At 34.0% G+C, this 70212-nt stretch overlaps 4 protein-coding genes and 1 pseudogene across 5 annotated transcripts; 4 read left to right on the forward strand and 1 right to left on the reverse strand.

The window, feature by feature from the left end:
• The first annotated feature begins 5444 nt into the window (after positions 1–5444).
• LOC128158928 (protein wech-like) lies at positions 5445–9389 on the forward strand. Of its 2 annotated transcripts, none has more exons than XM_052821921.1 (2): positions 5445–5544; positions 7411–9389. In XM_052821921.1, exon 2 carries the CDS (start codon positions 7411–7413, stop codon positions 9139–9141), a length of 1731 nt encoding a protein of 576 aa, XP_052677881.1. In that variant the 5' UTR covers positions 5445–5544; the 3' UTR covers positions 9142–9389. The 2 variants fall into 2 exon arrangements, with proteins under 2 accessions (XP_052677881.1, XP_052677880.1); XM_052821920.1 differs by having other exon boundaries at positions 5462–5567; positions 7411–9387.
• Positions 9390–20901: 11512 nt separating this feature from the next.
• Positions 20902–24488, forward strand: LOC128158944 (RING finger protein 207-like; annotated as a pseudogene).
• A 7564-nt stretch (positions 24489–32052) lies between these two features.
• Positions 32053–37880, reverse strand: LOC128160973 (uncharacterized). The gene is made up of 2 exons (XM_052824250.1): positions 37829–37880; positions 32053–36261 (listed from the first exon to the last, which is right to left on the reverse strand). The coding sequence occupies exons 1-2, from the start codon at positions 37878–37880 to the stop codon at positions 34862–34864; spliced, it is 1452 nt and encodes a 483-aa protein (XP_052680210.1). The 3' UTR covers positions 32053–34861.
• Positions 37881–44424: 6544 nt separating this feature from the next.
• Positions 44425–51932, forward strand: LOC128160974 (gelsolin-like protein 2). The gene is made up of 12 exons (XM_052824251.1): positions 44425–44470; positions 45532–45605; positions 46622–46696; positions 47417–47488; positions 48166–48293; positions 48630–48738; positions 49083–49193; positions 49337–49423; positions 49729–49826; positions 49991–50069; positions 50378–50473; positions 51137–51932. The coding sequence occupies exons 1-12, from the start codon at positions 44425–44427 to the stop codon at positions 51230–51232; spliced, it is 1071 nt and encodes a 356-aa protein (XP_052680211.1). The 3' UTR covers positions 51233–51932.
• Positions 51933–56598: 4666 nt separating this feature from the next.
• LOC128159618 (uncharacterized) lies at positions 56599–60667 on the forward strand. The gene is made up of 2 exons (XM_052822765.1): positions 56599–56688; positions 58327–60667. Exon 2 carries the CDS (start codon positions 58327–58329, stop codon positions 60049–60051), a length of 1725 nt encoding a protein of 574 aa, XP_052678725.1. The 5' UTR covers positions 56599–56688; the 3' UTR covers positions 60052–60667.
• Positions 60668–70212: the final 9545 nt, after the last annotated feature.

Genomic DNA, 70212 nt, shown 5'->3' on the forward strand with positions numbered 1-70212 from the left:
TCTCTATAAAGCTATGAATTAACAATGAGTTTCCGTAAAAAATTCTATTACATGTATAATAGTAGAGGGAATCATACCCGGTAATGATAATTATGTTTCTTCCATAATTACTGTCTGTGGGTGATATAATACGATCTTTTTTAATTGTTTATTGTGTATGCGTGCGTGTTTTTCTTTTCTTTTCTTTTTTAGTGACGTAATGGTAATGCAACACCTGCAAAATAGTTCTGACCGCACTCGTGTATAGACTGCATGTTTTATAAGCACAGATGTGTGCACTGCTCAAACTGGTGGCAGTATTTGTTACAGACATGAACTATATACGCCAGTTTCTAAATTAAAAAGTTCTTAGAGATCGGCTGACAGAGAACAGTGAAAAATTCAAGTCGAAAATCTTGGATATGGGGTACATGTGACCCATGTCCATTCTTGTATATAATTTTATTAACGCATCCACATGTCATGCTTGTTGTATTATACAGTAAATGTTACATTTGTACGCATACAAAAGGAATTTTTGGTATTTATAACCTGTCTGTTTTATGTTATAATGTAAAGTTCATTAAAAAAAGGTGGAAATCCTTTAATTAGTGCGACATATAATGAAACAAGCTATTGGGTGGTAGGGGCAGTTTTTTAATACAATTCACTGTAACCAGGGGATGTGTGTCTTTGAAACTCTGTAACTAGAATTTCCTCAGTTCCCAATCAGCACAAATACCTTTGATTCACTCTTTATAAGGCCAATCACCAATTTCTGAAGAAAATTACAAGTCAAAATCCGTAAAATTTCTACACGTTTTTTATTTTTGGGGGTTTTTTTTTTTTGGGGGGGGGGGTTATTATTATTTTTTATTTTTATTATTTCGGCCCTTTTATATGCACCACTGCGAATGTAATTGTCATTTAGATTGACACCACGTGGTTTTACATTTATTTGACCCTTTCAGTTTCGCAGTAAAAAAGTGTTTCATGGTTATAGTTTATTTTTTATAATCTGGGTACTTGTTGTCAAATATAGAGTTTAGACTTAAATTGATTTTAAGCATTATCTTTATTAATTGGTTGATAAAATGAATTCTAGAGATAAATATGACAATAGAAAATATAGGGTTTTTTTTGGCTGTTGCAACAATTAATATGTCTTAGTAGCCCCCTCCCCACCTCCACCGCGACCAATACGTTTTATTTTTTCATTTATTTTCGGGGTTATTTTTCTATTAAAAAAAAATATTAGCATACATTTACATTGTGAACAAATTTCCATTTATCATTTTTCGGTAAAGCCTCTAGATAACGTTGAATACACATATAAGCAAAAACGATAACATGTTTGCAGATGAAGAAAGCACAGAGCACATTTTGTTTTTGGTTTTGTTTTTTGTTTTTTGTATTTTGTGCGAGAAAAATCCGCAAGCAACACAAACCAGTTTTATACATATAATCATAAACGTAAGTAGATGAAAAACAAATCCAAGATTATTAATGATTATAAGGTTTCTTTATTTTTTTCGGCGAGCATAATAAGACACAATATTTAAATTTTCTACTGTATTTGTCTGTGATAACATTACGAATGAATTTTGAAGCATAAAACCCAATAATTTCATAAAAGATGAGCGATACAAAAATGGGCATGTCTTAAAGCATAACCGAAAAACGGTATTGGCTGCGCCGTGTAGTAAAACATAGCATGTGCTACAGGAAAAATAGTATGTTGTTTTAAAGTGTAAAAATTGTAATAAAAATTATAATAAATATAAGTAATAAGGAATCATTCTTTGAATATTATGAGCAATATTTTCGATCGGAGTGTGGTCAAATCTGTCATAAAGCCCTTCGGTCTTTATTGGATTTGACCACGCCCCGACCGAAATTATCACCTCATAATACCCAAAGAATGATTCATTATTCCTTAATTACAACTGCTGTTTGATGAATGAACGCAACAATGGACTTTGAAATCGCTGAATTCCAATGAAATCTGGACTACCGTTTCAGCATCACACATTCCTGAAAACAAACTTTTTTATTGGCATTAGATATATTTATGTTGCATTTCTTTACAAAAATACACATGATTGAAAAAAAAGGTATTTGTGCGAAAAATATAAACAGATACATGTACGCGTAATAATCATTGAACACACACACTATTATAAATTATTGCTAAGAAATGAAAACAAATTGTATGAAAAAAAAATATTTCCCGATAAGAAGTACATATGTATTAAAACTTACGCGAAATTAAGTAAAGTTATTATAATAGTCAGAGCAATTAGCAAATCAAATCAGAACTCTGTAGTTTGATTCAATATTCAGCCTAATCAATATTAGTATCTGATTATTGCAGCTACATGTACAACATATTTTGAGGTTATCTGTATAAAGTTTTGTTAAAAATGTGACCCGGTTAAAATTCCACGACTTTTGATCTTCATTTTTAATCGAGAAAGAGCAGTCCGGTTCAATGATTAACGTTGTATAATGATTCAACTCGCTCATGTCAAGATTCTTGGTGATACACCTGGATTATTTTGTAAAAATTAATAAATAATCCTTTTCCCAACAAAATAAGTTTTGTTTTTCTGTGTTTTATAAGCTTGTCGAAAATGGTAACACAAATGTTTAAATGTTTACGGTTATGAATGGACTATTTACGTTTTATGAAGAGAAGTAAGTTTGACAAGATAAAAAAACTTGTAGCTTAAAAACCAGAAATAGTTTCTGATTAAGTGTTATTAGGATAAAGTGGTATTCGTCTTCAATTTCATATAGATTACACAAATATTTAAAATTAAGTGTCACAAACCTTGATAATCCTGCTGTAGTGACCTTGCTTTATCAACGGTAATACTAAAAGTGGAGTGCAATATTTTAATAGTCCATTTGGGTTAATGATTACTAGGTGTATGTTCAAACGCTATACATAGTTAGATAGTATCTTAAAGCATAACGTGTTCGTAGATCTACTCGTTCCTAACAATATGTCTGGTCTGACACTTAAAACATTTGAGAGAGAGAGAGAGAGAGAGAGAGAGAGAGAGAGAGAGAGAGAGGGGGGGGGGGTCAACAAGGTGTTCTTTACGGTCGTCTTCCAATATACAGGTAGATTAAGGTCTATTGTTTCTTCAGCGACAAAACACCGTTCAATTCACACATAACATACAAGAAATTAACACGTGTATGCACGTGTATCTGTAGAGCAATGATCACTAGTTATCTTAGGAGACGCAGCCACACCCCCCCCCCCCCCCCTCCCTTATATTATATATTAAAGAAAATAATGAGTAAGTTATTTTGTAAATTTTACTCCATAATTTGTAATAAATTGAGATAAAAATACATTAATGCACATGTGCGTCATCAGATTGTGATTGGCAATGGTACAAAGCATTGTGTGTAACCGTTTAAGGTATAGTAAAGTAAATGATATTGAATGACGTATGAAAAATATCAGCATATTTCAGTTATATATTAGTACATATATATTGAAGAATCAATAATAATTACGAATGGATGCATGCATTATTCTTTCCTTTTAATCAAAACGTTTCTCGACTTAAGATTAATTATGTTCAGTACTAGTATGGCTGATTATAATTGTCGGAATGACAATCAACATGTTCAAAGACAACCGATCTACATGGATTATTGTGTTCTTTATGGCTTTGAAAATTTGACTTAAATATGAAATCAATTAAAACCGTAAAAAAACCACCACGTTCAGATGTCGGACATCCAGAATGAGCATGAATGTTGTAGTCACCACTAACCGTCTCGCCACAAAAACAACACAATCTGTCTATCTGTTTGCAAATGAATGATTTATTGACACAGATGTGTTATACATGTTATATCATTTATTTTCCTACACATTCAATCCCTTTTGCTCGATAGTTTTCTCTATATTTCTTTTGAAAAATACATGTACCAGAATAGTTGAACCCCCCCCCCCCCCAAAAAAAAATACGAATATGCCTCGACCGCCCCCCCCCCAAAAAAAAAAACAAACAAACAAACAACAAAACACTAACAAACAACAGAATACCCCCCCCCCCCTTTGAAAAAAAAATATTTTTGATGCACACATGATTCTTATTACATTTTAATATTATAAAAACATTATTGTTATGTCTCAATTCGTTTACTTGGTTAAATTATTAAGTTATATGAAATAAACAAGATCACCCATTTTTGCGTCAGGCGAAATAGTTATGATGATAATTAGTTGCACCCCTCTTTGAAACACACAATAGTTTTTATTGAATTCTAATTCTCTGATCATGTATACTGTTAATTGAAAAACAAATATATTGAAAAACTATATCATGCATTAATTAATATGGGTATTCGACAAGCGTAAAAGCGTACACGTGTATATTCCTGTAGCTTATCTTATAGACATGTTCATAAATCTTTCCCTGTATTACATTTTATCATAGATGCTTCGATGACAGGCATACTAATCAAAATATTATGTTTTTTTAATAAATAACAAAACTCGGTCAAGATTAAAAGGGGTGACTTCGGCAGGAGTATAAATTCTACGTAAGAGTTATCTATCTTTACCAACATTGAACATTTTTACTATTTTTTGGCTAAGTTTTTAATACAAAATAAAAAAAATTGTGTGATCATTAATTTAGTAAAGTAAAACAAAATAAAATTATCCATCAGATAAACGGCAGGCGTCTAGATGTTTTCGACAGGCATGTTTTCCCCGACAGGCGTGTTTGAGTACATGTATGACCACTGTGTGGTACTGCTCTGAGATTCGGAATAGATGTCAGTCATCGAATTTTTCAGTCTCGACTTATTTCGCTGAGATTAGTTTAATTAGTTGCTCCAGATTCTTCAGTAAAATATTCCATTAAAATATTCCTTTACTTTATACCCAAAACTGATGATATTTTTTTATAATGATAATCATGTAAATCTCGTCCAACCAAAGTAGACAAAACGTTACAACCTATTTTCACCACCCCCCCCCCCCCTTTCCATCGGTCAGATCTGCCTATTTACTTTTTAAAATCATGATTAAACATGTGCATGCATGGTAAACCTCTATTGCTCACTGTCACTTATTATATCCCATAACTATACGAATTCAATGTTGACACATTAAACATGCATTATGATACTCGTGCTATACACACTGAGATCCATAAATTCTGATACATGATATTTTTTATTTTAAAAATCTAGGCTTCGATATGCCTGATCTCATGACATCAGGAACACGCAGTGCAAATGTGTTTTGGAGGTCATTGGAACAGCCGCATAGAATCTCCTTGAAATAAACGTTTTCATGAGGCAATGCACATTGTTTGACTGAAAATAAGCTTTAAAAACTTTACGTTCTACATTTAAACTTTCAGGTTCAGTGCGAGGCTAATATGTTTTTCTGATCTGATAATCTTGTTTATGCGTAGGTTTAAATCTTCGCCACAATCATGAAGTAAATAAAACAAGCCTCGTATTCGCCTTATCTAATCTCTGTGCGGTTGTCAACCACGCAATAATGGCTGAAATAACTTAAAGGTAACATTGATACACAAAAAACGGTAAGTTGAAATAGTTGTATATATGCATGTATCTATATCTCATGACAGTAAAGAAGTTGACACAATCTCTAGATAGCGTAAAAGTGGGTTTACTTCAAGTCATCAATGAATGATTTTTATATGTATGTTCTTTTCACAGAACCGAAAGTAGTGGCCATTTAATTTTTTTAATGGGACGTGGTTATCAATTCGATTTTTATTCTTCCATTCGTTTTGCACTTGTTGAGAAACAAGTCCAGTTAATAAGAGTTACTAGTTAATATAAAGCTTAATAGGCCCATATAGTTGGTTATAATTATCTACAAATTAAATTACACACAACCAATGATGCTTTTTTGTAATTGTATTCGGTCATCTGTTCATAATTTATGTAAAATAAGTGAAGCTATTTACATTGCTTAATGTGAAACATCCTAGAAGAAATGATTATCTACAATTTCTTTTAAAATAGTATTTGGATAGTTAAACTCTCCCCCGAGATATTTAAGCGGCACATTTGGACCATTTTTAATAAAAATATACATAGTATTACCCGTGAAAGAAGAGCAATTGAATTAGATGAAAGGGAAAATATCCAAGATAATTTCAGTAACATTTTATCATTTTTTACTCGGAGAAATTCACAGGAAAAAAACGGAGATTCATAATTTGGAATCTTTTCTCCATTCGGAAGTCCTCTGGACACCTCGCGTAATAATATAACGTTATCGTCTGGGTCTGTTGCTAAACAAATCCTCGTAGACATTATTGGCGCGTTTGATTGAACTGAATCTGGTAACTCTAGGGTTATGTTGGTGCATGCGCAAAGGCTAGACTCTATGAATGTGAATAAAACGACGAGTGATGCTCTAGTGTTAAAAATGGCGAATAAGTATTCTCCTCTCAGCTGACCCAAGGCTAACTGTCTTAGATTTACATAAATTTACTAAATTTTAGAGTACTTACCATGTACATGTTTAATCTCTTTTGTTTAAAACATTCATCCTGTACAAATCTGTTTTAAAATCTGCTTTAAAATTTCCCTGTTATTTAGAACTAATAAGATTCCCTCCCCCAATCAGAAAATTATTGTGAATTGAAATAAACATCTCAATGATGACATTTTGGATGAGTAACTAAGAATTAATTAAAAAGAAAATCAGTGTTGCGTTTTACCTGTAGAGTTTAACATTACAACCAATCCACCTCCAGCTAAATAAATGCTATATTTTTTTTTTACCGTTTATCTCTAACTCTACTTGAAATCTGGATTATCAGTTATATAAAAGTTTATTAATTTCTACTCTTTGAGTGATATATACAATATATATATATATATATATATATATATATATATATATATATATATATATATATATATATATATATATATATATATATATATATATATATATATAATATTATTACACCCCAAAATTCAAATTGTTCATACTTATGTCAAACTCGCAATTGCTGATCGTTTTCCGCCATCTTTAAACTCTTGTGCTCTAACTAAAAGTAGAAGTAAACTTTTGTAACACGGATTCAACTCTAGCGTCGTGAAATACGTGTTTTATTAACAACTCTGGCAACCCAATTCACTTGTGTCGTCCAATCAAACTCGCCCTACATTTTTCAATCGTGTATTGAAACATGAAAAGTTTAGATTGTTAACGTTGATTACTACGTATTTCTATGTCAAGTTCTATTATCATAAGACATTATTGATAAATACGATCTTTAAATTTTCGTTCATTTATTTTTATAGACATTTTGTCGAATATACTATTGATATACTGATAAGTCAAAAACCGGACAATACTATTACCTGCACTTACATGTACATGTACTTGTCTCATTGAAGATGGCATTATCTGAATCCCAAATACCACCCGACGCCCAGCATTATTTGGTGTGTGGCACTAAAGACTGTAAGAAGAACTGCCAGTTTTACTGCAATAACTGCAACCAACAAATGTGTGAACAATGCAGAGAGGAACATCAGAAAAATAGGATAACCAAGAACCATGAAGTGGTCCTTTATAAGCTACGCAATCGTCAACTTCCTGTGGAGAAATGCAAGATCCACCCCACAAGACAAATAGAGTTTCTCTGTGAAGAATGCCAGATTCCCATTTGTTCTAAATGTACAGCTACAAAAGAACATCGCGGCCATATGTTTACCGATCTAGAAATTGTCTTTGCTGAAAAATGTTCCTTTTGTCAAGAGGAAATAGCTAAAATTCGAAACTATTTTGAGCCTACTTCTCAAGATTTAAAAAACAAAATTGCTGAAGATGTCACAAAAATAAAGAACTTCATGAAAGGGATAAAAACAGCAATGAAGGCTGAAGCTGAATCTGTGAAAAAACTGGTAGACACAGTCACATCAGATAAAATAAAACAAGTAAACAAAATAGAACAGTCATTATTAAAAACATTAAACGACCAAAACCAAACAATAGATGACTACATCAACTATCTCAATGATTTAATCAAAACATTTTATGGTAACCTATCTACCTCGGACATTAAACATTTAACATTTGCTCTCAAATCTGAAAAAATACTGATAAAAACAATACCAGAGACATCAAAACCAGTCCAACCCGTATTTACTGCTGGTCAATACAGCAAGGAAGATGTCGCCAAACTGCTGGGTAGAATAACCGTTCCTAACACTAAACCAGAGAACAGAAAAATAAAGCCCATGGAGACTGCTTCTACACAGTTGAAACCTACAGGGAAACAGAGGCAACAAGACAGAGAGAAATCTGACGTGAAACAAACACTGTCTCTGTCTTCCTCTGTCACCAAGGTCAGGCAGTATATAGTACCAGGTGTTAGCAGTGTATTACATATATCACTGGGTAAATCAGGCCGATTCTGGGGCAATGATAATGATGGTAACCTTGTCCAAACAGATCTACAGGGGAATCAGCTACAGATGATACTAACCAGTGGTGGAACTCAAAGCTACCACACAGTCACACAGGACGGGAATCTGATTTATACAGACAGAGACAACAAAGTCATCAATAGGATAACACAGGATAATACAATCACTGGATTCATTAAAACAGGAGACTGGAGACCACTCAGTATACACTCCTCCTACATCAACGGGGACATACTGGTGGGGATGGAGACAGATGAAGAGGCTAAAGTCACCAGGTACAACAAGACAGGGACAGAAATACAGAACATACAGAGAGACAACAAAGGACAGGCACTGTGTGTGTATAGTTACCCACACCACATCACAGAAAACATCAATGGTGATGTCTGTGTATCAGACTATAACAATGCTGTAGTGGTGGTGGATAAATCGGGACAACATAGGTTCTCCTACACAGGTAAGAGGTCAGAGTTTGATCCCTATGGAATATGTACCGATGTACTCGGTCACATCCTGGTGTGTGATGATATCAGTAAAACAGTTCATCTCCTGGATCAGGACGGTCAGTTCTTGTCTCTACTACTCCCACCACAACAAGGGATAAAGTATCCCCGTAGTGTGTGTGTGGATGATGAAAAAAACATGTGGATTGGAGAATTTTACAACGTAGTGAAAGTGTATAAGTATCTAAAGTGAACAGTGTACAAGTATAATATGTATTAATGACTGATTTTGATTGAACTTAATAGTTGGTAAACTATTTATGATATGGTAGGATATATTTTATTTGATCAATATTACTAACATTATATATTAAATTTGACAAATAATACACCCATTTGCAATTTTCTTATGTTTTCTTGATTTATGCAATAAGAAAGTCTTCTCAATGGTTTTGACAAGTTTTAAAATGTGCATGCTCATCACATGCAGTAATGTCATACATATAATTATGATACAGGTACATGTACAAATAGAATATATTATCATACTTATGGTCATGTAACAGAAGTGCTTTAAATATTAGTACCTGAAATATACAACAAGGTATCATTACATAACTTAACATTGTTAATTATATTTCAATACAATCCAATGATTTATAATCTAACACAAATAAACAATCATTTTTTGACGGTCAGACCTGTTCCAAAACCCACACCACATAGTTCAGTTGGTAGAGCACTTGACTAGAGATTCAAGAGGCTGGGGCTTGAATCCCGCTATAGTCCGCTTTTATTTCTCCCATCCCTATCTATTTGTTGCCGTGACCAACCCCGGAACTGACAGGTTACCTCGATCATGTTAGGGGAATTAGCCTGAGTGATCTTTTTGGGCGAAGATCATTAAAGTGGAGGAATGTAATGGTCAGATCGGTTCGAATGAGGGCGCCAGATAGCTCAGTTGGTTAGAGTACATGACTAGAAATTTTTGGGGCTTTGGTTTGAATCCAGGTCTGGTCCGTCATTACTTCTCCCATCCGGTTACAAATTTATATAAATCGTGCATGTTGCATCGTCGGAAACCCACGTTGATTACGCGTCGTTCCTCTCTGCATCACGTATAGAGGAGCAACGCGTAATCAACCGTGGGTTTCCGACGATGTGCATGTTGAAAATACCCTGATTTACGATTGCAATCTCAGGTTATGAAAATGTTTTAAAAGCACCAGTGGCTGAAGAACAAAGCGAAACGATTTCTTCTAAAGGAAGCTCCTTATTGGAGAGCCTTCTCAGCAGAGCAGTCAGCGGACTCTTTGTCAACCGTCTACTGTCCAACTGTCTATCAGTGACAATGGCCTGGTATCAGGACAAGGTCTTCATAACACCTGGCTGTTGTACACAGAGTAGGTCTACAATGCAATATGCAGCCACTACTCACAAACATGTGATATACATGGCTGATCCAAAAAGATGGGCGGGGGGGGGGGATCCGGAGGTTGAACCCCCTCCCCTTCTTTCTTTGGGTTATATGATATATTTAAGCAATTACGCTTATATATTTACATTTTCAACTGTCTTTGTCTGCAATAACATAACGAATTAATTTTGAGTGACACAAAATCGGCGTGTCTTATAGCATATAACAGAAAAAGCGCTGCATTAGATTTAATGATATTTTAATTTTGCAGGTTCTAATCATTCCTGATATGGGCATTTTACAATTCTTATTCACCCATCTCCGTGGAAAAGATATAAATATAAGTAATATTCTTTGAATATTATGAGGTGATAATTTCGGTCGAAGCGTGTTCAAATCTATCCTATACATGTAGCCCTTCGAACTTTTAATAAATCTTTATGGATAATTGAGGCGCAGGCACGTAGCATCAGGGGGGGGGGGGGGGCTTTTTCTCGCAGCAACTACTTTTTTTAAAATTTACATATAAAAAATTGAATTGTCATGGAGTTGGCCCCCCATTCTTTTTTTTTTGGTGGATGTAAAAAACTGATATGAAAATAAGGAAATTAGGATTGAAATTGAAGTAATATAATACGCCAGCCCCCCCCCCCCCCTCCCCCCCCACGGATGAGGATTTTGAAGATTTGGGGAAAGTCTTTTTTTCTTGCTTTTTTTAATGCTTTGGATGAGTCTGCCTCCCCCCCCCCCCCCCCCCACTTTCAAAAACGTTGCTACGTGCCTGGAGGCGGATGTAAAATAATACTAGTTCATGTATATAGTAAAATCGTTTTCTTTGCTTTTATTGACAGCATTGCAGAAAGAAAAAATACTTTACTCGCTTACGCGAGTTTTCTATTTTTCTGCAATGCTGATCAACTTCATACTCGCATCAAACACAAAAATTGTTCAAATGTTTCCAAGAATCAGAAATTATATGTATACCGTAAAAAGGGTATCAGTTATCAGACTTTGATTTTTATTAATGTAGCGATAAGATTACATCAAAGTTGTTCCGAGTTTAAAAAAGATCAAGGGAAATCGAATGCCACCGGTGAATAACAATCGCAACTTCTCGGGCCTTTCCGGCAGAGCTCGGAAAAACTGTTTTTCCGAGCTCTGTGGAAAGGCCCGAGAAGTTCCGATTGCGGTGAATAGTTGCGATGACTATTCATCATGGGCAGATAGCACTGGATCTACTCCACGGTTAGATAGAACAGCATGTTTATTTGCTGTAATTTTACATGGAAAATATTCACAGAGGTATATTATAAAGCGCATTATTACCTAATCAAAGGGATTTTCTTGTTTTATCACAAATAAAAATGTTGCGTCTATTTTGAACTGCCTGTCAATAGACTGCGATCTATTGGACCGCTGGTCAATAGACTGTGATCTTTTGGACCGGCAACGTGTATCAGAACGCGTGTATGTTATATTAATTCATTCAGAGCCCACATCAAGATCCCGGGGACGGCAATGGCTTGTACATTAATATTACATATAAATTATACAATTTATTAAAAAGAATTAAGCCACAGCTTATGTCATATATGCGATCATTTGTGCATTTATTGAACAGGTCATTTGATAGAATAACAACATTAAAAATAATTTCAGAATTAAAACTTGAATAAGTTAAAATAAAAAACCCAACAACTTTCCTAATGATTATTATTAAGATTCTAGTATTTAAACTAAATATTTTTTTTTCTAAAGTGACCTTTTTTTATGAAGCCAAGACGCACGTTCTTATTTCTAGAAAATTGTTTTATGAAAGCTAGAAATTTTGCGAATCTTTTCCATACAAAACCAAATTTTAACGCTCAGCAATGGGTAAATAAAGACTGGTAGGACTTGCCATAATGCATGTGCATTTTGTTGCGTCGACATAAATATTGACAAGATATTTTTTTTTTATTTTACTAACGAAAAGTAATAAATAAGCCTTTGATTTCAATAAAAGGTTAACTAATGCGGATTTTTACACGTATTGATTTTCAACGATTGCCCCCCCCCCCTATTCTATATTGTTTGTTCCGCCTTTGCATGTACAATATATCTGAACATTTAAACTGAATTTTTCTTAGTGCCAATTTATGGCGACTTTTGTAGGCGTTTTTTGATAAATGCAAAAAAAAGATTTTACAATCACAATATAAATATAATTTGATACACTGTATTACATGTATTGACATTGTTATATTTTAAGAAAGTACAAAAATAAAATTTGCAAACATTGAATGTAATTTTTGTTTTGGAACCAAAATACAGAAATATGAAAACTAAGGAAAAACGAGGCATATTTTTCATTGTAAATTTTTAAAATCCCAAAGAGATGAATGTCAGTGGGGAAAGCAAGAGTAACCACTGAGAAAAAAAACCCTGATTATAATGATTGCATGATGAATAGTGTCAAATAACTTTAATCAAAGCTATAAATTTAAACCACGTGTTTCTTTGAAGTTCCTTTGTGTATTGCACATAACATAATCTTATTCCGACTATCTACTTATTATATGAGTATTAACCAGGAAATATTGAACGATGACATGATTTAGAAACAATCAAAATCATTCTCGAGACTTTCGGTTTCACACATTGCTAACGGATCAGAGTATTAAGCTGAACTCCGCTGTTGTACGGACACCCCAGCTTAAAGCAAGTCTTCTATGCAAACATTCAAATCAATATAAAAGAAGACACCTGTAGTAAAATTTGAATTTATTTTGTGGTAAAATTCTAACTCGATCAAATATGTCTTAATAAAAGATAGATAAGTAAACTAAACACATGACAATGTGTCATATTTCAGTCTAGAGAAGATGGAAAAAGGGGGGGGGGGGGTGTTTACACAAATTCTGTAAGTACTTGGGTTTTACTACTGTGGGGTATAATTACCATGTCTATAAGATGGACATCATCATTTGCAGAACAAGAATGAACACTCATTCTTTATGAAATAAAAACAAATGTATGAGACAATCTGGATATCTTTGACATTTTCATTTGATTTAACAAAGTACAACTGCTTCACAAAAACAAATTAACACCAGCAAGTGTTTCCATCACTCTGATATTTCGTATTACAACCTTATTCTAATTAGATCAGGGTATACATACTATCAGTTACATGTTGAACATATACCTAATAAGAAAAATTTGAGCGAGTTGCAATTTAATGGAACGACAACATTCAGAAAAACAGAGATGGAAAGATGGATTGTTAAACATAGGGTCAAAAAGTCATAATCAATTATCAACATGATTGTTTGTTTTAGTTATCTTAAAAAAAATAATAAGATTTTCATTAAACTTCCCTACATGCATGATTAAGATCTGTTACACATAATCATAATGAATTGCTTACGACAAAATTGGATTTTTTTCTTTCAAATTTGTCTTGTTTTATCATTTCGATGGCTTAATTTATAAAAGCACGATTGATTGGCCCTAAAAATAAAAAAAAATCAAGAAAAAAAAAATCGACCAAATAATTTAAACATTCAAGAGTCCATCCTTCAGCATATACCAATATATAAAAATATATTGCTATTTCATTTCGATATAATCAAGTATTAAGTTGTTTTTTTTATATTTCAAATTACACGTAGTTTCGCGCAACGGGAAAGAAAACGGAATTACGCGTAACGCGAAACATTCACATACTAAAATACTAGAGTTCAAGCACTGTCATATCTAACAAAATCAAACATATAAGCGTTAAAGTTATATAATTCAAGTTATAACAAGAAAACATATTGACGCAAGCGTCAAATGTGCCGCAAAAAATATAATTGTTGTTTGAATTATCATGGCTGTTTATGCATTAAAAACACACCACAAAGAAGAAAATAACGAGTTGATTGCACTAATTTTGATGGTAAATTTTAATATATTTTCAGCAACACGTTTTGAAGCTTAACATTTTACTATTATCATTAAGAATCGAGTTCGTTACTGTAAGTATTTCTAACGGTAATTGTATGACCATTGTCATATTATAAAGTGATGGGGAACACATTGATTTGTACATTATTCAAATACAAAGTTCAACTCGTCATTATTCTCTTGGAGATTATGTATTTCAAACCATTTTTGGGAGTTGATTTTTAATCAACTCTCCTATGCAGTCACGCGGACAAACCGAAAGTGAAACAGTGTTTGAACCTCAGCACAAATCATTGCTCCTGACAAGACTTAGTTCTTGAAAATAATTGATGAATTCGATGTAATGTATGCTAAAGCATTGTTTTTCAAGGAAACTCATTTACAAATACCTTAAAAATAGTCAGATTTTAAATGGTACGAACAATTTAAATATTTTTTGTAGTCGTGTGTATTCCTACGCCAGAGTTCAATATAGTCTCGTTCAACTCGACGCTCGGCTGTCTCCGTAAACCCTTGTCGGAGATTTACGATGTCTGCCGAGCGTTTGGTTGAACGAGACTAGAGTTCAATATAATTAAAAATAATTGCTTGGATCCATACAATTTTCGAGAAATATTTCTACCACTGATACATAGTTTGATTAAATTAATTTTATCTTTAAATATTATTTAACATGATTCATATGGAGGTTTCTCGACATTTTAGTCGAAAAAGTTCAAAAATTCGTATTATAAAAATATGCGTAAGTCAAATTAGAAACTACGTATACATGTACTTGTCATGCAAAATAACATATCATTGATTTTAAAATAAATAAACATCGACAAAATCAACTCCCGTCAGTTCTTCAGTACTTTGATTATTTTTTGTTGCAGTGTATGGAATTAAAACTTAATGCATTAGTTTATATGATTTCAAGGGACCAGATAATAAAAAAGAAGGGGCTTATTTTAAAGGTACATGTAAGATCATGCTCATCCGGTAGAAACTGCACAATTTTAAAGGTAAAAAAGCAGGACAATTGTTCTCCTAAATGGAATTATAAATCTTATCTACACCTCATTTTATAAATAAATCAGGTCAGCTCAAATTTTCAAGTCATTCAAGTTTTTCAGGTCCTTCATATTTTTGCGTACATAATTGGTATGTATGTCATTTCAAGATATTTGTCTACCACATTTCACATGGAAATATAATAAATACCTACACAAAGTCATTTTATTTGACGCAGAACATAGAAATTCTAATATATCATTTATATAAAATTTCATTTCATTCAGGTCTTTATTGTTTCAGGTCTATAGTATGTCCCGTATACCGATCCCGATACATTGTTTTAAAAAGAATGAAGAACTCCGAAATTTTCCGAATAGATTATTGCTAATGCTCTCGAGCGCTAGCAAAACGTTAGTCTTTTTCACTGGAATATTCCGAAAAGATTATTGCTAGTGCTCTTGAGCGCTAGCAAAACGTTAGTCTTTTTCACTGGAATACGCATGCTCGACTCCATAGTGGGGGATTCTGGGAATACTGCACTATTTTAGATAAACTGTACCATTTGAATTTCGTTCATCATCTTTACATGAAGTTTTGTGTTTTATTATACATGTCAAAAAGTAACAGTAGCTAGCTTAGGTCTTATAAAGCAAAGTGTAATTTTGAATATTATAATAAATAGCTATCTTTAACTTAAATCCTTTAAGCTTGGAAAAGCCCGAGAAGATAGGATTGCCACAAAACAGTACCAATAGTTCTAAAAATGTTCACCTCGAAATTGAAATCAAAGTAGATTCATAATGATTAAGGCACACTTAATGAGCTATGACCCTGCCGATGTGAATTAGAACACTATATAAAAAAAATCACAATTCTAAATTGAGACCCCACTCCAGCATAATTCCAGTACACCACTGTGTCTTCCTATTGTTAATCAAAGCTGCTTGGTCCGATTTTTTTGTTATTACAGTATCAATTTTTTTTCCGTACAAATCATTTATCATAGAAAGTTATGGACTTTCTTCTATTTACACCAGCAGAGTCAATCTCCTTTCAAAGTTAGAAATATACTAAGTAAATAAAAATAATTTATTTTTGGGCAAACAAAAAAAATAAACCAAAGTGCATCACGGGAATGTTTAGAAAAGGAAAGCGTTTGGTTTCGTCCCCCGAATGATTGGGGTTATTTACTAGCATGATATGCTTTGATGAAAGAAAGCAAACTTTAGAAATATTAGCGAGCAAACGTACACATGTTTATTTGTAATTTGTCTGATCATTTCGAACTTTATTTAAAGCGATGTCAAAGTCGTAATACAACCATACCCGTCTCGTCGTCAGGGGTAAAATTTAACATGAGGCGAAATTAAGCGGTACCCTTTTATGTCGTTTGTTTTGTGAGCAAATTTTGTACGTATTTTTCTTCATTGAAATTTGGCTTAATTGACTGGGAAAACTACTGCAATATGTCTATTATTATACATATACTCACAGGTGCTTGAGGACAGGATCACCCCCCCCCCCCTTTCCACCCCCCCGCCCCAAAATATAGACCCCAGGGACTTTATTTTCCTTTTTTATTAAATTATCCTTTTATGATATATTTCTAATCTAATTTATTCATCCATTGCCCAAAAATACATAAAACAAACAGTTTTGGAAAAAAATCAGACCCTCTGTACATATAATACAAGAATTTTAAGGTTGCTAACTTTGTCTGCCAGCCGAGAGGCACTGCCGATGGTTATTTTGTTAAATTGTACTATCAAACTACATCTAGGTCGATCCTGTCCTCAAGCACCTGTGCATATACTAAGCATAACCATTGTTTAAAAGCGTGCATAAAATTTGATATAAAATCGGACCAAGCAGCTTTAATCGATTCAGAAATTTAAACCAATGTTTTAGAAATCTGCCTCTGTGTTTTGTGATGGCTACAGCGCTAGCTCACCTATCTTTTTAAAAGATAAGCTTGTAGTCTCGATAAAACGCGCCTCACACGACAGTCTATGGCCTACTTAACGTTTACGAGTAAAACAAAAAAAAAGTGTAATAAATTTTAAAGGCATAAAACATATTTCTACTTGCAAATTTACTTTTAATTCATGAAAATCAGCATGAAATTAATTCTATTAAAACAAAAAACTACCCCGCAGAAACGCAGTTACAATATCTAAATGTATATCAAATAACGGACCGCCTTCTGGGGGCCCGTAATAAACTTGTTTTTATCATCTCATATACTGTATATACATTACACACATATTTTACATACAAGACAATTATACTACAATTGAGGAGTTAAACCGACAATTGCCGAAGACGTTTCCTGTATTCCACTAAATAGTTAGTCTGCATCCGGCTATCAGACCCCCTTCTGAGGTCACGTAACAAATTACCGCACGGCAGTTTTGAGGATTTTTCAGGTAAAACAAACCTCTGAGTCAGCTGTGGGTTCGATGGCGGTGGCGATTTTTCCGATTCTGTAGCAACATCTGGGGTTTCTTTAATATGCACCCTTCTCTTTTCAGTTGGGTTTCCTTTGATACAACTTTTTGCCTTCTCGTCTTTCTTCGAGTGTCTGCCATTGATTCGTTTTTGTCCACCGCTGCCCGTGTGTTCTTTTTTTCTTCGAGTCTTTGCCTTTTGATGAAATGTAACTGCTTTTCGATCTACATCGGGTATAACCGTTATCATTTAATCCGGAAGCAAAACACATGCCCAATAACGGTTCCGAATTTCGAATTTTCGCCATTTTTTAAAACATTTAAATTTTCTTAAATATTTTTTTTTATCTAAAGTTACTTGAATCCTGTTCTGTAAATGATTTAGCTTCACAAGCACCCGAGCACATCAGACATGTGCTGATCCTTCAGAAATTGTGCCTTTAATATTAATGTATATAGTGTTTCTCCAAGTTATATTCCATATTATTCTATATATAGAATAATTTCCTTAACACTACTCTGTGATGAAGAATTTGCAGATATTTAGTGATTTATAGATGGCAATTGTCGAAAAAGGCTATGCACAACTTACCTAAGAGTACGCAGTTGCCTACTGACCTTCTGACATTAGACCGATGGTCTACTTAGTATCAGAAACGTGTTGGCATACATTTAGATTATTATAGAACAACAAAAACTTCTTTAGCGACAAAAGACCATTCAGTTCACACCTAACATACAAGAAATTACCACGTGTATGCACGTGTATCTGTAGAGCAATGATCACTAGTTATCTTAGGAGACGCAGCCCCAGTCCCCACTTGTCCTAAATAGCATATATTAAAGAAGATAATGAGCAAGTTATTTTGTAATTTCTACATAATTTGTAATGATGACTGCTTACAATGTCGGAGTGACAATCAACATGTTCAAAGACAACCGATCTACATGGATTATTGTGTTCTTTATGACTCGGAAAATTTGGACTTAAATATGAAATCAATTAAAACCAAAAAAAAACCCACCACGTTCAGATGTCGAACATCAAAAATGAGCATGAATGTTGTAGTCACCACTAACCGTCTCGCCACAAAAATAACAAAATCTGTCTATCTGTTTGCAATTGAATGATTTATTGGCAAAGACGTGTTATTAATACATGTTATATCATTTATTTTCCTACACATTAAATCCTTTTTACTTGATATTTTTCTCTGCATATATTTCTATTGAAAAATACATGTACCAGAACAGTTGACCCCCCCCCCCCCCCCGAAAAAAATACGAATATGCCTCGACCCCCACCACCCCCCCCCACCAAAAAAAAAAACCACTAACGAACAAACGAACAACAGAATACCCCCCCCCCCCCCCCTTTGAAAAAAAATTCTGGATGCACACATGATTCTAATTGCGATTTAATATGATTATAAAAACATTATTGTTATGTCTCAATTCGTTTACTTGGTTAAGTTATTGAATTATATGAAATAAACAAGATCACCTATTTTTGCGTCAACCGAAATAGTTATGATGAAAATTAGTTGCATTGCTCTTTGAAACACACAATAGTTTTTATTGAATTCTAATTCTCTGATCATGTATACTGTTGATTGAAAAAAAAATATATTGAAAAACTATATCATGCATTAATTAATATGGGTATTCGACAAGCGTAAATTAAAGCGTAAACGTGTATATTCCTGTAGCTTATCTTATAGACTTGTTCATGAATCCGTCCCTGTATTATATTTTATCATAGATGCTTCGGTGACAGGCATAATAATCAAAATATTATGTTTTGTTAATAAATAACAAAACTCGGGTAAGCTTTAAAAGGGTGACCTCGGCAGGAGTATAAATTCTACGTAAGAGTTATCTATCTTTACCAACATTGAACATTTTTGCTAATTTTTGCTAAGTTTTTAATACAAAATAAAAAAAAATCTGTGATCATTAATTTGTTAAAGTAAAATAAAATATCAAAGAAAATATAAAATTATCCATCAGATAAACGACAGGCGTCTAGATCTAGATATTCTCGACAGGCATGTTTTCCCCGGCAGGCGTGTTTTAGTACATGTATGGTTCCTCTGAGATTCGGAATAGACGTCAGTCAACAAATTTTTCAATCTCGACTTATCTCGCTGAGATTAGTTTAGTTCCGCCAGGTCCTTAAGTAAATAGTCCATGCAGTACCTTTACTTTAATCCCGGCCAAAACTGATGATATTTTTTGATAATGATAATCATGTTAATCTCGTCCTACCAAAGTAGACAAAATGTTACAACTTGTTGCACCACCTTTTCCTCATCCCCTCCCTACTTTCCACCAGTCAGACCTGCCTATTTCTTTTTCAAAATCATGATTACCACTGTCGTCGGAAGCAAATTGAAAGGGGGGGGGGGGGGCTAGACTAATCCTCAGAAATATTAAGAAAAAAGTAATTCCCAAAATCATGGAAATCCTAATCCGTGGGGAGGGGGGGGGGAGTATACCTATACTTCCGAAAGAAAAAAAACCTTACTTACCCAATCTTTTTTTTCCCGAAATCATGAAATTCCTCATCCGTGGGGGGGGGGGGGTGTTCTAGTATGCTTCTGAATCCAACTCCTCAATCTTTTAAGGTAAATTTAGGAAGAATAATCTTTCTTGCGAGAAAAAGTGTGTGTGTGGGGGGGGGGGGGGAGGGGGGCTAGTATGCTTCTGAATCCAACTTCTCAACCTTTCAAGGGGGGGGGGGGGGTTGAACCCTCTATCATGCTATGTTTGGTTAGGTATAACTTTGCAAAAACTGGGGGGGGGGGGGGCTAATGTTGACACATTAAACATGCATTATGATACACTAAGATCCATCAATTCTGATACCATTTTATTAAAAGAAAAAATCTGGGCTTCGATATGCCTGATGTAATGACATTAGGAACACGCAGTGCAAATGAGTTTGGGATGTCATTGGAACAGCCGCATAGAAGCTCCTTGAAATAAACGTTTTCATGAGGCAATACACATTGTTTTGACTGAAAATCAGACGTAAAATTGACATGGTTTTAAAAACTTTTACGTTTTAAAGCTAAACTTTCAGGATCAGTGCGAGGCAATTTTGTATTTCTGATCTGATAATCTTGTTTATGCGTAGGTTTAAATCTACGCCACAACCAGAAAGTAAATAAAACAAGCCTCGTATACACCTTATCTAATCTCTGTGCGGGTGTCATCCACACAATAATAGCTGAAATAACTTAAAGGTGACATTGATACACAACAAAATGGTAAGTTGAAATACGAGGGTTGTCCCAAAAAAATGTAGACGGGACACATAATTTATAATCTGTTCACTGCAATTTCATAAGACTTCTATGTTTTCTTCAATGTCCCTTTGGTAAACAATGCTGAAAAGTTAAAATTTGGTACTTAATTTATTTCTCGAGAAAATGAATAATTAGTAACAACAAGTTTTGTCAGGCGGCGCAATGTGCGACGTCGAAAATTTCCAGTTTTACGTTGTTGCTAAACCCTCCACATCGATCACGATAACATTTACGTTTTATTTCCGAATGTCTTAGAAAAAATATTATCTTTGAACATGTACTCTGCGTGCACATTCAATATATATTTCTAGTTTTGTTTTGTTTTTTAATACTTTCTACGTACAAACGATCTGTCGGCTCCAAACTTGCCTTGTTTTACTTGCTGTCTAACGTCCGTCTTACCGAAATGTCTCGTCCAACATTTTGACGTCCATTGATTTCGTTCGAGGTTTCTTTTTTCCACTTATTGTCATCATACTTGTTCAAATATTTAACTACTTATTCACAACACGCATTTCTCATCGACTTTGTTAATTTCATTTACTTCCAAAGCCGCTTAGGATTTATTTCATTGTCTTTACAAAATTGTATCAGTTACTGCTGCGCCGCCTTAAACGTTGACAACGTCATTTTATGATGAGTTAACTTTTCAACTTGTCACAAAACGCGCTATAAAATATTTAAAAGTTTTGTTATAGCCAAAAAAAATTCTGAGTAAATAATAGAATTATAATGAAATATCAGTGTATGTTTATTTGAATTTTTTCATTCGAAAAGTACTTTTCCGCCCAATTTTCAATTCATTATGTTGATTTTAACTTTTTGTTTTTGACATTGCGCCGCATGTCGAATTTCTTATCTAACATGCTTGCATTTCACTAATTTAATCTCAAACAATATTCAATTTTAAAACATTATTTGAATAGAAATTTCTTGAACCCTTTGTGGCACTAATTTCATTTTCCTTTGTCTTCGATTAACTGAATAACGCTACTTGTCTACGCTATTTTGGGACAACCCTCGTAATTGTATATTTTTAAGAAATGAAGATAATAATTTTTCTATTGATCGGCGTATCAAAGAAAAAATTGACCGGAAAACTTCATCAATGCGCGTGTCGTTCAATCAAACTCGCCCTACATTTTTCAATCGTGTATTGAAACATGAAAAGTTTAGATTGTTAACTTTGAATACTACGTATTTCTATGTCAAATTCTATTATCATAAGACATAATTGATAAATTCGATCTTTAAATTTTTTTTCATCCATTTTTGTGGACATTTTGTCGAATATAGTATTGATATACTGATAAGTCGAAAACCGGACAATACTATTTCCTACACTTACATGTACATGTACTTGTCTCATTGAAGATGGCATTATCTGAATCCCAAATACCACCTGACGCCCAGCATTATTTAGTGTGTGGTACTGAAGACTGTAAGAAGAACTGCCAGTTTTACTGCAATAACTGCAACCAACAAATGTGTGAACAATGCAGAGAGGAACATCAGAAAAATAGGATAACCAAGAACCATGAAGTGGTTCCTTATAAACAACGCAAACGTCAACTTCCCTTGGAGAAATGCAAGATCCACCCCACAAGACAAATAGAGTTTCTCTGTGAAGAATGCCAGATTCCCATTTGTTCTAAATGCACAGCCACAAAAGAACATCGCAGCCATATATTTACTGACCTAGAAATTGTCTTTGCTGAAAAATGTTCCTTTTGTCAAGAAGAAATAGCTAAAATTCGAAATTATTTTGAGCCTACTTCTCAAGATTTAAAAAAAGAAATTGCTGAAGATGTCACAGAAATAAAGAAGATCATGGATGCTATAAGAACATCCATGAAGACTGAAGCCGAGTCTGTGAAAAAGCTGGTGGACACACTAACATCAGATAAAATAGAACAAGTCGACAAAACAGAACAGTTATTATTACAAACATTAAACGGCCAAAACCGAAAAATAGATGACTACATCAACTATCTCAGTGATTTAATCAAAACATTTTATAGTTACCTATCTCCCTCGGACATTAAAAATTTAACATTTGCTCTTAAATCTGAAAAAATACTGATTAAACCAATACCAGAGACATCCAAACCAGTCCAACCTGTATTTACTGTTGGTCAATACAACAAGGAAGATGTTGCCAAACTACCGGATAATACAACCACAGAATTCATTAAAACAGGAGACTGGATACCACTCAGTATACACTCCTCTCACATCAACGGGGACATACTGGTGGGGATGGAGACAGATGAAGAGGCTAAAGTCACCAGGTACAACAAGACAGGGACAGAAATACAGAACATACAGAGAGACAACAAAGGACAGGGACTATATAGTCACCCACACTACATCACAGAAAACATCAATGGTGATGTCTGTGTGTCAGACTATTACAGTAATGCTGTAGTGGTGGTGGATAAATCAGGACAACACAGGTTCTCCTACACAGGTCAGGGGTCAGAGTTTGATCCCTATGGAATATGTACTGATGTACTCGGTCACATCCTGGTGTGTGATGATATCAGTAAAACAGTTCATCTTCTGGATCAGGACGGTGTATATACACCACCACTACAGCATTACTGTAATAGTCTGACACACAGACATCACCATTGATGTTTTCTGTGATGTAGTGTGGGTGACTATATATCCCTGTCCTTTGTTGTCTCTCTGTATGTTCTGTATTTCTGTCCCTGTCTTGTTGTACCTGGTGACTTTAGCCTCTTCATCTGTCTCCATCCCCACCAGTATGTCCCCGTTGATGTGAGAGGAGTGTATACTGAGTGGTATCCAGTCTCCTGTTTTAATGAATTCTGTGGTTGTATTATCCGAGAGTATACTGAGTGGTATACTGAGTGTATACTGAGTGGTATCCAGTCTCCTGTTTTAATGAATTCTTCTGGATCAGGACGGTCTGTTATTGTGTCTACTACTCACAAAACAACAAGGGGTAAGTGTTCCTATAGTGTGTGTGTGGACGATGACAACAATCTCTGGGTGGGACAACATTTTACCAATACAGTGAAAGTGTACAAGTATCTGCAGTGAACATTATATATCCATACAATAATTAGGTACTGTGTGTGTGTTGTGAGACAATGTAACAACACTGTAATAGTATACTATTATTGGTATATACAGTGTACATAGAAATACATGTAAACATTCATGTAGCCTGGCATGTTTATAATTTTCATTAATGAATTAATAATAATGAAATGATAATAATTACTACTCACACCACAACAAGGAGTGGTAAACGTATATCCCCGTAGTGTGTGTATGGATGATGAACAATATATGTGGGTTAGAGAACTTGACAACAAAGTGAAAGTGTATAAGTATCTAAAGTGAACAGTGTATATATTTGTATAAATGACTGACTTTGATTGTACTTAATAGTTGGTAAAATATGTATAATATAGTATGATATTCTTTTTAGATCAATATTACTAGCATTGTATTAAATTTGACAAAAATTACATTCAATAATCTTATTTATTTTTTATGATTTATGCAATATAAAAGTATTCTCAATGGGTTTAACATGTGCATGTTCATCACATGCAGTAACGTCATATGGATAAATTATATGATTTACAGGTACAACTAGAACATATTTTCGTAGTTGCGATCACGTAACAGACATGCTATAAGTAATACCTGAAATAAACAACTATGTATCATCTGAGTTAAAAATTACATAAATTACCATTGTAAATTGTATTCAATATAATCCAAAGATTTATAATTTAACACAAATAAACACTCATTTTGGGACGGTCAGACGGGTTCGAATACCGGGCACCATATAGTTCAGTTGGTACAATATAGAGCACTTGACTAGAGATTCAAGAGGCTCCGGTTTGAATCCCGCTGTAGTCCGCCATTATTTCTCCAATCCTTTAATATTTGTTGCCGAGACCAACCACTGGAACTGATTGCTGAACTCTTGCCAAGGGAAAGCGCCTGGGGTGATCTTTTTGGGCGAAGGTCAATAAAGTGGAGAAATGTAACAGACAGATCGGTTCGAATGAGGGCGCCAGATAGCTCAGTTGGTTAGAGCACATGACTAGAAAATCAAGGGGGCCCGGGTTTGAATCCCGGTCTGGTTCGTCATTATTTTTCCAATCCCGTGACAATTTCACATATATAAGTCTTGCATGTTGAAAATATCTTGATTTAAGATTGTAGTCTAAGGTTAATTAAAGTACTGACTTAAGTTATGAAAATGTTTTAAAAGCACCAGGCTGATGTACACAGAGTATGTCCACATCTGAAGCCACTACTCCCAAACAAGTGAAATACGTCGATATAATATTGGCTGATCAAAAAAGATGGGGGGGGGGGGCTGCAACCCCCTCTTTCTTTGGGACATACATGATATATTTAAACTTATTACGCTTATATATTTACATTTTCTGCGTTAACATAACGAATTAATTTTGAATAAGCCTATAGCCCAATAACTTCCAAAAAGATGAGTGACACAAAATCGGCGTGTCTTATAGCATAACCGAAAAACGGTATGCGCTGACTGCGCTGCATGATATTTAATGATATTTCAATTTTGCAGTCTCTAATCATTCCTCTTATGGGCATTTTACACGCCTTAAGTTATTCGCCCATCTTCTTGGAAATGATATAAATATAAGTAATATTCTTTGAATATTATGAGGTCACCGTGATAATTTTCATCGGAGCGTGTTCAAATATATCATATAGCCCTTCGAATTTTTAATAGATATATTAATCTTTATGGATAATTAATTTTTTAATTGAGGCGGATGTAAAATATTACTAATACACGTATATACTAATATCGTTATATTTGCTTTTGTTGACAGCATTGCAGAAAGAAAAATACTTTACTCGCATACGCAAGTTTTCTATTTTTTCTGCAATGCTAATCAACTTCATACTCGCATGAAACACAAAAATTGTTCAAATGTTTCCAAGAATCGGAAATTATGTGGATACCGTAATTTTTAAAGGGTTTCAGTTATCGGACTTTGAATTTTATTAATGCAGCGATCAGACACGCATATCTTTTAAAAAAGATTGGTGGGCTAGCGCTGTAGCCATCATAAAACACAGAAGCAAATCTCTAGAACATTGGTTTAAATTTCTGAATCGATTTATTAACAATAGAAAGGCACAGTGGTGTACTTGAATCGTGCTGGAGTGGGGTCTCAATTTGAAATTGTGAATCTAGAGTGGGCTACACATCGGCAATGCATCTCCTGTAATTTCAATTTAGAGTTGAATTTTTTTTAGGAACAATTGGTACTGTTTTGTAGCAATCGTATCTTCTCGGGCCTTTCTGGCAAGCTCGAAAAACATATCCGAAGTTGTCTTCCGAACTTGAAGGAATTTAAGATAAAGCTATCTACATGTTATTTATTTTAATATTTAAAATAACTTTGCATTATAAGACCGAAGCTACTGTTACTTTTTGACATTAACGATAAAACACAAAACTTCACGTGAAGATGATAAAACGAAATAAAATGGTACAGTTTATCTACTGTAGTACAGTATTCCCAGAATCCCCTACTATGGAGTCGAGCATGCGTATTCCAGTGAAAAGGACTAACGCTCGAGAGCGCTAGCAATTACATCAAATGTGTTCCGAGTTTTAAAAAAAGATCAAGGGAAATCGAATGCCACCGGTGAATAGCAATCGCAACTTCTCGGGCCTGTCCGGCAGAGCTCGGAAAAATCTTTTTTCCGAGCTCTGCCGGCAGACATGCATTTTCCGGCACAGCTCGGAAAAAAGATTTTTCCAAGCTCTGCCGGAAAGGCCCGAGAAGTTGCGATTGCGGTGAATAGTTGTGATGACTATTCACCATGGGCAGATAGCACGGAAACTATTTCACGGTTAGACAGAATAGTGACCTTTTCTATTAAGCAAAGACGCATGTTTTTCATTGCTAGAAAATTGTTTTATACAAGCTAGAAATTATGCAAAATATCTTAACCATGCATGCAAAACCAAATTTTAACGCTCAGCAATGGGTTAATAAACATTGTTAAGACTTGCCATAATGCATGTGCACTTTGTTTTCGAAATAATTATTGACTTGATACATTTTTGTTGAATTTTACTCACGAAAAATAATCAATTAGTTTTTGTTTTCAATTAAAGGTTTAGTAACATTGATTTTTTCACGTATTGATTTTCAACGATTGGACACCCCCCCCCCCCCCCGCCAAACCACCCGCCTCTGCATGTACAATATACATTTAAACTGAATTTTCCTGAGTACAATTTTATTTCAACTTTTGTGGCCTATTTTTATAAATGAAAAAAAACTTATACATGTAATCTTAATATAATTTAATGCACTGTATTTTGGATTTTGTTTTCTTTAAAGAAAGTACAAAAATAAAATTTGAAAACATTGAATGTAACTTTTGTTTTAGAACCACAATACAAAAATATGAAAACAAGCATATTTTTCATGGTAAATGTACAAAATCCCAACGAAATGAGTGTCAGTAGGGAAAGCTAAATGTAACCACGGAGAAAGAAACCCTGATAATATTTATCACATGACGAATAGTGTCAAATAACTTCAATTACGGCTAAAAAAAATATTTGCGTTTCTTTGAAGTTTTTTGTCTATTGCACATAGTATTATCTTATGTCGACTATCTATTTATATATGAGCATTAATTAATTGGTAATAACCAGGGAATATTTAACTTCGACATTATTTAGAAAAAAACAAAATCATTCTCGAGACTTTCGGTTTCACACACTGCTAACGGAGCAGAGAAGCTGAACTCCGCTGTTGGTCGGACATCCCAGCTTCAAGCAAATCTCCTATGCAAACATATTCAAACCAATGAAATGAAAACAGCTGCAGTAAAATGGGAATTTATTTTGTGATTAAATTCTAATTTGATCCAATATGTGTTTATAAAAGATACATGTGTAGATAAGTAAACTAGACACACGACAATGTGTCATATTTCAGTCTAGAGAAGATGGAAGGGGGGGGGGGGGTTACACAAATTCTGTAAGTACTGGGGTTTTACTACTGTGGGGTATAATTACCATGTCTATTGATTTCAACGAAGCCTAGTGATATACAAGATGGACATCCATCATTTGCAGAACAAAAAGAAGATGGGTGAATAAGGCGTGTAAAATGCCCATATGAGGAATAATTAGATACTGCAAAATTAAAATATCATTTAATCTGATATTTTTACAAATAATTAAAAACAATGTATATTTAATGTTACATCGGTTTGTAACCCTTAAATATTTAATTTTAAATACTTCAAATAGGTTGATTCAACAGCGTATGCGTGTCAAAACCTCCAAATAGTGTCATTTTTATACCTTCAATATTTTCTTTTCCAGAGTGGGTCTAAGCTCAATATTTTTGTCATAGACTAAATGCGGTTTAATGAAATTTAAACCGATTTTAATAAAAAAAAAATGTGGAGGGATGACCCACTATACTTTAAAAATGTCATTTTGTTGCCCAACTTTTGAACGTTTTAGAATAATATTAGAAGTCCATAAATTCGTGGCCAACGTCTCATAAAGCATTTAAACAACGTACTTTGTTATGAATGAAATGGCTCAGTGATTAGAGCAGCAGACATTAAGTAAATTTATAGAATATAGGGTTTTAGGTTGTGGGTTCCATACCACCAAAACCTTAGGATTTATTTTTTTTTATCGTTTTTTTTTAAATATTTCAAACTGAATATAGTTAGAAATTACCCTCTTGTAAACGTGTATCACAACATATAAAATATGTTTAATTGAAAAAAAATGTTTTTGAAATTGTATTTTACGACTAATAATTCATTGTTTATGAAATAAAACAAATGTATAACACAATCTGGATATATTTGACGTATACATTTTTTGTTAAAAAAAAACACAATTGCTTCCCAAAACCAAATTAACACTAACAAGTATTTCCATCACTCTGAAAATTTGTATTACAGCCTTATTCTAATTAGATCAGGGTATACATACTATCAGTTGCATGTATATGTAACTAATAAGAGAAATTTCAGCGAGTTGCAATTTAATGGAACGACAATATTCAGAAAAACAGAGATTGAAAGATGGGTTAGATATTAAATATTAACAAATTGTCAAAAAGTCATAATCAATTATCAACATGATTTTTTGTTTTTATTATCAACAAAACAATAATATTTTCTCTAGGTGGTTAAAATCTGTTAAACATAATCATACTGAACGGCTTACGACAAAATCGGATTTTTTCCCCCAAATTTGTCTTGTTTTTTACCTTTCGATGGCTTGATTTTTAAAAGCACGATTAAAAGCTCTAAAAACATAAAAATCTACCAAAAAATTTAAACATGCAAGGGTCCTTCAACATATACATGTACCAATATATGAAAATATATTGCTATTTCATTTCGAAATAATCTAGTATTTTTTTTTTTTGCATATTTCAAATAAGTTTCACGCAACAGAAAAGAAAAACGTAATTTACGCGTAACGCAAAACATTCACATGCTTTGATATTACCGAAATACTAGTAGTTCAAGCACTGTCATATCTACCAGAAGCAAACATATAATTAAGCGTAAAGGTTATATAATTCAAGTTATAATAGTTTTGTTTTTATCATCTCATACACTGTATACATCACACACATATTTTACATTCAAGACAATTATACTACAATTAAGGAGTTAAACCGACAATTGCCGAAGACGTTTTCTGTATTCCACTAGATAGTTAGTCTGCACCCGGCTATCAGACCCCCTTCTGAGGTCACGTAACAAATTACCGCACGGCGGTTTTGAGGATTTTTCAGGTAAAACAAACCTCTGAGTCAGCTGTGGGTTCGATGGCGGTGGCGATTTTTCCGATTCTGTAGCAACATCTGGGGTTTCTTTAATATGCACCCTTCTCTTTTCAGTTGGGTTTTCTTTGATACAACTTTTTGCCTTCTCGTCTTTTTTCGAGTGTCTGCCATTGATCCGTTTTTGTCCGCCGCTGCCCGTGTGTTCTTTTTTCTTCGAGTCTTTGCCTTTTGATGAAATGTAACTGCTTTTCGATCTACATCGGGTATAACCGTTATCATTTAATCCGGAAGCAAAACACATGCCCAATAACGGTTCCGAATTTCGAATTTTCGCCATTTTTTAAAACATTTAAATTTTCTTAAATATTTTTTTTTTTATCTAAAGTTACTTGAATCCTGTTCTGTAAATGATTTAGCTTCACAAGCACCCGAGCGCATCAGACATGTGCTGATCCTTCAGAAATTGTGCCTTTAATATTAATGTATATATAGGGTTTCTCCAAGTTATATTCCATATTATTCTATATATAGAAATATTTCCTTAGCACTACTCTGTGATCAAGAATTTGCAGATATTTAGTGATTCATTGATGGCAATTGTCGAAAAAGGATATGCACAACTTACCTAAGAGTACGCAGTTGCCTACTGACCTTCTGAAATTAGAAAGATGGTCTACTTTAGTATTAGAAACGTTTTGGCATACATTTAGATTATTATAGAACAAAAAAAAAATTGTGTGTGTTTGATATAAATCGTAAAATAGATAATTTATGAATGTAAAATTTTTTTAATTACAACAAGATATTAAATATCTTTTAATTTAATTCATACATGTATCTTCGCTTAATACTTTCATTTTAACTATTCTGTCATGTTGTAAATTTGGAATTTACTGGGTGGGTGTAAATACAAAATTTACAACATGACAGTTGTAAATTTTGTATTTACACCCACCCAGTAAATTCCAAATTTACAACATGACAATTCCTTTATAATATTTGTTTCAAACATTATAGACTTCGAACAACTTACTTAAGATTTAATCTCTTAGGTTTAATAAAATTCATATGAAATTAAGGAATACCCGGAATATTTCTTCAGAAATACCAACATATTTATTCGCAACTATTTTTTTTAACACAAAGTTGTAAATTGCATTTGAATATGTTTCAATATCTTCTATTACGCTTAAAGTTAAGAAAAAACAACTAAAGCATAAATAAGAATAAAAAAAAATATTGTTTAGGTAATAATGGAATTTGAACTGATGCGAATAATTACGTCAGCAAAAAAAAAAGTTACTGTAGTTTATAACGCTATGCTTACAATAGAAAGATGTATTTTATTGCTAAAGTACTATATAATGTACTAGTATTTATTAATCATTACCTTCCTTTTTTTACTGCACGATACAGAATCTAGAGTCAATAAATAAATCAAATTTGTAGCGATTTTCTACATGTAACCTCCAAAAGAATTCAGTTCAGTTTATTGAATCAAACCATGAAATGGTAAATGAGGTCAGACATAATATACAATTCAAAAGTACATGCATAAACTGTACCATGGTCCCCGGTAAAATGGGGTGATAATTACCCGACATGTACTTATGATGCTATATCGTTCTATATTTTCCGTGTATGATAACTCTGAATTTAAAGTTTTTCTTAATGTCATTTCGCAAAGAAAAGAATTTCCTGAGGCGAAAATAATGGTAGTTTACGTAAAATAATTTACCTTGCTTAATGTCAATCATTAAAATGCTGTGCGGTCTTTAATCTATTTTTAAAAGAAAAGTGATGTTTGTATACAGTAGTCACGATGTTGTAATTTACATAGTTATATGGAGTAAGTTTATGAAACTTCACATGAACATGTATACTATACATATATAGAGTTATTCAATTAAACTTCGGTGTTTCACGTGGCAATGAACGTAGTTAGCATTGCAGAAAAACATACAAGTTCTCTGTAGCTGCTGGTCTGTAGCTCCCGGTCTAAAAAAAATTCGAATGGACGACCTGGTCTTCCATCCGAATTTTTTCAGACCGGGAGCTACAGACCTGCAGCTAAGTTCTCTGTACTAATTTGCAATGATAACATGTTTTCACCAGTTTAGAATTTTTAATATTTACAATATTTATATATGATCTATGATGAATTTTTTACTGTTGTGAGCCACCTTTAACCAGTCCCAACGCTTGTTTCTGATAAAGAAGACGTACACATTACACTTATATGATGCATTTAATACTTAAAAAACAGATTTGCATTGTATGTTTAAATTAGCTTCAATTCTTTTATACATGTACATATATATAAATCGAATTCAAAAGCAATCAAAGACGCACGGAACAATACAAATACAGGGACAATTCAAAAATACCAAAAAAAAAAATCCTTTTTAAAACACAGCCGTTACGGTCAGATTTCCTAATCATTCATCATTACCTAGCTTTTTCTGCAATGTCGCGACATAGTAAAAAATTCATCATTACATAGCCTTTCCTGCAATGTAACGACATAGTCAAAAAAAATAGATCAGGAAAGACAACTTTAATCAAAAAATCATCATAAGAAGAATTGAGTATAATTTTCATGTATATTATAATTATATCTCCTTTTTTTTACCTGGTTTCATTCTAAAATAGGCAATGATATGTTTTTCAAATACCGTATTTCTCGAAGAAAAAAAAACGCCCTTAATGCTTACAATACATGTACTAGTATTGCCAAAGTGGAAAATCTACATACTGCAAATGTTGTAAAAATTATAGTATTTGTGTAAAATTTTATTTCATGTTACATTTTTTAAGCCCGTAAAAGTATCAAATAACACATAATTCACATTAACTTTCTAATAATTTGAAAACAGAACATCTCTAAACTTGGTGAATGTAAGAGCACGAGGGATTAAAAGGATTAATACGGTACTGTTGAATACTGTGACCAGCTCCTTGACAAAAGGGATCATTTTTCTCATGGAAGCCAAAAACCATAATACATGTAATCAAACTTTCATTACTGATAGAGTTGATGTGAAAAAATAAATTAAAATACAGTTTCAAAACAATTGAGACACTCTCACAACACACAGGGATAACATAATATCACACACATAACTGATAATCAAGTGATTTACAATATATATATATATATATGTCAGGTGTGTATCTATACAATACATTTTAGGTAGGTAAGTTAAGACAAGGAAGCTTTTTGCTCACTGCAATATCTAGTGAGAAAATCTGAACACAATCAAATGAAAGATCAGACTCTGTAAGCATGGTAAGAGTACCATTCTGTGAGGATCCAAAAAAATAAATGATGAACATTTTCAAAATAATCAAAGTACATAACTCGAAACCATGATATTAGCAAAACTGCCTTCACACAATAGAAATAGCCTTCTCCATCAAATCACGAACACTTTATATAACCAACCCCCTCCCCAATCCCAAACAAAAAATCGAAATATTAATACATGTATATCAACTTCATACATTTTCATTTTTAATTTCCACTTTAGTATCACATTATGAAATGCAGAAAAAGACATGAACCATACCTCTTCATGAAAAATCAAGGCATGTTTGCCTCCCAACCTATTGCACATTCTCTTAAAGCACTCTTTCCCAAAAGATAGGAATCACTGTCCATGCTTCAAAAATAGGGTACATGTAAAGGGATGAATTTTTTTTTTTTTTACAAAAAAATATGCAATGAATTTCATATTCAACATGTTCAATGTAAATGTAATTTAAAGTTCTAACATGTGTTGATGCTGATAAGTTGCTATGCTAGTACACAGGGGCCAAGCCCGTTTTAAAATTAATTTCAATGGCCCCTGTGTGCTTGTATACCTCAGAAAAGTACAATGTACAATTGTAAGTCTACACATCTTCACTCAACATGTTTAATAATTTACAAAATATAACATTTAATAGTATATAAATTGTTAATTATAACTAATTAATTCTTACATATACAGTATAAACGTTTATTTCTTTTATAAAACAATAAATTTATGTATTTTCAGAGTTCTTTTCAGGGGATGCCATTTCTTATGATGAATAATGATAAAACATGTTCAATGTAGCATCATCCCTTAAGGTACCTCACTACACCGAGACTTATACTTTTTAAGACACTACGTCACAAGATGGCGATCTAAATGTTTTGTTAAACTGTTTATATTGTTCGATTCGGTTGTATATCGTCAAAGCTCAGTCGTTAAAGTATTGGGCTTCTGAACGGCAGATCATGAGTTCAAATCCGCTTGAAGCTTTTGTTTATGTTTACTAAATCAAATTTTCGAAAATGTAATTTTTCATTAAAAATTGCACATCTTTTTGCCTATTTGACTTAAATACTTCTTATCCATTATGATATCTATCATAATCAAGTAATTTTCTGCTGATTTGAGAAAATATTTCAAGGTGTAGTGAGCCACCTAATATGTGGCTTCACATTCAATGGTCACAACAAGTTAGGTGACTTTCCGATGTATTTTAATATCAATCAAAACAGTGAGAGCATTTAGAGCAAAGTAGAGCACACCTGAAGTACTCATCTAGCTTAATTTGTACCATACATACAACAGAATCCAATTATTTCAAGTTTGTTTTCCCCTTCAATTATTAAAAAATATCCCCCCCCACCCCCTGAAACTTAAAAATCATTGTCTGAAATTCCTTTTGAACATTAATAAATGATTGATACTTTTCATCATCATGATAAGCGGTGTACTAAGGTTATGAAATAATAAAAAGGGACGTTAAGTACATGAGCATCTGTTTCCCCCTCAGAACAACACCTAGAATGGACCTGAATCAATTAACAAACAAATGAGGTCATTTAGTCGAATGAATTAAGACATCCACATGAACTTTATGTTTCCTTCATAATGACATAAATAAATCTAGAAGCCGTACAATTTTTTCTTTCGAAAAAAAAAGAAAGACAACAATTTTTTGAACAGAGGGACAAAATGTCCGATTACAAACAAAAGACCAACCAATGACATCGACCTTTGGCCTAGAGGATCATGTCCTGAATGGACCCCATGCTTGAGGAGGAACTACTCTGGTGGGTAACGGGGAACTTTGACACTTTGGGGAGAACGTTCATCTGTCCATACAGTACCGGGTTGGGCAGCGACCTAGTTTTGGCTTGGGTGGACTGAGGGGCGATGATGGACTGCAAGTCTCGCTCAAGGTCGTCTAAGTCTCGACTCGACTCGTATTCCTGAGATTCTGTCTCATCCGACAGCTGGCTTTCACTCATTTTCCACTCCTTGTGAACTTCCACCTGATGATATACTGTCTGAGAGCTGTTCAAACTTAAACTACACATAGTAGGCATGGAACGACTTTTGACGCGGATAGAGGAAAAATCACTGTCTTCATCGTCATCATGGCTGCTTTTCCTGAATTCTCTCCCCTTGCAGGTGTAATTTTCACTGCAGTGGTCAACTTGCCCACACAGGATACATGGAATCGTCTCAATGTCGGCAGAGTACCTGTTCTTGACTTTGAACGAATCGTTCTGTCTTGATGGCGACTTTTGTGGCGACAACCTTTGATTTTGTTCACTTGGCTTTGGAGAAATGTTCTGTTGATGTACTTCCACTTTGGCTTCCACCATTCTGGGATCACATGGAGATTCCCCGAGCAAGGGCTCCAATGATCTCTTCCTTGAGGGGCGAGATTTCGACTTGGAGCAGGGTGGAGGTAGAGCTTCCATGCTGTCCTCCACCCAGTTTGGATTGCATTTGAAGAATTCTTTCGCCGATTCGATGGCAACTTGAAGCTCCAGGCCATTTTCCGAGTTCTCATAATACTGGTCGATGGCTGAGGGGGGCAGATTGCCAAACTTGACACTACTGTCTGAACTATTTATCCCATGCACATGGCAGAACAGTTTGGTAATGTCTTTCATCAGGTGAAACTTGGTTCCCATCTCTATCTGGTGGGGAATATCACTGCTGTAAGAATAATCCATATAAGCTACGATGAACCGAGACATGGGTAAACCTTTAAGTCTCTCCACTCGCATTTTCTCAGCCACATAATCCACAGCGACAGCAAAGTAATCGGGAACGGTTCGATACGGGTCGCTTTTGAACCTGACCCGTTTTTTGGTGCATCGGAGCCGCGCTCCCACAGAACAGAGCACTATAATAAAATCCGCCTCTTGAAGCCTGTCAATCAACCAGTCGTCCAGCCCCCGCTCGTGAATGATCTGGTCTTCGAATATATCAAGGTGTACGTTACAGTTGCAGGTGTCAATGAGGAAGCCAGCCAAAGCAGAGACCACCTTCTCATGGGCCGGACAGTCGAATGCATACAACAGCAGTATCGTAGGAATCTGCTTCTGATCCAAGTCTGCAAATACAAAATGGCAATCATTAAAAGAAGTTGAAAGTTTCAATAGATCTAATTAAAAGATTTTCAGGAATGTATCACATCTTAATGAAAGATGGACTTGATAAATTTTTTTTGTTCTAGAATGAGTTTGGAACTGTTGATTAAGATAAGGGAATTCATTCTCCATTTTTTAAAAATTTTGCACTTGCTCCAAACTTACAGTATATTTTTATGACTAGAATTATGCAATGGAGTTATTCAGAGTTCAGAGTGAGGTCAAGATGTCTTTTCAAGAATAAATATGAAATGACAGACTAATTTACAAAATGAGACACATGACTATTAACAGCTGGGTTGTGAAGTAGTTATTATATAATACTCTAAAAATTCACATTACAGCAGATGTCATATTTATAGATCACAAAGTCGATAGACAATACACCTGGTGAATTAATATGAGGTTAAGTAACTTTTATCTTGTAGACACAAATAAAATGGACAAAATAGCAGCAGTATTAGTTTCTACAAGTCTAGACTGACTGAACGATTCAAACTAAAAACAACTCAACTGCAAAGGGCAATGAAATTTAGAGATCAAAAACTTTAAACAAACATGGGAAAACCCTATCTAATAAAGATCACACCCATGAATAGTGAATGAATATCATGAATATTGGCATTTTCAATGAACCCTATTTTCAATGACAGACTGCATTTGGTTTGATGCCTTAACTTTGATTAAAAGTCTTAAACCTAAGCAGACAACATCTGCAGCATAGGTCTCAAGGACAAGAAATGATAAGAGATTTGTTCAGTTGCAGACTGTGGTCAACTGAGAGGACCGCTCAAAATTATAGCCGCAATTTCTGTCACACTCAACTGACCTTCACAAGAGTCTGGACCAAGATACAGTTAAACCATAACCTTTGCCCGATCTAGACTCCCTTTTAAATCAGTATTCCAGAGACAAATCATTTAATATATCTATCAACTTGAAGGCTATTATAAAGTTACAAATGGCAAATACATTTCAACAGAGCAATACTAAGGATGGTATATAAAGACATTTTAAAATAATTATTGTTGAGATATCTGAGAAAGCAAAGTCTGAAAATAGAAATGTTTAGATGAGTAATTAATTAAAAAGCCACCAAAGCTGGTCTTCATTAAGACTTGAAAATGAATCCTAATAAACCCACCCTTTGATTGCATATCAAACTGTGAAATTTTCACAGATACTGCAATGATTGTTAATATGAACATCTGACAATAAAATGATAATACGGTAACACGTGGTAACTGTATATTATGTTATAATATATAACATATAACTTTATCCAATCTCAAAAGAATTCATCACCCTAGAATTTTATCTGGTAGTAAGTCTTTCCAACTTTCAACTTTTGTACCATGTGCACAGGAAGTACATCATAAAAAATATGGGAGTAAAAGAAAGAAAGGACTGAGAGATGAAGTACTTTATGGTTTCATTATAATTATTCTTTTAACACCAATTTTTCCTGGGTTTTGTTCTTGAGTTCATACATGAAATCAAATTTTCAACGAAGATGAAAATTATCATTAGACAATTTACATAATATATGAATTTCCATAGCCTCAAATTTGTCATTTCTACCACATCCAGCAAAAGCATACAGCTTTGGACTCACAGAGCCTTTAATGAACATGTTTTATTACTTTCATCTTCTTTCTAACTGGTTATATTTTCTCAAACAACAAAATAAAATCAAAGTCAAGTTAGGCCCTTCTTTATATTTGTATCGTTACATTTTGATAAAGTTGCCTGCTTTTAAATTTAGATTAAAACACCTATTTCATGGGAAAAAAAGGGATTGATTATTCAATATCTAGGCGCAAGGAGTATTTGTATTGATCCCTTGTTTTACTTATATCCCTTGTTTACACACCGTAAATACATTAAAACTCGATTAAACTAATACTCATAGATGATATGTATAGATATATTTTGCAGCAATACCACATTGTATTTATATTTGAATATTTATCTTTCCAAGTCGGGGGGGGGGGGATTTTTTCGCACTCGTTTTCAAAAGTTGCATTAAGATACAAGGTATCGTTTTCTTAATTAAAGCAACTCGGCAAACTAGGAAAATATATCATAAATCAAGGAGGTATATATATACTACTATATTGAAATTCAAATAATAGACTCCAATTTTTGGGATTTAATACCGAGAAATCGGAAGATTACTGTCTTTTGTTTTTATATTTTTTTAATATAATTGGTACCAGGAGATTACCCATTTGTTTTTATTTTTTCTCAATCAGGCTTCGCTAATAAATGATCAACGAACATTCCTTTGATAAATCCGGAAATCTTATGAATTTTTCAGATTTTACAATCTTACGCATGCGCATTACATTCACGATAAATCACGGAATGCTCTTTAGTTTAATGTTTCTACAATATCACATTTGCATGGATAAAAACTAAAACGATGATACAAATACGTCTAAATTTTCATTAAAAATTTGCTATATATATATTCTGTTCATGAAAGAAAATACGGGAGATAACTCTAACTCAGTGCGTTTAATATGAAACATTCCGAAAGTTCTGAAAGTCAACATGTTGTGCAAATTCAATGTATCTATTTCGTAAATGCTCGACATAATATGCAATGTCAACCAGAGCACACACGGGTCAAAGTGTAGTGTTTTCGAGGAATCCAACATTTTATTAAACTTGATTACCAAACAAGTCAGGCATGTTTCTTGGGTTTTTTTGTATTGTAAGAGTCGGCCGCATCTTGTGAAAGAGCTTGGAAAACGGCTGGCTTAAAACCGGGAATTCAAATATGGCGAATTGTGGTAAGCTTTGAGCTGATCTTGATAATTTTCCACGGTTCTCTCTATATCACGTGCTATGAATATGAAGTATTATTGTCTGCATTTCATTTCAGAACTTCAAAGTAACTTCATGGCCGGAGGAGGATTATGGAAAATTCTTTGATGGAGATTCCTATATAGTTCTAAATGTAAGTATTATCATACCACCGAATTTGCTAAGGATACATTTATTAAAATAAAAAGTCTAACACTACATGAATAAACATTCTTTTAATGCCTAAAAGTTTTATGATAAAATATCATAACGGAAATTCTATAGAAATTGGTTAAAGTACATGCGTTACATAGATAACGTATGTTTATTTATGTTCATGGAGAAATGTGTTATTAAGTCCAGTGATGAGCCTGTCGACGCCGGGTCAGAAACCTAAATGAAACGCGTCTACTGACCACGGTGCGTCAGATCATTAGTATGCACTTGATCGCATTTACTTATTAGGAGGAGAATGTTGTAGCGCAGTGTCCGTGCGTATAAAATGGGGGGGGGGGGAAACACTTCAAAAACTACTCTGCCAATGAACGTACAACTTATGATATACCGTTTATCCGGTTGTTTTGTTTTGTTTTTGTTTTGCGAAAATTGGGAAAAAATGTAGCATTTGTAATTTTCGCCAGCCATTTTTTGCGATTTAAAATGTTTCTTATAGAAAATGATACAGAATGTAATTTCTTTGTATTCAATAATTTGCGATTTGAAAGACATCGCAAAAAAAAGGGGGAAAATTAGATAATCGCGAAAATTACCGAATATACAGTACAGGCAACGCGGATCCCGTGTTTCCCGCGCCCCGTCACGGTATAAACACATCGAGGTGATCGGCCAGGTGAGACAGGTATACCGCGTTCCCATCACGGTAAACTCATCATCTACCTGTCCCCGCCACGGTAAAATTATCGATGGAAAAGTATCGTATACAAGCGGGAGTTATATCCCCGAATGACAAATAAATTGAATGTTTCTTTATTTTTAATGACGATATTTAACCAGATTTTGACAGAGATTATAATCGAAATACTTGGAGTCTTTTTTACTATTTTTTTTATTTCATAGCTATTAAATAAATTATAAAAGTATTTAATTTAATACTTGTGCAGCAATTGCAAATAAAATATTTTCGAATCCATTATCATATTTTAAGAAGGTCGTTAAATTAAAAATTATCATGAAATGATTTTAATTGCCAATAAAATTATAAATGTGTACGCAGTGTGATTGTGTTTTCTTAACAATTAATTGGTCCGCCTACATTTGTATTGTTTGTTTTGAAGTCCATGCGTGTCAACTAATGATGAGCAAGTGATTAAAAATTAGGGCTTCCTATAAAATTACCAACCCGGTATGTTTAGCATGTTCCGTTCATTTCTTACAAGGTCTTTTACGTGTAAAGAACATTTTTTGTGAATTCACGTTTTATTGAATTTGTGTTGCGTTACTTTAGGTACATGTATGGCTCGTCGTTTGTCACTGCGCGAGGATTCCCACTTTCAAGTGCGTTACGTTTGCGAGGACAATCTTTAAGTGCGAAGCCGTGTGTTCTTATAGAGTCAGTCTGACTGAGAGAGTAAGGGGCCTTAGAGATACCCAGAGTTGCATAAAATTATGTAATCGAAAGATATTGTGGGTATCCCATGTCGTGACGGTGTACTAGCTACCCGCCGTGACGGAGGTTAGCGTCGCTCGCGACCGAGCCCCCCCCCCCTCTCTCTCTCTTAACAGAATATTTAGATAAAAAAATTTGAGAAGGAAATGTTGTTAAACTGTTCTTATGTTCTTACACATTTCAAACAAATTAAGAACATGTTTTGAAAGTTTTGCATTTCATGCCGATAAAAAAAACATTTAAACATTTCAGTAAATGTATTGATATCATTTTATGTGGGCATGTACATGTAATCTTATTGAATATAAAGCTACTACAAATATGTAAACCCGTATCCCGTTATCGTAACCTTATCCTCCCCCCCCCCAACCGCTTTAAGACTGTCGAAGTTAACATTATTTGACTTCAGTCCCAATTGTTTTACACAAAGGTGTGAAACCGTCGCACTGACAGGAAATCACTCTACGCTTGAATGCACAGAATACACAGGAATGAGGCAGGTAGATAATCTGTGTAACGATTGACCAAGAAGAATTCTACATGCATATCAAACAATTTTACTAATAGTTATATCAATTAATTGATTTATTTTACTGCGTTCTTTAACCGCTAAACGTGTTGAAGATGTTCCTTCCCGCAAAAAACCTCCATTATAAATTAAACGAGAGATAGAGAAAAAACACAACGAATTAAACTTTCCAAACACAGTATATCATGCATCACGAACATTGTAAAAAAATGTTAAACATACTTCTTTTTTTTTCTTTATTAAAAATAAAACTAATAAAACGAAACTTTATCATGGAGGAAACACGTGGTAGAGCTAGCGGGTTGATTTGATTGACAGGTGCAGCACGTGGACTCAAATCTGAAATTGCATGATGGATTCAATCAAAGTGTACCATATTCTTTTATGAATACTAATTTTATGAATATTTAGTATTGGATATTAGTATATTTCACATAAGTGTACGTTAAATTACGCCTAAACGTATCTCTCTCTCTCTCTCTCTCTCTCTCTCTCTCTCTCTCTCTCTCTCTCTCTTGTAAGGTGTTGTGCGATTAGACGAAGCCGTACGCGATATAGACTTTTTCTTTTGTCGTGAATAGGTGTGAAAACCCTCAAGGGCATGTCGTTTTCTACCCTGAGTTTGTTAATCACTACATGTATACACAGAAAATGATCGTGACTTAAACTTTATATGTATACACAGGAAACTGATACACGTTATGATTCAATGTGCTTTAACGCAGCACCAACTTTATATATGAATGATAATTTTATTATTGAATGGAAAAATAGATCTCTTAGTTGATTCCCAACATTTGTTCATTTCTCGATTTAAAACATACACAAGTCATGTATTGACAGTTTACGGCGCTATGCGTGTAAACTTATAAAATGAGAATATGAAATTGCTCTGCATTGATACGAGTTCATCTTATGAAAATATTTAATTTTAAGATTGTTATAAAAACAGGATTATCAACTAATAGAAATAATAACTGAAATAAGCACGTCAAATACAAAGATATGTGTTCTTATTTACACATCACAAAATTAAACAGCATAATAATCATTTTATGTTGTAATTCGAATGTAGTTTCCGATGTCATGAAATTCTATTTCATAAATATAATTTATTAATTTTATAGTAATATGGACCACAATTTATTTACAATGCAGCTGTTATGCTTAAATCTGAAGTCGCATATTTGACGTGGATTTACGCGACCTGCATTGCCTGTAATGTACAGTACAGGTAAAGTAACAACAACAAGCAGCAGCAGGAATAACGGTAAATCACACCGTCGCGGTGTCATCACGGTCGCAATCCATACCGCGATCAAAAACCGCGATGGTGTATCGCGGGAACGATAAAAAAATACCGTGACGGTAACGCGGGCCAATACGGGATCCGCGTTGCCTGTACTGTACAGTTAGTAGAATGTCAAAACATTAAAAACATGATTGTACACCAAGATGAGTTCCATCAATATGTTTGTACATGTATGTTCTATGTACGTGATTTAGACCTACAAGAAGGAGGACTCTGACGCTCTGCTTTATGATGTTCACTTCTGGATCGGAAAATACAGTACGCAGGTAAGTCTTTGACAATAACCAAAGGATCATTAAAAGACACATGTGTCTGTGACAAAATCACACACACACACACACACACACACACACACACACACACACACACACACACACACACACACACACACACACACACACACACACACACACACACACACACACACACACACACACACACACACACACACACACATATATATATATATATATATATATATATATATATATATATATATATATATATATATATATATATATATATATATAACACTTTATGCAGCATCCAAACACTCATTAGAAATATTACATTGACCCAGAAATGTATATTATGTCATTAAATTTGTCTAATTGATTTAATCTTGTGAATGTGCATGTATGCTTACTTTTATTTTCCTTGACGCAAATTCAAAATATTCAAAGGCTGCAATTTGCTGATCAACAATATTTTGTGCCCACTATAGCTAAAAAAGGGAATATTACATGCAAACCAAGTTCAGTTAAATAGTTAGACTTTCTGATTGAATGAAGATATGTACCGTATAACGGGTATTTCTACGTGCTGCTAATTTTTACTAATTTTTACGAGTTTTATGATTCCGTAAATATTAAACGCGTAAACTTTCACAGAAGTGAAAAAACACCGCACGTAAATTTTATACATCGTCATGTTCATGACCTTCAGCTCAGTCCCTGGCGGCTGTACATGTAGGTGTATTTGAGCGTTTTTGGTTACGTGGTGATAACAGTTCAGATCTTTCTATTCGGTCTTGAGTATTTTTTAAAACTACGTATAATGCCACGTTAATAGCTAGATTTCAATCACTCAGTCAATAACTATGGCAGGGATACGAAGCTATTTTAAACCAGTATCTACAATTCCAAATCCAAATGGATAGCTTAGTGAAATGATTCCAAAGGAAGTTATAACTGTTATAAATTTAAATAAATCGGTTGCCACAACTAATTCTCCACCAAGAACACGAAAAGGGGGAAATATACGAAATACACCGATTCCGATCGTGCCGCTATTGGCAGATATATACATGTACATGTATGCAAGTGAAAACGGGACCCCAAAATGGAGTTGTCTTTCTTTTTTTCCCGGTACATCGAAATGAGACGAGCACATGGTGTACATCAATGATGATACCCAGATTAATAAGAATAAGTAAAGTTTATATCACATATGAAATAAAGGTAAATGAACACAATCATAACAATTAAGGACGTTTACAGGAAAACGATTTTCTGATGTGTTACAGGAAAACGATTTTCTGAAGTGTATGTGTTTTAAGTGTAACAAAGTCACGGTGAAATTTCCCCCCTTTTACAACAGATGATTTCATGTCCAATTCGTAAAAAAAAAATACGCTTAAAAATTCAAATCGCCCTATTTTAAAACATATTCGTAAAAAATCACAGCAGTAAAAATTACCCGTTATACGGTATATCTTGCATTTAAGAACGTTTCCTTGACAACACGGTTGTGTAGATATAATTTAAAGGAATCTGTTATTGAACAAAAATGCAATTACGTGATACGGTGTACACAGTACAAGATCATCGTAGAGGGCAAATTAAAATGCAACAGGTGCCATTTAATATTTATTGTACTTTCATATTAAATACTGAAATATGACTGGTTTAGACGATGCTGATAATCCGTTCTATTACCCTCAGCGTTAGCAACACAAATAGCAACGGATAACACAACGAATTGTTACATGCGTGTAAATAATGCGCGTACGGTTCGCCGTAGAATTCACGTCATTTCTATGTAAAAGCAGTAAAAATGTCATTAAAATTCAGACATTCAGTACAATGAAATAAATAGTGCCTGTTTGGGAGGATAACAATTTCAACTGTTACCCCCCCCCCCCCAAACAGACACTATTTATATAATGGTTTTTGGGATTTGATTTTTAATCAACTCTCCTATGCAGTTACTCTGGCAAACCGAAAGTGAAACAGTGTTTGGACCTAAGCAGAAATCATCACCACTGACAAGACTTAGTTCTTGAAATGATAGAAAAATTCAAAGTAATGTATGCTGAAGCATTGTTTTTTAAGGAAACTTATCAATAAACACTTCGAAAATAGTCAGATTTTATATATTACGAACAACTAAGATATTTTTATAGTCTCATGTATTCCTACGCCAGAGTTTAATATAGCCTCGTTCAACCAAACGCTCGGCTGTCTCCGTAAATCTCTGACATGCAGAGTCTCTCTTGCTTGTCGGGGATTAACGGAAACAGCCGAGCGTCTGGTTGAACGAGACTAGAGTTCGATATCAATAGTGCTTGGATTCATAAAATAGTTTGAAATCTATCTTTAATATTACACAACATGATGTGTAACATTACATTCACGATAAATCACGGAATGCTCTTTAGTTTAATGTTTCTACAATATCACATTTGCATGGATAAAAACTAAAACGATGATACAAATACGTCTAAATTTTCATTAAAAATTTGCTATATATATATTCTGTTCATGAAAGAAAATACGGGAGATAACTCTAACTCAGTGCGTTTAATATGAAACATTCCGAAAGTTCTGAAAGTCAACATGTTGTGCAAATTCAATGTATCTATTTCGTAAATGCTCGACATAATATGCAATGTCAACCAGAGCACGCACGGGTCAAAGTGTAGTGTTTTCGAGGAATCCAACATTTTATTAAACTTGATTACCAAACAAGTCAGGCATGTTTCTTGGGTTTTTTTGTATTGTAAGAGTCGGCCGCATCTTGTGAAAGAGCTTGGAAAACGGCTGGCTTAAAACCGGGAATTCAAATATGGCGAATTGTGGTAAGCTTTGAGCTGATCTTGATAATTTTCCACGGTTCTCTCTATATCACGTGCTATGAATATGAAGTACTGTAAAACGAGAAAATATGGCGCACTACAAATTTTAGCGCCTTTGGCGCAACTGCCTCTGAGCGCTAAAATTAATGGTGCGCCAACGATTTTCCATATGCAGTAAATTTCTTCAAGTTGCAAAACAATAACGTCAGTCCATTTTCAATGCTAAATAGAAGTGTTCGTATACGTAGTATCAGATGCCGTCGATTCTGTTTCTTTAAACAATTACACAGGTAAACGGTATTGGGTGTCGGGTATAAGTGCCTAAACATGAATTAATTAATTCAATTTTAATTGCTTTTTTATCTCTCATTAGTGCCTTGAAAATTGGACTTCTCCCCATGCCACTTCCATTTAGCGCCTCGAGGTGAAAATGTGATTAAGCGTGGCGATCGTTAACGCTCACAATACATGATTGATCATAATTTCTTTGATCTCTGATTAGTGGATATAAAGATTACAAGACGATACCTCTTTTTGTGTTATTTTAATGTAAAATTACTGTAAAAAAGATTCGCTCATGGTGATCAAAACTCATGGGTAAATGTAGCATTCGATTTCACTTTTAGTTTCGGGACTCTTCTAGTCGACACATTAAATTCAAAGTCCGATAACTCAAATTTGTTTACCAACAAAAATTACATATCATCGCTAATAAATGAAGTTTTCATATCTATCTACTGACGATTTACACAAAAGTAAGAGTATTGTTCTCAACGACAGTTTACCGTGCATGCGAGATAGAAATCAAAGTCATTGTGTTCACGTGCTTGAGTGAACACAGAACTAAATTTGGGCGTGATCGTTTATCAAACAAGAACATTTTTTGTATTCTTTTTTAAAGAAAGGTGACATGCGCTAAAATATAATTGCGCCAATGTACTAGCACTTGTGTTTGCGCTAAAATACGTATGCGCCAAATTTTCTCGTTTTACAGTATTATTGTCTGCATTTCATTTCAGAACTTCAAAGTAACTTCATGGCCGGAGGAGGATTATGGAAAATTCTTTGATGGAGATTCCTATATAGTTCTAAATGTAAGTATTATCATACCACCGAATTTGCTAAGGATACATTTATTAAAATAAACACTACATGAATAAACATTCTTTTAATGCCTAAAAGTTTTATGATAAAATATCATAACGGAAATTCTATAGAAATTGGTTAAAGTACATGCGTTACATAGATAACGTATGTTTATTTATGTTCATGGAGCAATGTGTTATTAAGTCCAGTGATGAGCCTGTCGACGCCGGGTCAGAAACCTAAATGAAACGCGTCTACTGACCACGTTGCGTCAGATCATTAGTATGCACTTGATCGCATTTACTTATTAGGAGGAGAATGTTGTAGCGCAGTGTCCGTGCGTATAAAATGGGGGGGGGGGGGGGTGGGAAACACTTCAAAAACTACTCTGCCAATGAACGTACAACTTATGATATACCGTTTATCCGGTTGTTTTGTTTTGTTTTTGTTTTGCGAAAATTGGGAAAAAATGTAGCATTTGTAATTTTCGCCAGCCATTTTTTGCGATTTAAAATGTTTCTTATAGAAAATGATACAGAATGTAATTTCTTTGTATTCAATAATTTGCGATTTGAAAGACATCGCAAAAAAAAGGGGGAAAATTAGATAATCGCGAAAATTACCGAATATACAGTTAGTAGAATGTCAAAACATTAAAAACATGATTGTACACCAAGATGAGTTCCACCAATATGTTTGTACATGTATGTTCTATGTACGTGATTTAGACCTACAAGAAGGAGGACTCTGACGCTCTGCTTTATGATGTTCACTTCTGGATCGGAAAATACAGTACGCAGGTAAGTCTTTGAAAATAATTACACTATTATTATAGACACATAAATGTTTCGGTGACATAACCATATTAAACACTAAAGAGCATCCAAACACTCATTAGAAATATTACATTGACCCAGGAATTTATATGTAATTCACTCATGCTAATTGATTTAAACTTGTGAATTTGCACGTATGGTTACTTTTATTTTCCTTAATGCAAATTCAAAATATTCAAAGTCTGCAATTTGCTGGTCAGCAGTATTTTTTGCGCATTCCATGGGGAATATTACTTGCAAACACAGTTTAGTTAAAATGGTTAGACTATATGATTGATTGTAGATATTTAAGAACGTTTCCTTGACTACACAGTGGTATTTAAATATTTGTTTAGCTGTGTAGACTAGATATAATGCAATCAATTATTGAAAAAAAAAATACAATTAAATGGCATGGTGTACACAGTAAAAGATCATTGTAGAAGGCAAATTAAAATGCAACAGGTGCCATTTAATAGATGATTTTTTTCAACATATATTCCATCATTCTTTAACATAAAGCACATGCACTTAGCAAAATGCTCAGATAATATTTCACAAAATGAAATAATATTTTTAACAGATGAACACCGCATTTTAGATAAATCGAATTCTTACAATTAATTTTCTTTAATTGACACGTTTTGTATTGTTCTGGATAGGACGAGTATGCCACTGCTGCATACAAGACAGTGGAACTAGACACATATTTAGATGACGCCCCTGTCCAGCACAGAGAAGTTCAAGGTCACGAGTCAAAGCTCTTCAAGACTTACTTCAACACAATAACGTGAGTAAAACGGGGGAATTAATATATTGGAAAATTATGGGAAATGCGCAGTATCTATTTCTTCTCCATTTTTCTTTATTCCATCCATCTCCCTTCCTTCTCTTCCGTCTCTCTCTCTCTCTCTCTCTCTCTCTCTCTCTCTCTCTCTCTTTCTCTCTCTCTCTCTCTCTCTCTCTCTCTCTCTCTCATGGTTAGAAATATCATTCAGATCTCTTTACAACATATTTCTAAGTAAAAGTAAAACTAGAGTTAATCTCCCTTTCAAATAATTCAATGGTTTGAAGAAAGTCAAACACATAATGGTACTTGTATATTGATTATTTCTACGTGGAATAGATACATGCATGGTGGGGCAGAGAGCGGATTTCGTCGAGTGAAGCCAGAACAGTACAAACCCAGATTATTCCATTTCCATGGTGACAAGCGGGGAGTCATGGTGAAAGAGGTTTATATTTGTTTAAAACTCTTTACTTAAAAATATTTTTCATTCGGTTTCATATAAGATGATTACTATGCAAATGCAGGTATTATGATTTATCAAGACACCGTAGAAATTAAATTTTTGTTGGAGATTTGGGAGTTCTGTACATACCACATGCAAAAGTGTTGTTCAGATGTGACTGTATCATTATAAAAAGATGCAGATATTGAGAAATAAAATCGAATGTGCCGTTTACCTTATTAAAAAATAAACTTACAAACTGGTACATAAATATCAAACAAAAAAGTGTGTTAGACAAAAGGTGAATAAATATATTGATACAATGACTGGTTTCTGTTTCGCTTTAGATCCCACGTATGGAGAAGTACATTGATGACACCGATGTGTACATCCTGGACCTTGGACTTCATATCTACCAATATAATGGACAGGGCTCCAACAAAGACGAAAGAGTCAGGGTGAGTTATCAACACAAAACGAAGCTTTTTTTAAAGTTTAAGCCTCATATACAAAATGCAGTATATATTAAATGCAAATGCTTTAATAATATTATCTCGACTTCTGAAACAAGATATTTAATGTTTGTGTGTGTGTGTTTAAGGCTCTGCAGTATGTTAACTCCCTAAGGGCTGAAAGAAGTGGAAAAGCTGTGAAAACGACAGTTCTGGACCAAGTAGCCGGTGGAACGGTTTGTTACAGATGTATTTTCTTTAGTCACTTATTCTTGCTATTTCATTCAATTCCCTCTAAGGGCTTGATATTCATGACCAATTTTAGACAAAATTATACCATATACAAAGAGCTTTGTATTAAGATAATTGAAAATATCCACATTATAATCCAAAATATTTTTCTATTATATAATAACGTTATAGATAAACAGAATACATATACGATTTAACTTTAAGGCCGATACACGTACATGTATATTGGTACTATTTTTAGTACCTGGCCTCCTTAACATAGAAATATATCATTCTGATGTTATTACAGGGCGTATTCTTCCGACATTTGGACCAAACCGAGAGTGAAGACTTTCAATCTGAAGAAGACATGGAATCAACTGATGTTTCTGAACATGAACTCTACAGGTAAAATTAGGGGAAACTGTAAATACAACGAATAGGAAAAGCGGAATAACTATAGTTTGAATCAAAATTTACTAATTGTAATTATTGCTATGAACTTGCAGACCTTAAACTACGTATACGTACTACGTCAATGTGCTTATTCAAATGAATATCTTAACTTGCAGACTATCAGATGCTGATGGCTCGTTGAAGTTTTCATTGGAAAAAGAAGGTCCCGTTGGCCTGAAAGATTTTGATGGCAACGTAAGCTTTTTTAAACTGATAAATAACTGTCATTTGTGTTCCTTATATATTATCTTGTGAAATGAATAATCATGATGTATATTGTATTTTACATTTTAAAATTAATCATGGATCATATATATACGAAAACATACTTTAATTTTTTTTTTTTTTTTTTACAAATTAATAATTTTATATTACATGTATCTTGTAAGATAAATAAATAAAACCGATAATGCATTTTAAGATTTTACAGAGAAAATATTATTTCTAATGAATTATGAATTCGTTTCTTGCTTATCTCATTGTCATGATTTTTTTCCCTGAAGGATGTCTTTATTTTTGACACAAAACAAGAACTCTTTGTGTGGGTTGGTAACCACACAACCCACGAAGAAAGGAAGAACGCTTTGATATATGCCCACGTAAGTCGTTTGTCTTTGACGTCATAAAATATATCCGAAAAAAACGCATATAGTACACGTGTTAATCTTTTTAGCATTAATGGGCAGATAGTGAGAAGTGATTTAACCTTTCACATTTTTTGTAAATAAAAAGTAATGAATTTTATTTGAGATTCCATAATGATTATGATATTATAAAAAAGAAAACATATTTTAGCAACTATTAAGAATAATCTGTAAACATCAAATAGGCAACAAATGCGTTATGCCATTCAATCAACCGAATGTAAACTGAAAAGTCTCAAAAGATGACTGAAGGGTATAGAGTATACAGGGCTATTTTCGCTCCGTGTAATTTTCATCCTTCTACACTTGCAAACAGTTTTGCCACGTCTTGAATTCGCCCAGCAGACACATTTTTATTTAAAAAGAGAAGATATGAGACATTGGAATTCGCCCAGTCTTACATTTGCCCGCTGACAACGAGGTCGAAATGGGCAAATATAGAACGAGGCGAATATTTCCCTTTATACAGTAGCTCTCCTAATTAATCACGGTTAAAATGTCTAAAATTTTAGTCATCTTTCAGTTGACTTAGTGGAATACCTCCATCTAACTTATTAGAATATATTGAAATATGAATTTTTTTTTATGCGTTAACTTTGATTTATATCTTTTTGACAGAATTACTTGAAGGAGACCAGCCATCCCTTGATTCCCGTGAGTTGTCTGAATGAGGGGGCCGAAAACAAATCATTCAGTATGGCACTGACCGCCTAGGGCTTTGGAAACTTAACTATTTAATTGGGATATAACATAAACAAAACTATATACGAACAATACAAATCAGTGATAGTTGAATAAATCAAAAACATCGTTAACTTTTTTATATTAATAGTTTGATTTTGTTTGGTTACGGTTTCTTCAATTCTTGCAATTTTTGTTTATTATGAGCATAAGTATTTACTGTTTATCTTTAACATGTTGGACAAGGTGTTTCTAATTGAATTATTATTTAATAAATAATTCGTTGTATAATTTTTTTACTAAATGAACAATGTTTTTTTTACACTTTTAAATGTATTATCAAATTTCCTGTATTTTGCACATTAAAATGACACAAACATAATTAGCATACATGTACATGTGTATCTTATAAAATGTGTATTTTCATTTCATAGCAGTTCCATGATTTTGGAGGTGGGGGTGGTCTCCTGGTACATGTATTCATAAAGTTTATGGTGTAATCATGTTAAAAGACATCTGCGTTTTAGACCATTATGATAAAATGTGTATAATTTGTTTTACCTTTGAAAAGGGGGATAAGTCAGAAAATTTCCAAACGACGTATATTTTTCCAGATTAGATTTCTTTAAAAAACGAAAACATTTTACATCTTCCTAAAATTTATACGATTTTGTTGCTTTTGTGCATACAAAGAAGCATTTTAAAATCTTGCAAAAAAATGCTTTTAATTTACGATTCAGTTATAGTTTCATTGATTTCAAACCCCGTCTCAGAGAGCCTAGCTGTTAATGATAATTATACAGGCATGCAGTTATGTACATGTTAATGAACAATCGTGTTGATGAATGTTATTAATCATTTTTTAAAGCATTCAACCTTTTTAGTGCATTGATGTGATGTCATAAAATTATTTATGTTCTCCATTATATTTTACAAATTGCTGTAATTGATGCCTGGTTTTTTTTTTTTACAAACAAAGCAATATCTTATTTTAAAACAAGAGGCCCATGGGCCACATCGCTCACTTGAGGAACAATAGGTATGATAAAATCAGCTTAATGGAGTCATAATACAAACTATCTGGACAATGTACAATTATACATGTAGATCCTGTATAAATAAAATCCATTTTCCCCTGGATATTCTTATGTTCATAATCATTAGTCCCTTTTCTAACAGGATGGTTTTAAAGTCATATCATATTTTGAGTATTGCAGTTCTCAAAAAGATCCTTAACAATAGTTTATATATGGGATAAAAACGTACATCAACCTCTGAACCTTCTCTTGAGGCCAAAGAATTATCCTGGGGCCAAAGTCTTAACAATTATATAGAATCATCTGGCTGATTAGTTTCTGAGAAGATTTTTAAAGATTTACCCTATCAGAGACATAAATAACATTATTTATGTCTCTGACCCTATATATTAATTTGTTAAACTTTGACCCCCCCCCCCCCATTGTGGCCCTACCCTACCCCTGGGGATTATGATTTTCATAACTTTGAATCTACACTACCTGAGGATGCTTTCACACAAGTTTCAGCTTGTCTTGGCTAATTAGTTTCTGAGAAGAAGAGTTTAAAGATTTACTTTATATATTCATATGTTAAACTTCGACCCCCCATTGTGGCCCCACCCTACCCCCGGGGTCATGATTTTCACAACTTTGAATCTACACAACCTCAGGATGCTTCCACACAAGTGTCAGCTTTCCTGGCCGATTAGTTTCTGAGAAGATGATTTTTAAAGATTTACTCTATATATTCCTATGTTAAACTTCGATCTCCCATTGTGGCCCCACCCTACCCCCTGGGGTCATGATTTTCACAAATTTGAATATACATTTAACACGGTTTTAGCTTTCCTGGCTGGTAAGTTTCTAAGAAGAAGATTTTTAAAGTTGTACTCTATATATTCATTTGTTAAACATCAACCCCCCGTTGTGGCCCCACCCTCAGGTGAGCTAAATAGGTTAAGTTTACAATACAATAAGTTGTTAAAGCTGGTTTCTGGAAGAACAGACTTTGAAAATTTTCTTAATATATATTGACAAATATTTTACTTTTTTAATCTTTAGTTTTTAAGATCTGTGTACAAACATAGAATTGTGAGCAAATCTCTGTATCTTGCTTATAATTCGAAGCTTAACACTCAAATATGGTTAGTAAATAGAAATTGTAAAAAATTAAACACAAGAAACATGCACTACATGTATAACAAATAAAGAACACAATTTATTTTTTCGGAATGAATCATATATATACTCGTATATACCTACATATTTCCCTCAGCGATATCAAACTCTATTTAAACTGAATAAACTCGAGAAAATGCCAAGCATCTCAACAATACCTATTGCATTAATCTACCATTACGCAAAAGATAATGCCGAATTACCGATAGAATGAATTGTTTTTCAGTAGGCACCTACCCCTACATCAGATTTTGCTTAATTGGCGCAGGTAAACAGCTAACTGTTTGATTCACCGAAGTCTCTGTTTAATTTGATAGTACGTAAAAATCACGAAATACAGACGATAGTTTCCAGGTCACAAAGCATAAATAAGGAAAACGAAACGAAAATCAGAACAAGCTAACACCAACGTCATGTGTGAAAACTGTCAAAGCATTGACATATTTAGCCTCAATTTACTTCACAAAATCGGCACCAATATATTTTGCATGTTTCAAAATTTCCCTTCATAAGCGAACTGTTGCACAACAAGCAAATTCATCATAGTCAGATCGACCCTTTTTCGTATAATGTCATGGCTGCTTTAAACAAAGAACCTCGTTTTTGAAGTATGGAATACGAGTCTTGATAAAATGGGTATGCAAACCCGGGCCGTGGCAAAATAAAAGCCGGGGCAGATCGGCAATCGTCAATTCCAAATACGCATTATTTTGCAGCATTATTTACAGCGAATACAAATATACTAGTCCATCAAACATCCTGAAATTTTAATGAGATTGGCAGATTAATAACTTCCAATATTTTGTTTTGCCCCGGCCAAGTTTTGCCTACCCATTTTACCGGATGCCGAACCCGAAGCTATTAAACTGATTGAAACACGCCTTTCCTTTATTATTTTCGTAATAACTCAGATTTGAAACAGAATTACCCTTTATTTTTTGCAATTTATATTTTCCTTCCCATACGGATACTTTTTGCTAAACTACGTTGAATTTGCCTCGGTAGTTCTTGAGAAGATTTTTAAAAATGCACCCCCCTTTTTCTACAATTTCAAGGTTTCCTCCGCTTTGAATACAGATCGGACTTTTATTTCTGCAATTTATATTCGCCCTCCTATTAGGATGCTTTGTGCCAAATTTGGTTGAAACTGGATAAGCGGTTTTATAGAAGAAGTTCAAAATATAAGAAGTTTACAGACGGACAGACGGACGGACGGACAGACGGACGGACAGACGGACGACGGACAAAATGTGATCAGAATAGCTCACTTGAGCTTTCAGCTCACCGTCTAGAACTCGTGCCAAAACACGCCTGTTGACGCCTGCCAGGGAAAACCCCAGTGTGGCACTGCTCTGTGGTTTGGAATAGACATCAGTCTCTATTTTTCAGTCTCAATTAATCTCGCTAAGATTGGTTAAGTTCCTCCTCTAAATATTCCATGCAGCATATCTTCTTTATTCCAACCGATGATATTTGATATTATTATACTTTCATGTTAAATACTGAAATCTGATTGGTTTAGACACAGTCTATAATCCGTTCTATTACCCTCAGCGTTAGCAACACACTTGGCAACGGGTAACAAAACGAATTGTTACATGCGCGTAAATTACGCGCGTACAGTTCGCCATAGAATTCACGCCATTCCTATATAAAGCAGTAAAGTTTTCTTTGAAATTAAGACATTCAGTATAAAAAAAATAAATAGTTCCTGTTTGGGAGGGTAAGAGTTGAAATTAACACCCCTCGAAAACAAACCATTGTCAACCTCCGCTTCGCGTCGGTTGACAATGGTTTTCTCGGGGTGTCAAATTCAACAGGTACTCTCCAAAACATGCACTATTTATATAATGAAATTATATAAATTAGACTTTGACCCGTCCATGCACGGGTTTACATTTCATATCGGACATTTGCGAAATACATGTAGGTACATCGACACACCTTATTATTGACATTTACATAACAAAGCTATAAGCTTACAATATTGCTATTAGTTTTACCACACTTTCCTTAGTTTGAATAATCTGTCACACGGTGTCTCGGGAAAAGCCCTTATAACAGTTAGAATGCCTCCCTTATACCCGTAATGTAGCAGATAATTGCAGAATCGCTCCGGAACGATTTTGGAAAAAGTTCATAAAGTTGCCTTGAAAGTAACAGTCAAATTCACCACAGCAAACCTTTTTGAAACTGCAAATACCTTTCAACTAAATATTTTAATCCATAGAATGGAAGAATTCAACACCGTTTCACCAACGTACACGTATTTTTTTTGTAAAACTGGGTCCGTAGGACATTATTTTTACGATTAAACATATTCTATCTTCACTCCCCTAACAAATATAATGTAACTTTTTGGCTTGTTATCAAATATTTTTTGTCATCACGAAGACAAAAGTAAGTTTTTGTTGAAATGTGTATTTGTTATTTCATACTTTCTCTCATAAGAAATCATGAATTTATATGAACAGAATTATATAGCAAAAGTCCAATGAAAAGTTACCCGTATTTGTATTATCATTTATGAGTTTTTTCATACAGATGTGATATTATGGAATCATAAAGATCCCGTTTGCGTGAATGTATTGCGCAAGCGCAAGATTGTAAAATCAAAAATATCCAGGTGATTTCCGGGATTTTTTTTAGGAATGTTCGTTGAATATTAATTAGTGAAGCTTAACTGAGAAAAAATAATAAACAAATTGGCAATCTTCATGTACCAATGATGTTTAAATTATATAAAACAAAAGACAGTATTCTTCCGATTTCTCGGTATTAAAGTCCAAAAATTCGAGTCTATTGTTTAATATAGTAGTATAGATTCCGTCCTACCAGAGTAGAGAAAATGTTACAACTTGTTGTCATCAACCATTCAGACTGTCTTAGTGCCTATTTCTATTTTTAAATCAGGATTACACATGTACATGGTAAACCTCCATGAATTGCTCTCAGTCGCCTATTACATCCCATATAACATTTTTATTAACTACAAATTTAATGTTGACATATTAAACATGCATATGCTATATATCTAATGAAAAATCTTGATATTGCTTGCTCCCATTGTCTTCACTGTCTCGGAGAAGGCAACTATAAAGTTAAACGTTCAGGATCAGTGCGAGGCTAGTATGTATTTCTGATCTGATAATCTCGTTTATGCGTAGGTTTAAATCCATAACTACAACCAGGAAGTAAATAAAACAAGCCTCGTATTCGCCTTATATCTAATCTCTGTGCGGTTGTCAACCACGCTATAAGTGCTGAACAAGGTCACATTGATACACAAAAGCGGTAAGTTGAAATAATTGTATATATACATATATCTATATCTCATGACAGTAAAGAAGTTGACACAATCTTTAGCGTAAAACTCGGTTTACTTCAAGTCATGAGTGAATGACTTTATATGCAATGTTCTTATTTTTCACTGAACCGAAAGTGGTGGCCATTTAATTTTCAATCGTAATGCAACATGGTTAAACTATTCAGTTGTTTTTCTTACATTCGTTTTGCCCTTGTTGAGAAACAAGGCCAGTAAATAACAGTTAATAATATAAAGCTCAATAGGTTCAAACATTTGTTTTTGTTATACTTTCATTTGAAATACTGAAATCTGGCTCCACCGTCACCAAAATTTTCAAACCCCTCAACTCATTCCTCAACTCAAATCCTGTAAAGAAAAGTGCATAAACTTGAGGTCATACCTCAGATTTGTGGCTGAGTATTGACTTGAGGAAAATTGGTGACGACGGAGCCTGATTGGTTAAGACGCAGTTAATAATATTTTCTATTACCCTCAGCGTTAGCAACGTACTTAGCAACGGGTAACATTAAAAAAATGTTACATGCGCGAAAATTATGAGCGTACGGTTCGCTGTAGAATTCACGTTATTCCTATATAAAAGCAGTAAAATTTTCTTAAAATTAAGACATTCAGTATAACAAAATAAATAGTGCCTGTTTGGGAGGATAACAGTTGAAATTGACACCCCTTGAACACCATTGTCAACCTCCGCTTCGCGTCGGTTGACAATGGTTTTCTCGGGGTGTCAATTTCAACTGTTACCCTCCCAAACAGGCACTATTTATATAATAGTTATCTACAGGTTAAATTTCAAACAACAAATTATGCTGTTTGTAAATGTGTTCGATCATCTGTTCATAGTTTATGTAAAATAAGGGAAGCTATTTATCTTGCTAAATGTGAAATACCCATCGCTAAGAAGAAATTATTATCTTCAAAGTTGTTTCAAAATAGTATTTGGACAGTTGTATTGAAGCAGCACATTTGGACGATTTTAATGAAAATACAAATACCTGTGAAAGAAGAGCAATTGAATTATATGAAAGGGAAATTATCCATGTTAGTTTTATTCACACATCATTTTTCACTCGGAAAATTCACAGGAACGAAAACTGATTTCTTGAGTTCTTCCGAAGATTTATAATGTGAAATGTTGAAATCTTTGTTTTTTTTTCCATTGGGAAGACCTCGGGACATCTCGTGTTATATTTCAACGTTATCGTTCGGGTCTGTTGCGTACAGAATCCTCGTGGACGTTACATTTTTCAATCGTGTATTTAAACCTAATAAGCCAAAAAAAAAAAAGGGGGGGGGTTGGAAAAAAGATTCTTGGAAAATGTTCCTACTTTTGAATGAACATCGTTTGAACCCAGAGTAATTACAAATATTAAGCAATTAGGCAAATTGTGAATCGAGGATATCTTGGAACAGAGTTGAATAAATTTAACAGCTAAGATTGTTAACTTTGAGTACTATATATTTCTATGTCAGGTCCAATTATTATCAGACGGAATTGATGAATAAGATCTTTTAATTTTTGTTCATCTATTTTTATAGACATTTAGTCGTATAAACTTTTGATATGCTTCCTGTACTTATATGTACATCTACTTGTCTCATTTCAGATGGCATTATCTGAATCCCAAATACCACCAGACGCCCAGCATTATTTGGTGTGTGGCACTGAAGACTGTGGGAAGAACTGCCAGTTTTACTGCAATGACTGTCACCTACCAATGTGTGAACAATGCAGAGATGAACATCAGAAGAATAAGAAAGCCAAGAACCATGAAGTGGTCCCTTATAAGCTACGCAAACGTCAACTTCCTGTGGAGAAATGCCAGATCCACCCCACAAGACAAATAGAGTTTCTCTGTGAAGAATGCCAGATTCCCATTTGTTCTAAATGCACAGCCACAAAAGAACATCGCGGTCATGTGTTTACCGACCTAGAAATTGTCTTTGCTGAAAAATGTTCCTTTTGTCAAGAGGAAATAGCTAAAATTCGAAACTATTTTGAGCCTACTTCTCAAGATTTAAAAAACGAAATTGCTGGAGATGCCACAGAAATAAAGAAGATCATGGAGGGTATAAGAACAGCAATGAAGGCTGAAGCTAAGTCTGTGAAAAGAATGGTAGATGCAGTCACATCAGATAATATAGAACAAGTCGACAAAATAGAACAGTCATTATTACAAACATTAAACGACCAAAACCAAACAATTGATGATCACCTCAACTATCTCAGTGATTTAGTCAAAACATTTTATGGTTACCTATCTCCCTCGGACATTAACAATTTAACATTTGCTCTCAAATCTGAAAAAATACTGATAAAACCAATACCAGAGACATCCAAACCAGTCCCACCCATATTTACTGTTGGTCAACACAGCAAGGAAGATGTCGCCAAACTACTGGGTAGAATAACTGTTCCAAACACTAAACCAGAGAACAGAAAAATAAAGCCCATGGAGACTGCCTCTACACAGTTGAAACCTACAGGGAAACAGAGGAAACAAGACAGAGAGAAATCTGACGTGAAACAAACACTGTCTCTGTCTTCCTCTGTCACCAAGGTCAGGGAGTACACAGTAAAAGGTGTTGATTATGTATATCATATATCACTGGGTAAATCAGGCAGACTCTGGGTCAGTGATGGTGATGGTAACCTTGTCCAAACAGATCTACAGGGGAATCAGCTACAGAAGATACGAACCAGTGCTGGATTTGGCTGCCACACAGTCACACAGGACGGAGATCTGATCTATGCAGACAGATACAACAAAGTCATCAATAGGATAACACCGAATAATACAATCACTGAATTCATTAAAACAGGAGACTGGAAACCACTCAGTATACACTCCTCCCACATCAACGGGGACATACTGGTGGGGATGGTAAAGGATGGAGAGCCCTCTAAAGTCATCAGGTATAACAAGACAGGGACAGAAATACAGAACATACAGAGAGATAATGGAGGACAGGGACTGTATAGTTATCCACACTACATCACAGAAAACATAAATGGTGATATCTGTGTATCAGACATTCATACTGTAGTGGTGGTGGATAAATCAGGACAACACAGATTCTCCTACACAGGTCAGGGGTCAGAGTTTAATCCCTATGGAATATGTACTGATGTACTCGGTCACATCCTGGTGTGTGAGGCTATCAGTGACACAGTTCATCTCCTGGATCAGGACGGTCAGTTCTTGTCTCTACTACTCACATCACAACAATTGGCAGAGGATCCTTATAGTGTGTGTGTGGATGATGAGAACAATCTCTGGGTGGGACAAGAACTCACCAATACAGTGAGAGTGTACAAGTATCTAAAGTGATCATTATATATCCATACAATAATTAGGTACTGTGTGTGTGTTGTGAGACAATGTAACAACACTGTAATAGTATACTATTACTGGTATATACAGTGTACATAGAAATACATGTAAACATTCATGTAGCCTGGCATGTTTATAATTTTCATTAATGAATTAATAATAATGAAATGATAATAATTACTACTCGCACCACAACAAGGAGTGGTAAACATATATCCCCGTAGTGTGTGTATGGATGATGAACAATATATGTGGGTTAGAGAACTTGACAACATAGTGAAAGTGTATAAGTATCTAAAGTGAACAGTGTATATATTTGTATAAATGACTGACTTTGATTGAACTTAATAGTTGGTAAAATATGTATAATATAGTATGATATTCTTTTTAGATCAATATTACTAGCATTGTATTAAATTTGACAAAAATTACATCCAATAATCTTATTTATTGTTTATGATTTATGCAATATAAAAGTATTCTCAATGGGTTTAACAAGTTTTAAAATGTGCATGTTCATCACGTGCAGTAACGTCATGTGGATAAATTATATGATTTACAGGTACAACTAGAACATATTTTCGTAGTTGCGATCACGTAACAGACATGCTATAAGTAATACCTGAAATACACAACTATGTATCATCTGAGTTAAAAATTACATAAATTACCATTGTAAATTGTATTCAATATAATCCACAGATTTATAATTTAACACAAATAAACAATCATTTTGGGACGGTCAGACAGGTTCGAATACCGGGCGCCATATTTGTTCAGTTGGTGCAATGTAGATCACTTGACTAGAGATTCAAGAGGCTCCGGTTTGAATCCCGCTGTAGTCCGCCATTATTTCTCCAATCCTTTAATATTTGTTGCCGAGACCAACCACTGGAACTGATTGCTGAACTCTTGCCAAGGGAAAGCGCCTGGGGTGATCTTTTTGGGCGAAGGTCAATAAAGTGGAGAAATGTAACAGACAGATCGGTTCGAATGAGGGCGCCAGATAGCTCAGTTGGTTAGAGCACATGACTAGAAAATCAAGGGGAGCTCGGGTTTGAATCCCGGTCTGGTTCGTCATTATTTTTCCCATCCCGTGACAATTTCACATATATAAGTCTTGCATGTTGAAAATATCTTGATTTAAGATTGCACCAGGCTGATGTACACAGAGTATGTCTACATCTGAAGCCACTACTCCCAAACAAGTGAAATACATCGATATAATATTGGCTGATCAAAAAAGATGGGGGGGTGGGGGGGTCTGCAACCCCCTCTTTCTTTGGGACATACATGATATATCTAAACTTATTACGCTTATATATTTACATTTTCTGCGTTAACATAACGAATTAATTTTGAATAAGCCTATAGCCCAATAACTTCCAAAAAGATGAGTGACACAAAATCGGCGTGTCTTATAGCATAACCGAAAAACGGTATGCGCTGACTGCGCTGCATGATATTTAATGATATTTCAATTTTGCAGTCTCTAATCATTCCTCTTATGGGCATTTTACACGCCTTAAGTTATTCGCCCATCTTCTTGGAAATGATATAAATATAAGTAATATTCTTTGAATATTATGAGGTCACCGTGATAATTTTCATCGGAGCGTGTTCAAATATATCATATAGCCCTTCGAATTTTTAATAGATATATTAATCTTTATGGATAATTAATTTTTTAATTGAGGCGGATGTAAAATATTACTAATACACGTATATACTAATATCGTTATATTTGCTTTTGTTGACAGCATTGCAGAAAGAAAAATACTTTACTCGCATACGCAAGTTTTCTATTTTTTCTGCAATGCTAATCAACTTCATACTCGCATGAAACACAAAAATTGTTCAAATGTTTCCAAGAATCGGAAATTATGTGGATACCGTAATTTTTAAAGGGTTTCAGTTATTGGACTTTGAATTTTATTAATGTAGCGATCAGACAAGCATATCTTTTAAAAAAGATTGGTGAGCTAGCGCTGTAGCCATCATAAAACACAGAAGCAAATCTCTAGAACATTGGTTTAAATTTCTGAATCGATTTATTAACAATAGAAAGGCACAGTGGTGTACTTGAATCGTGCTGGAGTGGGGTCTCAATTTGAAATTGTGAATCTAGAGTGGGCTACACATCGGCAATGACATAGCTCATTAGCTGTGCCTTAATCATAATGTATCTCCTGTAATTTCAATTTAGAGTTGAATTTTTTTTAGGAACAATTGGTACTGTTTTGTAGCAATCGTATCTTCTCGGGCCTTTCTGGCAAGCTCGAAAAACATATCCGAAGTTGTCTTCCGAACTTGAAGGAATTTAAGATAAAGCTATCTACATGTTATTTATTTTAATATTTAAAATAACTTTGCATTATAAGACCGAAGCTACTGTTACTTTTTGACATTAACGATAAAACACAAAACTTCAGGTGAAGATGATAAAACGAAATAAAAATGGTACAGTTTATCTACTGTAGTACAGTATTCCCAGAATCCCCTACTATGGAGTCGAGCATGCGTATTCCAGTGAAAAGGACTAACGTTGCTAGCGCTCGAGAGCGCTAGCAATTACATCAAATGTGTTCCGAGTTTTAAAAAAAGATCAAGGGAAATCGAATGCCACCGGTGAATAGCAATCGCAACTTCTCGGGCCTGTCCGGCAGAGCTCGGAAAAATCTTTTTTCCGAGCTCTGCCGGCAGACATGCATTTTCCGGCACAGCTCGGAAAAAAGATTTGTCCAAGCTCTGCCGGAAATGCCCGAGAAGTTGCGATTGCGGTGAATAGTTGTGATGACTATTCACCATGGGCAGATAGCACGGAAACTATTTCACGGTTAGACAGAATAGTGACCTTTTCTATTAAGCAAAGAAGCATGTTTTTCATTGCTAGAAAATTGTTTTATACAAGCTAGAAATTATGCAAAATATCTTAACCATGCATGCAAAACCAAATTTTAACGCTCAGCAATGGGTTAATAAACATTGTTAAGACTTGCCATAATGCATGTGCACTTTGTTTTCGAAATAAATATTGACTTGATACATTTTTGTTGAATTTTACTCACGAAAAATAATCAATTAGTTTTTGTTTTCAATTAAAGGTTTAGTAACATTGATTTTTTCACGTATTGATTTTCAACGATTGGACACCCCCCCCCCCCCCCCCCGCCGCCAAACCACCCGCCTCTGCATGTACAATATACATTTAAACTGAATTTTCCTGAGTACAATTTTATTTCAACTTTTGTGGCCTATTTTTATAAATGAAAAAAAGCTTATACATGTAATCATAATATAATTTAATGCACTGTATTTTGGATTTTGTTTTCTTTAAAGAAAGTACAAAAATAAAATTTGAAAACATTGAATGTAACTTTTGTTTTAGAACCACAATACAAACATATGAAAACAAGCATATTTTTCATGGTAAATTTACAAAATCCCAACGAAATGAGTGTCAGTAGGGAAAGCTAGATGTAACCACTGAGAAAGAAACCCTGATAATATTTATTACATGATGAATAGTGTCAAATAACTTCAATTACGGCTAAAAAAAATATTTGCATTTCTTTGAAGTTTTTTGTCTATTGCACATAGTATTATCTTATGTCGACTATCTATTTATTATATGAGCATTAACCAGGAAATATTTAACTTCGACATGATTTAGAAATAATCAAAATCATTCTCGAGACTTTCGGTTTCACACACACTGCTAACGGGGCAGAGAAGCTGAACTCCGCTGTTGGTCGGACATCCCAGCTTCAAGCAAATCTCCTATGCAAACATATTCAAACCAATGAAATGAAAACAGCTGCAGTAAAATGGGAATTTATTTTGTGATTAAATTCTAATTTGATCCAATATGTGTTTATAAAAGATACATGTGTAGAAAAGTAAACTAGACACACGACAATGTGTCATATTTCAGTCTAGAGAAGATGGAAGGGGGGGGGGTTACACAAATTTTGTAAGTACTGGGGTTTTACTACTATGGGGTATAATTACCATATCTATTGATTTCAACGAAGCCTAGTGATATACAAGATGGACATCCATCATTTGCAGAACAAAAAGAAGATGGGTGAATAAGGCGTGTAAAATGCCCATGTGAGGAATAATTAGATACTGCAAAATTAAAATATCATTTAATCTGATATTTTTACAAAAATAATTAAAAACAATGTATATTCAACGTTACATCGGTTTGTAACCCTTAAGTATTTAATTTTAAATACTTCAAATAGGTTGATTCAACAGCGTATGCGTGTCAAAACCTCCAAATAGTGTCATTTTTATACCTTCAATGTTTTCTTTTACAAATTGGGTCTGAGCTCCATATTTTTGTCATAGACTAAATGGGGTTTAATGAAATTTAAACCGATTTTAATCAACAAAAATGTGGAGGGATGACCCACTTTACTTTAAAAATGTCATTTTGTTGCCCAACTTTTGAACGTTTTAGAATAATACTAGAAGTCCATAAATTCGTGGCCAACGTCTCATAAAGCATTTAAACAACGCACTTTGTTGTGAATGAAATGGCCCAGTGGTTAGATCAGCAGACATTAAGTAAATTTATAGAATATAGTTTTTTAGGTTGTGGGTTCGATACTACCAAAACTTTACGATTTATTATTTTTTTTTTATTGTTTTTTTTGAAATATTTCAAACTGAATATAGTTAGAAATTACCCTTTTGTAAACTTGTATCACAACATATAAAATATGTTTAATTGAAAAAAACCTGTTAAATTTGAAATTGTATTTTACGACTAAACCAAATGGGCAGTTGCGCCATCTTATTCCCCCCTCTTCTTTACAATCATTGTTTATAAAATAAAACAAATGTATAACACAATCTGGATATCTCTGACGTATTCATTTTTTGTTAAAAATAAAAACACAATTGCTTCCCAAAACCAAATTAACACTAACAAGTATTTCCATCACTCTGAAAATTCGTATTACAGCCTTATTCTAATTAGACTAGGGTATACATACTATCAGTTACATGTATATGTACATGTACCTAATAAGAGATCAGCGAGTTGCAATTTAATGGAATGACAACATTCAGAAAAACAGAGATGGAAAGATGGATTAAATATTAAAGAGTAAACAACTGGTCAAAAAGGTCATAATCAATTATCAACATGATTTTTTTTTTTTATTATCTAAAAAAAAAACAATAATATTTCCATGCATTGTTAAAATCTGTTAAACATAATAATAATGAACTGCTTACGAAAAAATCTTATTTATTTTCTTCAAAAGTCTTGTTTTTATCCTTTCGATGGCTTGATTTTTAAAAGCGAGATTAATTGGCTCTAAAAACATAAAAATCTACCAAATAACTTAAACATTCAAGGGTCCTTCAAAATATACATGTACCAATATATGAAAATATATTGCTATTTCATTTCGAAATAATCAAGTATATAATTTTTTTTTATATTTCAAATTAGTTTCACGCAACAGAAAAGAAAAACGTCATTTACGCGTAACGCGAAACATTCACATGCTTTGATATTACCCAAATTCTAGTAGTTCAAGCACTGTCATATCTACCAGAAGCAAACATATAAGCGTAAAGGTTATATAATTCAAGTTATAATAGTTTTGTTTTTATCATCTCATACACTGTATGCATTACACACATATTTTACATTCAAGACAATTATACTACAATTAAGGAGTTAAACCGACAATTGCCGAAGACGTTTTCTGTAATCCACTAGATAGTTAGTCTGCACCCGGCTATCAGACCCCCTTCTGAGGTCACGTAACAAATTACCGCACGGCGGTTTTGAGGATTTTTCAGGTAAAACAAACCTCTGAGTCAGCTGTGGGTTCGATGGCGGTGGCGATTTTTCCGATTCTGTAGCAACATCTGGGGTTTCTTTAATATATGCACCCTTCTCTTTTCAGTTGGGTTTCCTTTGATACAACTTTTTGCCTTTTCGTCTTTCTTCGAGTGTCTGCCATTGATTCGTTTTTGTCCACCGCTGCCCGTGTGTTCCTTTTTCTTCGAGTCTTTGCCTTTTGATGAAATGTAACTGCTTTTCGATCTACATCGGGTATAACCGTTATCATTTAATCCGGAAGCAAAACACATGCCCAATAACGGTTCCGAATTTCGAGTTTTCGCCATTTTTTTAACCATTTAAATTTTCTTAAATATCTTTTTGTATCTAAAGTTACTTGAATCCTGTTCTGTAATTATAATGATTTAGATTCACAAGCACCCGAGCACATCAGACATTTGCTGATCCTTCAGAAATTGTGCCTTTAATATTAATGTATATAGGGTTTCTCCAAGTTATATTCCATATTATTCTATATATAGAATAATTTCCTTAGCACTACTCTGTGATCAAGAATTTGCAGATATTTAGTGATTTATTGTTGGCAATTGTCGAAAAAGGCTATGCACAACTTACCTAAGAGTACGCAGTTGCCTACTGACCTTCTGACATTAGACAGATTACTTTAGTATCAGAAACGTTTTGACATACATTTAGATTATTATAGAACAACAAAAACTTCTTTAGCGACAAAAAACCATTCAATTCACACCTAACATACAAGAAATTAGCACGTGTATGCACATTTATCTGTAGAGCAATGATCACTAGTTATCTTATAAGACGCAGCCCCAGCCCCCACTCGTCCTAAATACTATATATAAAAGAAAATAATGAGAAAGTTATTTTGTAATCATTACATAATTTGTAATGAAATGAGATAAAAATACATAAATGCACATGTGCGTGATTAGATTGTGACAATGGTACAAAACATTGCATGTAACCGTTTAAGGGATAGTAAAGTGAATGATATTGAATGACGTATGAAAAATATCAGCATATTTCAGTTATATATTAGTACATGTATATTGAAGAATCAATAATAATAACGAATGGATGCATGCATTATTCTTTCCTTTTAATCAAAACGTTTCTCGACCTAAGATTAATTATGTTCAGTATGACTGCTTACAAGGTCGGAATGACCATCAACATGTTCAAAGACAACCGATCTTCATGGATTATTGTGTTCTTTATGACTCGGAAAATTTGGACTTAAATATGAAATCAATTAAAACCGAAAAAACCACCACGTTCAGATGTCGAACATCAAGAATAAGCATGAATGTTGTAGTCACCACTAACCGTCTCGCCACAAAAATAACAAAAGCTGTCTATCTGTTTGCAATTGAATGATTTATTGGCAAAGACGTGTTATTAATACATGTTATATCATTTATTTTCCTACACATTAAATCCTTTTTGCTTGATATTTTTCTCTACATATATTTCTATTGAAAAATACATGTACCAGAACAGTTGACCCACCCCCCCCCCCCCCCGAAAAAAAATACGAATATGCCTCGACCCCCCACCCCCCCCCCCAAAAAAACACTAACGAACAACAGAATACCCTCCCCCCCCCCTTTGAAAAAAAATTCTGGATGCACACATGATTCTAATTGCGTTTTAATATGATTATAAAAACATTATTGTTATGTCTCAATTCGTTTACTTGGTTAAGTTATTGAATTATTTGAAATAAACAAGATCACCCATTTTTGCGTCAACCGAAATAGTTATGATGATAATTAGTTGCATTCCTCTTTGAAACACACAATAGTTTTTATTGAATTATAATTCTCTGATCATGTATACTGTTGATTGAAAAAAATATATATTTAAAAACTATATCATGCATTAATTAATATGGGTATTCGACAAGCGTAAAAGCGTAAACGTGTATATTCCTGTAGCTTATCTTATAGACTTGTTCATGAATCTGTCCCTGTATATTTTATCATAGATGCTTCGGTGACAGGCATAATAATCAAAATATTATGTTTTGTTACTAAATAACAAAACTCGGGCAAGCTTTAAAGGGGAGACCTCGGCAGGAGTATAAATTCTACGTAAGAGTTATCTATCTTTACCAACATTGAACATTTTTACTAAGTTTTTAATACAAAATGAAAAAAAAATCTGTGATCATTAATTTGTTAAAGTAAAATAAAATATCGAAGAAAATATAAAATTATCCATTAGATAAACGACAGGCGTCTAGATATTCTCGACAGGCATGTTTTCCCCGGCAGGCGTGTTTTAGTACATGTATGGTTCCTCTGAGATTCGGAATAGACGTCAGTCAACAAATTTTTCAATCTCGACTTATCTCGCTGAGATTAGTTTAGTTCCTCCAGGTCCTTAAGTAAATATTCCATGCAGTACCTTTACTTTAATCCCGGCCAAAACTGATGATATTTTTTGATAATGATAATCATGTAAATCTCGTCCTACCAAAGTAGACAAAATGTTACAACTTGTTGCACCATCTTTTCCTCATCCCCTTCCTACTTTCCGCCAGTCAGACCTGCCTATTTCTTTTTCAAAATCATGATTACCACTGGCGTCGGAAGCAAATTGAAAGTGGGGGGCTAGACTAATCCTCAGAAATATTAAGAAAAAAGTAATTCCCAAAATCATGGAAATCCTAATCCGTGGGGAGGGGAGGGGGGAGGGGGGGGGGAGTATACCTATACTTCCGAAAGAAAAAAAAAAATACTTACCCAATCTTTTTTTTCCGGAATCATGAAATTCCTAATCCGTGGGGGGGGGGGGGGGGGGGTTCTAGTATGCTTCTGAATCCAACTCCTCAATCTTTCAAGGTAAATTTAGGAAGAATAATCTTTCCTGCGAGAAAAAGTGTGGGGGGGGGGGGGGGCTAGTATGCTTCTGAATCCAACTTCTCAACCTTTCAAGGTAAATTTAGGAACAATAATCTTTCCTGCGAGAAAAAGTTTTTTTTTTTTTTTTTTTTTTTTGGGGGGGGGGGGGGGCTGAACCCTCTATCATGCTATGTTTGTAATGATTAGGTATAACTTTGCAAAAAATGTGGGGGGGGGGGGGGGGGGGGCTAATGTTGACACATTAAACATGCATTATGATACACTGAGATCCATCAATTATGATACCATTTTATTAGAAGAAAAAATCTGGGCTTCGATATGCCTGATGTAATGACATCAGGAACACGCAGTGCAAATGAGTTGGGAGGTCATTGGAACAGCCGCATAGAAGCTATTTGAAATAAACGTTTTCATGAGGCAATACACATTGTTTTGACTGAAAATCAGACTTTCAGGATCAGTGCGAGGCAGCTGCAATTTGTTTTTCTGATCTGATAATCTTGTTTATGCGTAGGTTTAAATGTACGCCACAACCAGAAAGTAAATAAAATAAGCCTCGTATACACATTATCTAATCTCTGTGCGGGTGTCATCCACACAATAATGGCTGAAATAACTTAAAGGTGACATTGATACACAAAAACGGTAAGTTGAAATAATTGTATATATTTAAGAAATGAAGATAATAATTTTTCTATTGATCGGCGTATTAAAGAAAAAATTGACCGGAAAACTTCATCAATGCGCGACAATCAAACTCGCCCTACATTTTTCAATTGTGTATTGAAACATGAAAAGTTGAGATTGTTAACTTTGAATACTACGTATTTCTCTGTCAAGTTCTATTATCATAAGACATAATTAATAAATATGATCTTTAATTTTTTTTCATCCATTTTTGTGGACATTTTGTCGAATATAGTATTGACATACTGATAAGTCGAAAACCGGACAATACTATTTCCTACACTTACATGTACATGTACTTGTCTCATTGAAGATGGCATTATCTGAATCCCAAATACCACCTGACGCCCAGCATTATTTAGTGTGTGGTACTGAAGACTGTAAGAAGAACTGTCAGTTTTACTGCAATAACTGCAACCAACAAACACTGGATGAAATATCTGGTTTCAGCGCTGCGGAAACCCTTTGGAAACTCTGTGGAAACTTAAGGTTACTTTAAGTTTCCGACAGGTTTCAGCACGGAAACTTCAAGTTTCATTAAGTTTCCGCAGTGCTGAAACTTAGGCTGTCCATGAATCCAAATGGTTTCCGCAACGGAAACTTACTGAAACTTGAAGTTTCTGCATAGTTTCAATCTCCATATACGTTTGGGATACATATTGTTTACAAATGGTTTCCGCGACGGAAACTTACTGAAACTTGAAGTTTCTGCATAGTTTCAACCTCCATATACAATAGGGAAACATATTGTTT

The sequence above is a fragment of the Crassostrea angulata genome, chromosome 8 (assembly GCF_025612915.1).
Source record: "Crassostrea angulata isolate pt1a10 chromosome 8, ASM2561291v2, whole genome shotgun sequence".
NCBI classification, from domain to species: domain Eukaryota; kingdom Metazoa; phylum Mollusca; class Bivalvia; order Ostreida; family Ostreidae; genus Magallana; species Magallana angulata.

Bases quoted from the DNA above. Each gene is read 5' to 3' on its own strand.
- LOC128159618 (XM_052822765.1), top strand. From the start codon at position 58,327: ATGGCATTATCTGAATCCCAAATACCACCAGACGCCCAGCATTATTTG.
- LOC128158928 (XM_052821921.1), top strand. From the start codon at position 7,411: ATGGCATTATCTGAATCCCAAATACCACCCGACGCCCAGCATTATTTG.
- LOC128160973 (XM_052824250.1), bottom strand. From the start codon at position 37,880: ATGTTCATTAAAGGCTCTGTGAGTCCAAAGCTGTATGCTTTTGCTGGA. The intron at 36,262-37,828 runs GTAGAAATGACA...TCTTTTAATTAG, and splicing joins GTATGCTTTTGCTGGATGTG to ATCTATTGAAACTTTCAACT.
- LOC128160974 (XM_052824251.1), top strand. From the start codon at position 44,425: ATGACTGGTTTAGACGATGCTGATAATCCGTTCTATTACCCTCAGC. The intron at 48,739-49,082 runs GTTTATATTTGT...GTTTCGCTTTAG, and splicing joins GGGGAGTCATGGTGAAAGAG to ATCCCACGTATGGAGAAGTA. The intron at 50,070-50,377 runs GTAAGCTTTTTT...TTTTCCCTGAAG, and splicing joins TGAAAGATTTTGATGGCAAC to GATGTCTTTATTTTTGACAC.